The 60948-nt window shown below is 36.6% G+C and overlaps 6 protein-coding genes and 1 pseudogene across 11 annotated transcripts; 3 read left to right on the top strand and 4 right to left on the bottom strand.

Annotated features, from left to right (window-relative positions):
• The first annotated feature begins 2847 nt into the window (after window positions 1-2847).
• Window positions 2848-7217, top strand: LOC110937945. 3 transcript variants are annotated; one of them, XR_004890845.1, is made up of 6 exons: window positions 2848-3433; window positions 5849-5906; window positions 5988-6105; window positions 6194-6311; window positions 6525-6669; window positions 6713-6834. XR_004890845.1 is itself a non-coding variant. In XM_022180413.2 (5 exons), exons 1-5 carry the CDS (start codon window positions 2924-2926, stop codon window positions 6573-6575), a joined length of 855 nt encoding a protein of 284 aa, XP_022036105.1. In that variant the 5' UTR covers window positions 2848-2923; the 3' UTR covers window positions 6576-6834. The 3 variants fall into 3 exon arrangements, 1 of the variants encoding a protein (XP_022036105.1); XR_002591126.2 differs by lacking the exon at window positions 6713-6834 and adding an exon at window positions 6991-7217 and having other exon boundaries at window positions 2849-3433; window positions 6525-6662; XM_022180413.2 differs by having other exon boundaries at window positions 6525-6834.
• Window positions 7064-11460, bottom strand: LOC110937944 (transcription factor MYB3R-3). Of its 3 annotated transcripts, XM_022180412.2 has the most exons (10): window positions 11302-11460; window positions 10739-10913; window positions 10232-10280; window positions 10026-10083; window positions 9835-9929; window positions 9639-9742; window positions 9426-9554; window positions 7923-8638; window positions 7467-7892; window positions 7064-7366 (listed from the first exon to the last, which is right to left on the bottom strand). In XM_022180412.2, the coding sequence occupies exons 2-9, from the start codon at window positions 10885-10887 to the stop codon at window positions 7492-7494; spliced, it is 1701 nt and encodes a 566-aa protein (XP_022036104.1). In that variant the 5' UTR covers window positions 10888-10913; window positions 11302-11460; the 3' UTR covers window positions 7064-7366; window positions 7467-7491. The 3 variants fall into 3 exon arrangements, with proteins under 3 accessions (XP_022036104.1, XP_022036102.1, XP_022036103.1); XM_022180410.2 differs by having other exon boundaries at window positions 7467-8638; XM_022180411.2 differs by having other exon boundaries at window positions 7078-7344; window positions 7467-8638.
• Window positions 11461-17429: 5969 nt separating this feature from the next.
• LOC110937946 (serine/threonine-protein phosphatase 2A activator) lies at window positions 17430-24332 on the bottom strand. Its single transcript, XM_022180414.2, has 2 exons — window positions 23083-24332; window positions 17430-17620 (listed from the first exon to the last, which is right to left on the bottom strand). Exons 1-2 carry the CDS (start codon window positions 24222-24224, stop codon window positions 17614-17616), a joined length of 1149 nt encoding a protein of 382 aa, XP_022036106.1. The 5' UTR covers window positions 24225-24332; the 3' UTR covers window positions 17430-17613.
• A 1461-nt stretch (window positions 24333-25793) lies between these two features.
• On the bottom strand, window positions 25794-26571 carry LOC110934186 (annotated as a pseudogene).
• Window positions 26572-42343: 15772 nt separating this feature from the next.
• On the top strand, window positions 42344-46498 carry LOC110937948 (actin). Of its 2 annotated transcripts, none has more exons than XM_022180416.2 (5): window positions 42344-42489; window positions 43574-43643; window positions 43738-44131; window positions 45487-46100; window positions 46222-46498. In XM_022180416.2, exons 2-5 carry the CDS (start codon window positions 43584-43586, stop codon window positions 46285-46287), a joined length of 1134 nt encoding a protein of 377 aa, XP_022036108.1. In that variant the 5' UTR covers window positions 42344-42489; window positions 43574-43583; the 3' UTR covers window positions 46288-46498. The 2 variants fall into 2 exon arrangements, with proteins under 2 accessions (XP_022036108.1, XP_022036109.1); XM_022180417.2 differs by lacking the exon at window positions 42344-42489 and adding an exon at window positions 42673-42693.
• Window positions 46499-48676: 2178 nt separating this feature from the next.
• Window positions 48677-49981, top strand: LOC110937949 (transcription factor MYBC1). Its single transcript, XM_022180418.2, has 2 exons — window positions 48677-49660; window positions 49730-49981. The coding sequence occupies exon 1, from the start codon at window positions 48857-48859 to the stop codon at window positions 49652-49654; it is 798 nt and encodes a 265-aa protein (XP_022036110.1). The 5' UTR covers window positions 48677-48856; the 3' UTR covers window positions 49655-49660; window positions 49730-49981.
• Window positions 49982-50813: 832 nt separating this feature from the next.
• Window positions 50814-54522, bottom strand: LOC110937947 (probable methyltransferase PMT6). The gene is made up of 7 exons (XM_022180415.2): window positions 54087-54522; window positions 53470-53884; window positions 53087-53376; window positions 52612-52995; window positions 51512-51758; window positions 51284-51422; window positions 50814-51178 (listed from the first exon to the last, which is right to left on the bottom strand). Exons 1-7 carry the CDS (start codon window positions 54256-54258, stop codon window positions 51020-51022), a joined length of 1806 nt encoding a protein of 601 aa, XP_022036107.1. The 5' UTR covers window positions 54259-54522; the 3' UTR covers window positions 50814-51019.
• Between the last annotated feature and the right edge of the window lie 6426 nt (window positions 54523-60948).

Genomic DNA, 60948 nt, shown 5'->3' with positions numbered 1-60948 from the left:
TGTGATAGCCTAATGTCTATAAATTATAGTTCAGTCTTGTAAAAAAAGGATAATAAAATATCAAAAATATGAATTTGCTTAAATCATAATTAAAACCAGGTTGAATTGTGAAATCTGAGTTTGGAGACTATAAAAATACACGAATTAAATATAATGAATTTTAACTATGAAAATAAGTCAGACTCGTATACACCTTTTTAAATATTATTGATAATAAAAATTTGTATTAGATTAGATTTAAGATTTGATTAAATATTATTAATAATAAAAATTTGTATTAATTTAGATTAAATATTATTATTATTAGTATTATTAATAATTTTAATCAATTAAATGAGAGAATGACAAGTGTCCCAAAACAGGTTTCTTTTATTATATATAGATTTTGTAACATTTCTACGCATTTGTAGTTGTAAATTGAGCTTAAGTTGTTGTATCTTATTTATATACTATTATTTTTTAACATTTTGATGCGGGATCGGAACGAAGTTTGCGGAAGATTTGAATTCTATTTTATTTTAATTATCATATCTTTTAATTATTTGAATTTCAATTTCCTAATCTTTTATATTTAGTTTCCTCACTTATATAAGGGGATTTAGGGTTTATTATTTAATCAGTTTTTAATTGAATTTTAATAGAAAAGAACGTTGTTCTTGAACCTTTCGGTTCGCTTATCGTCTTTGATTAATCGATTGTTCTTGAGCCATTTGAGTACGCTTCCGATACGTATCATTTGGTATCAGAGCTTTTGGTTTTCAAATGGCTCTACGTGGAAAGAAGAAACTTTCGTTCGTAGATTCGCCGCCGGAGGCAACGACGGAGTTCCTTTTAATCCGCGAGGATATGGTGATCATTCTCGTAGATTCGCCGCCCGAGGCAACGAGATTGTGGACCATGAAAACTTTCGTGAATCATGTGATGGTTATCATCCCCGTAGATTCGCCGCCCGAGGCAACGAGGATCCTAACCTTATCTATGATTCTTCTCCCGTGTATGATGAATACGAGGACGAGGAGTGGTATTCTTGGGTTACCGGTGGTGATCGAAACTTATTGGGAGATGAATCGGGTTTCAAAAGTCGTAATGTTGAAGATGCCACGGTGGTTAATGGTGGTGTCATGTTGACTGATGATGAAGAAGAATGTTCGTTTGTGCGGGAGGTTCTTACCGGGATTACTACACTTGATGAGGAGCCCATGAAAGAAAGGTATGCGAAAGTTTCTCTTATTAATGTTGGTGAGTTCGTGATGGGTAAAAAGTTGATTGCGGGAAGTGAAATTGTGTCTGGTGGCGGCGACGTGGTGGCTTTTGGTCGAGATGATTTGGTAAGCGGCTTTGAATCATCCCGGGAAAGTCCGCTTATATTGCCGAAAATTATGGGGGGAGTTGAATCCCAAAATATGGGATATCCGATGCTTTCGAATATTCAAATTGAAGATATGAATTTCAAAGATTCTTTTTCTAAAATTAATGGGAATTGTGGAGATAATGATGATTTGCCAAACAATAATGCAATTGATGGTGGAGCCACCATGCACATTATTCAACGTGTGTATGGAAATATTCATAACAGTAAAAATGGGCTAATACTTGATTCTATGGAAACACGGTTCTTATATGCTCCTTTTATCATCAATAAAGTTGGTGAAAATTTTGATGAATTTCATGGCTGCTTTATGAAAAATAACAAAGAGCTCCTTGGTGGGGTTGAGATATTTGGGCAGGACAAGTCGACAGTGAATAAGAGACGGTCCAATGCCCTATTCGACCCGGGTGGTACTTGTCAAGTGTCAAGCGAGACGACCCATGAAGTTGAACAATTTGGGTGGGTTGTGATAATCGTGCAAAAGGATTGGGTTGATGTTCCCTTTGATCCAGGTGGGTTTGGTTCGGGGGCAAAACTCGAGGACGAGTTTTTTTCGAAGACAGGGAGTATGATGCGGGATCGGAACGAAGTTTGCGGAAGATTTGAATTCTATTTTATTTTAATTATCATATCTTTTAATGATTTGAATTTCAATTTCCTAATCTTTTATATTTAGTTTCCTCACTTATATAAGGGGATTTAGGGTTTATTATTTGATCAGTTTTTAATTGAATTTTAATAGAAAAGAACGTTGTTCTTGAACCTTTCGGTTCGCTTATCGTCTTTGATTAATCGATTGTTCTTGAGCCATTTGAGTACGCTTCCGATCCGTATCACATTTGTATGCAATTTATGGTTGTAAATTGAGCTTAAGTTGTTGTACCTTAATCAAATAATGATTTCATTATCTTACCAAATTCAATATGTTTTGTATGCATATATGGTTGTAAATTGTGCTTAATTGGTTGTACCATAATCAAATAATGGTTTCATTATCTTACCAAATTCAATCGGTTTGATCCATTTAAAGTTGTGTTGTTTTATTTGTAAATTATTATTATTTATAATAATCTAATTAATTTAGCCAAAATCTTGTATAAATATAATTTGCAACATATTGATGCAATGGTTGTTGTAATGTATGCATTATGGTTTGTATAGTGGTAATGATATATATTATATATAGATTACGATGAACCTGTCAAACGAAAAAAAATAGACGCTGGTTTATCGTAACGCGCAAGTCCTAGATCAACTTAGTTATTTTATTCTATGTTTTACGTTTCGGTTTAATTTCTTCGTATTAACACGCCGCAAATTCAGTATCGGTGGTTGCTGGCAGTAGTGTGCCATTAGTGTTCGCCCCCGCCGCAACGCGGGGGAGCGTAATACTAGTTTTATTTCAAATTAAGTCAATTTGTTGTATACACCCTTCATGTTTTAGTGTTTTTTACATTTTTAGACAACCAATCACACTCTTTCAAACTTTTTTGAATCATCATCAGCAGGCGGGCTTTGCTTCAGACCCCTCTCCTCCATCTCCGACAGAGAGCGATGTTCTCGCAAACCCTAGACGACACCGACCTCGACGACGACGCTCTCTGGGCGGTAATTGATTCTGCCGCCGCCGTCGCCTCGTCGGCGCTTTCCTCCGCCACCAGACCTCTCAAACCTCAAAACAACAACACTCGCTTTCACTCCCCCAAAGTTAAGTTTCCAGTCATCTCAAAATTCACATCTTCGTCCCCATTATCCCCAAACACAAACCCTAGAAAGCATTCAATATCCAGAAGCGAGGTGTTGCAGGAGGAGAGCTCCCCTGACCAACGCCAGAAGAAGATCGCCAGGTTTTCTCTTGCTGAAGCCACTTCTCCTCCTCCTGCGCCTCTTGCTATGGTGAAGCACGTGCAACGCACGCCCACTACTCCGTCCTCGTATCGTTCGGATTATGCGGTTCAGAGTCCTGTAAACTGTTCATCTGATTGCTCTGTTATGACGCATAGCTTGTCAGGTCGATTTCCTACTGTGGATCTGTTCAAAGAATATCAGAATGCTGCTATGGCGGTCCGTACATATGTTCCTCTTTCCTTTTGTTTTGTTAATTGCTTCAAATATGCACTCATATGAATTTATTTTTTACCTGAATTCGTATTCGATTCGATTTGATTAGTATTGAAACTCGAATTCGAATAAATTCGATTTAATTCAAATTCATTCTAAACAAACTAATTATATTCAACATAAAATATAATAGTCTGCAAAGTTAATTAACTATCAAGAGTTAACTTCCATTTTGCTCCCTGTGATTTGGTTATTTTAACGGTTTTGCTCCAATAGTTTAAAAATAGCCATTTTCCTCCTTGATTTTTCTAACTTATCGTCATTTTGCTCCCTACATCTAACTCCATCCAAAAAATCCATTAACTAGAAGGGTTTTTTTTTGGTAATTTTATAGATAAAAGCAAGGGCATGTAAGTCTTTTCATTTAAATAAACCTATAACTTGTTAATTTACATGTATATAAGTAATTATTTTCTGATCCCCCATCTTTCCAACCACTCTTTTGACCGGCCACCACCATCCACCTGCCGACCACGACTACCGCGACTTTTAACTAAACGTTTTAATTGAGTTAGAGCCAGGGAATAAACTACCGAAATACCCCTACTTTTAATTGAACTTTTAACTGAGTTAGAGCCAGGGAGCAAACTGGCGACAAACTCGAAAGATCAGGGAGGAAAATGACTATTATTAAACTATTGGAGCAAAACCGTTAAAATGACCAAACCACAGGGAGCCGAAAGTTAACTCAACTATCAATATGTCAAAACACCAAAATTTAGAAGATAGGTTGGTTAGTGGTAGCGATTTAAGTTAGGTAAAAATTTAGAAATAAGTAGTATGAGCTATTTGTCAGTAGGTTTGGTAATGTTATGGATAATAAACTTATCACTTATGGATGTAGTTAGTTCATACTTTGGCCAAGTTTAGAAGTTATATGTGTGTATATACATACATATATTAAAAATTATATATAAATTGAATTCGAATTTAAATCGAATTGAAAATTATTAATCGAATTCGAATTAAGTCGAATTTCGAGTTTTTCGAATCCGAATCGAATTCTGAACACCCCTACCTCAGAGTAACCTTACATAAAACTTTGGAAAGAATGCACTAGGATTAGACTTTCTTTTGTTTAAGTTTGCAAGAAGTTTTGTCAAAATGAGTGAAAAAGGTTAAAGTTGAACCTTAATGTAAATGTGTACATATTACTGGCTTTGTCCCACAACAGTTGAAATTATTGATTATATATACATGTTAAATGAACTCATAAAAGTAATTAGCCATAGTTAAATATTTTTATAGTCAATAATATATTGCAAAAGCGTGTACATTAGAATCAAAGTAATCATTGTGGAACAACACAGATCTGTGTTTAAAAAAACGCGCTTAAAGCGAGCGTGAAGCGCTGGAAAAAACGCTTTTTTGGGTCTGAAGCGTTACATTACGTGAAGCGAGCTTTAAGCGGCGAAGCGATGAAGTTGTGAAGCGACGCTCCAGCCAATCAGATCACCATTTGGGCCATTTTTTAAGCCCAACAGTCTTTACAAGGTACATATCAACCTTATATCGACGATATAGCGACTTCCTATGTGAAATCCGGCGACAAATTCCGCCGACGGAGTTGCTTTCAGCCGGAAACCAGGAAGAAGGGGGAAGAAGAAGAAGAAGAGAGATGCTGCGTATATGTCTTTTAGGCTTTTAGGGTTTTTATAAGTTAAGGTTTTTAAACATTTAACCCCTCTATCTTTCATTAGTTTACATTTAATCCCTGAAACTTCTAACTTTTTACTTAAAAAGTGTAAAGATAGTTTGTCTATTTAAACATTTAACCCCCTCTATCTTCAGTAGTTTACATTTGGTCCTTAAACTTTTTAATTTATGCATAAAAGTACAAAATTAACATTATAAAATACATATATATAATATGGATAGCTATTTTTTATACATATATATAAAATTAACATTATATATAATTATATATAATATGGAGCGCTTCGTATACGTGAAGCTCTCGCTTCGCGCTTGAAGCTTCGCTTAAAGCTTTTGGAACCAAAACGCTTCGGAGCGCTTCGCGCTTTTTTAAACCAAGACACAGATCATCACTACAGTATGACTTGTAGTATTACAACAACGTATTTATCGTACTCATTACTCAAGATGTTTTCCACAAAGGAAATTGATCCAAAGTTCTTAAAGTTGATACTAAAAAGCAGTTGCAGAAATCCAATACAACTATCTAAAGATATAAAAAAAAGCTGTATAAACAACTAAGCCAGAACATCGTATCAAATTCGAATATAAGAATTCACGTTAACTGTCATCAAATAGAAAACTAGAAAGGTTAAATGGTTTCAGTCTTTCAGATTTCATTACTCTATATCAAGAGTAACACAGATTGGCATCTGTTTGCAGATATTGGAGAAGGGTGACTACATGATGATCTCTGGGAATCCCTTCATCAAAAAGTCCGGTAAAATGGTTTCGCCTCTTAATTTGTTTTGGTCCTCATACATGTCGGCATGTTGCTGATGCATCCTGATTGGAAAAACAGGTTGGAGAAAGATATCATGTTATTTCAACATCTCGTATGAAATCAAAGATAAGACTATAGAGTTTGATGATAATCGTAATGTTCAACGTGCTGAGTTTATAGTTCGAGCACATATGCAGTATGTTTCTCTACAATAATTTCTGTTTAAGATGCAGGCTTGGTTTATGTGGCTCATATTTGCTACGGTTCTTTTGTTTTACGTTTAGAGGGGGTAGGTTCTCCGATGGATGGGGCTCATGTGATAGACGCGAGAAAAGATTTATAAAACCAAATCATGATATTCCTAGCACCGCTGAAACCAGAGCAAAAAATAAAGCATGCCAGGTAAATTTAACCTTTTTTTGCATTTGCTTATTTGCTAGCACTTGGAATCTTGGATTATTCAGGCCTGCTTAATCAACCACCTAGAATTTAAGCATCTGGTCATCCACTAATACTTTGATTAATGAAAAGTTAAAGAATTAAGTGTCCCAGATATACCACATGTCAATTTGGGTCTATACCATAACCACGGGTATATCATGTTTGTGTTTGCAGGACCTGCTAGGTATTGGAGAGTATCGTCCTGGTGTCAATGCTCAAAGATAAGAAGGAAAGAAGATAAAAAACGGCAGAATTATTATCAATAACCTCTGACTAGCAAGAAGCTTGAAAGAAGATAAATTTGTGTTTAAAATTGTGGTTATACACTTATATACATTTGTATAACCCGACTCCAAATTTAGAAATTTGGATTTGTTTATAGCTCTGGTGACTTCTCAAAATCTGTACCTGTTTGTGGTTTGCATAGGATGTACTTGGGAACTCCAATTTACGACCAGTAATTGTAATTTGACTCGAAAACCAACCGATGATGCAATGTAAACTATATGTTGATGACATGCCAATTGGTAAGTTTGGTCCAAACTAGAAGCTGATAAAAATTCATTTTTCTGTTTGTGTATTGTGAAAGTTTGGTGGTTTAATTAGTCTCCTAAAAATCTGATTTATTAGTCTCCTAAAAATAAATGGACTTTTATTAGCCCCCTTTAAGTGAAATGTTTCACATGCATCCATATATATATGCCCTGTGTATCAAGATCAACCAACATCATGAACATTGTTCCAACATAACTACAAATATTGATACACCTTTGTTACACATTATAGAAAAAATGTTGTAATTCATCAAAACCTGCTAAAGCTACCTAAATTCCATTCTGTCCATACAGAAAAAAAAAAAAAAGGAAAGAAGCAAAAGTCAATAAATCTATATGTTTATCTCTTTCAAAGCATTTAATTTAATAATCGTTTCCAAAGATCTTTGATCCTTTGTTCATAACTCCATTGTAGCATAGCAGGAATCCGTCATAGACGACTTCAAAAATCCAAGAGCAATCCTAAAATAGAATATTAAACATGATCAAAAACTTTGGACTTGTACTCGTGATAAACCATCAAGAATCACAAAACGACTCGATTAGAATATTAGTCACTTACAGTTTCCTGCACTATCAGCAGCCATTTATGATCCATTGTCACATGATGCTTCTGTCACAGACTTGTCTTTAACATTCAAATCTTCAGGTCGGGATTCACTTTTCACAATCTCCTTATCAACTCCAAACTTAAGCTGTTTTTCAACAGATTTTAAACCGGACTTCCTCTTATACATTAATCTGTAAGGTGGAGATGCATTATACGTGTTAACAGTAGCCACCCCACCTTCCGCCCCTTTGCTGACAACGCTATCACCACCGCCACAAGAACCACCTTCGGCCCCTTTGCCACCAACACTATCACCACCACCACCACCACAAGAACCACCTTCCGCCCCTTTTCCGTCAACACTATCACCACCACCACAAGAACCACCTTCCGCCCCTTTTCCGTCAACACTATCACCACCACCACTACAAGAACCACCTTCGACCCCTTTGCCGCCAACACTATCACCTTCTGCCTTCAAAATCTTGTGAAATGAAAACGACGACTGATCTTTTCTCTTTCTTAAAATAGAAGGTGTATTCGGAAAACTCTTAGCAGCAATCTTTAAGATCGATTGGGGCGTTTGAGCATGTGAACCGACACACTTGTCAGCGTAAGGCGGTGTTGAGGAACACAGTGGTGACATATTAAATGAATTTGAATTATACTCGCGCGAATTCCAAGGCGTATAAATCCCGATCTGTGGTGGCTCATAATACAAAGAACCATACACTTGAATATTCGATTGTAACGGTGTTGCATTTACCGTCTCTTGATTAATTCCGTCACGTAACGGACTGCAATTATCAAACTTGGGAATCAGATTCCGGCTAAGGTGACTAAGATCGAACTTCGACGGCTGTGATTTGGTTCCAGTACGTTCAGAATCAGTCGATCCACTTGGAAGAAAACTTGATGAAGCGTCTACATCTTGCGAAGGGGTCGAGCATTCTATATCATCTATGGTCTCTGCTTCTACCTTACGGTGGTCTGCAGTTGTGGGTGATCCGTGACCAGTCGCAACTGAGGAAGCAATCGGTTTCCTGGTTAAAGGTGTCTTGCATATGTCACCGCCTTCGTTAGTATCGTTCTTTGAGACAGTAGGAAGGCTTCCGGTGGCTAAATAGAAATCTAGTTTCTTCTTTAACGAACTATTCCAGTGATTTTTTATTGCATTATCCGTCCTGTATGAGAGCATTTTAGTAATACGCAAACGATCAAAATGGCAGCAAATGAGTTGAGCGAGTCAAAGGGGTTAAGAGTTGAGCGAGTCAAAGGGCAGCAAACGAACCAAATGTACGGCGAACAGTTCGTGAACCATTCGGGGGGGGGGGGGGAGTTCGTTTGTGTTCGTTCGTTTATTAAACAAACGAACACGAACAAGAAATTTCGTGTTCATTTAGTTAAATGAACGAACATGAAAGTATTCGTTCATTTATGTTCATGAACGTTCGGTAACGTGTTCGTTTGTGTTCGATAGTTCATTAGTGTTTTTAATTTTTATATTTTATTTAAATACTTCAAAATTCGACAAATAAAATATTTAATAAGAGTCGCTGTATTATATATTTTGTTCATGAACGCTTGTTTGTGTTCGTTTGTTTCCATTTATGTTCATGAACATTAGTTTGTACTCATTTGTGTTCATCAACGTTCGTTTTCGTTCGTTGCCTAAAATTAACAAACGAACACGAACAAGTTCATTTCCTTAACAAACGAACACGAACATTAAATCCCGTTCGGTAAGTGTTCAATCATGAACAGTTCGTGAACACATATATTTCTAAACAAACGAACACGAACAGGTCTTGTTCATGTTCCTTTGCACACCCCTGCGGCTAAAACCTTCTAAACTAATTTATTACTCGACCCATCCTTCGCCACCACCGAATTTTCGTAATGTATTTTGATAAAAAAAATAATAATAAAAAATTGTAGAACTACAAACAAGGGATGAGTTAAAAAAACAACCTTCCAGGCAATGCCTTTGCAATTTCGGCCCATTTATTTCCATGCACACGGTGTGCATTCATGAGGGCATACTCTTCTTGCAGGGTCCAAGCATCCCTTTTTATATCTGGATTCAAATGATTATGCCACCTGGAGGATTACGCAGTCTGTCTTTAGAGATAATATAAACGCAAGTAAACAAAATCATAAGTGTGAGTAAGTGAATGAATGTACCTTTCCCGACACTGTTTCCCAATACGACCGGGAAGAGACTTTGCTATGAGAGACCATTTTGTGGGCCCATATCTTTTCACCAGCTCAACAATTTTTTCATCCTCCTACAGCAAACAAACAAAAAAAGAATCCATGAAAGCCGTTTTAATCGTTTTAATCGAATGTGTGAAAGAGTAGGAGGGGATGTGGTGCAAACCTCATGAGTCCATGGACCTTTAATGAGTTCGGGATTAAGAACCTTTTGCCAGCGATGCAGACATTGGACTTCTGATCTATCAGGAAAATACTCAGCTGCAAAACAACAACATTTATAATTGATCTAAACATCATTTTTGACATACTCAAAAAAAGTAGGTGCTACGCGCAACAAAATGAGACCTGTCTCACCTATTTTCTTCCACGATTTTCCCATGAAAAGCTCAACGGCCTTTTTTAGAGTCTCATCCTGTGAAATATCAAAGAAACATTATAAAACAAAACTATCATTTGTATACGAAAAACATCATTAAATGTTTGTTTATTATAAACCCAAGTCCATCTATCATTTGTATACGAAAAACATCATATTAGTGTACTTCAAACAAACTGCATACCTCCTCTGGGGTCCAACCCCCCTTTGCTCTTCTAATTGGTCCAGTTCTCCTGTAATTCCAAAATCACACTGTCAGTTCAAGAAACTCAAGGGTTGTAACAACTGAAGAAAAGAATTTAAGTGACAAAGCATACATAAATAAATTTCCATGCTTTTTCTGTCATCTACAAGTTATAAATGTTCTAGACATGAATGGTAAGTTTCATCTAATATATCATATCTTTTCTAAATACATCTTCACAAGTGAAATGTCCAAAATTGCAATAAAAAATCTAAAATCTAAAGGATATACAATAATGCAAGTACATAAATCATGCACAACATTGAAGTAAATTCATTGTATACATCAAAAGCTTTAGTATATGGCTTCACTTGCCACATAACTCATCAAAAGTTTATATCATAAGATACAGAACAAGTTATATGCCATAATCTTCTGCATCAAAGGCACACCACACAAATGCAGTTCAATTATACATATAAAAAAAGTGGATACACAGAATCATACCGATGAGACGGTGACGTGGCGGTCGGGCTAGAAACCCTGGGCGACTTAGGCAACACAATGCCACTACTTCCTTCCGAAACCGAAGAGCTTGATGCAACTCCTGACTGCTTATTCTCAATGCAAAATTCTTGCAACTCCACCGTACCCATACCAAACCCTCCGCGAAACCGAACCCCTAAAAAGCAAAAAAAAAAAATGTTAAAACCCTCACAACACATATATCACAATTCACAATCCCTAATTACCATATCAACTCCTTCACTTTCCAACAATAATTCACCAACCAAATATCTCCAGATCTAAGAACTAAATCACTAATTCAACTCATAGTAAACCTAATTGAATAAAACACAATTCAATTCCACTTTCTATGTACAATTCAACACAAAAACCCTATCAAAATGGAAATCAACACTTGACACAATCTATAACAATCCTATAAGATCAAACGAAATAAGAAACAACAGTTTACGAATCGATAAACATACAAAAACAATCAAAAACTCTTCGAATTAAACACATGTTGACTAACAATCAATAGAAACAAAGTCAACGAAACATACCTGTGACAGTAGAGAAGTGAATTGAGATCAATAAACCCTAATTGAAGAACCAATTGGAACCATAACTTGTTGCCCGTTGAAAGATCGAGATATAGAGAGAGAAAATAGGCGAGAGAAAACGTATATATTTTGGTTTGTATTCTAACGAATAGAATGGGGGAGACGACGCCGTTTGGGTGACGTTAGTGATAGGGGTTTCGAAGCGTGGGTGGAGTTAACGGTCGGTGACGGTTGCCGTTAGCGTTAAATGAGGGTACGAAAGTTTGAACCTCAAGAAACAATAGCACGCAAGTGGTTTAGAGCCGTTGGATTAGCGTCCAATTTGGTTTGTAGCCGTCGGATACTTTTTGTTGTTTGTCATGGGCCAATGTGATGGTCAAGCAATCAAAATATTAATATATCTTTTAAGTGTCACTAGTATGAATATATTTTTCTTTTTGAAAATTTAACTTCATTAATTTTAAGTGTCAATAATATTAATATATACCTTTAAGTATATAGAAAAAAAGGTATATATTGTACCTTTTAATAAAAAAAAATCTAAGTTTCAACATTCGTACTATAATACTTAAAAAGTTATGTTTAGTTTGATATATTGACGGCCACCGGATTATCGGAGCCACCCTTCTTTGAACCACACTCGAGACCAACCCAATGATATTTGATTTAAACTCTATTGGAAATTGATTGACAAACAAGATAGACTCACCAAGGGTACGAGTCGATTAAGAGATATCATAATCTATTTGAGATTGACTTCTTAAAATATGAAAGCACATTGAGGTTAAACGAGTAGAAGCATAAGTTGGAACTCATTTAATATTTGAGGTTAAACCCGAGCTCCATATAATGGATTTGACTAAACTTATGTACCTAAACAAGTCTATTACTTGTATAAATATTAAATTTTTCTTAATTTATTTAATAATAACTACGTAATATATATTATCATATATTAAGTTATAGAGAAAGTGTATTGTACAAACTGAGTTTACGTACGCTGTGAAAATATAACATGCGTGATTAGGGTTTTTTCCCCATGCGTGATTTCTGATTTTGTACATGCGTGATATGGGTTTCAACATGCGTGATTATGGTTTTCAACATGCGTGATTAGGGTTTTTGAGTTTTATAACGTGCGTAATTTCATCTCGTACACATCGTACGTTAAGGAATATTGTACGTTAACCAACCCCTTAAGTTATATATATACACTAGTTTATAGACCCGTGTATTACACGAGTTGAGCAAAAACAATATGTTACGTAAACTCGTGTAACACATAGACTATAACCTAGTGACTTAGATAACAATATTTATAATTATAATATAATAATTACGAACAAATAATAATAACAATAACAATTATTTTCCTTTGTTCCTGAGTTTTGCATTTTTTTTTTCTATTTTCATCCAGCCCATTAATTTCATCAAAAAAGTCAGTTTAATAAAGGGCATTTTTGTCTTTTTACTTATTTAACTTATTGTGTTTTTTAATCCAGATAAAAGCCACCCCATTAATTTATATCATCGCTCAAATGTGAACTTAAAAGGCTATGTAAATATCTTCTATTTAACTTAATCATTGTTGATATTAAATTACAAAAATAATTTAAAATATAATCTAAATTATATAAAATATAATTTAATTTTAAACTATGTATCATATTCGCTCTTTTAGGTTATTGGTATGGCGGTATAAAATTCGTTGAATAAAGATTTATATTCGTAATAAAGTTTTTTTATCGGACACCATATGTGTTATATATTAATAATAATAATTGGATATTAATCTAATATATTATTAATAAAATAATCATATTGCTAAATTAAGAGATACCTGTGTGTAGTTATTCGCAAACAAATTATTGGTTAGATTAGACAATTTAGGTCTACAAGTATATAACCAAATTTGGTTTGATCAACAATGATTAAAAAAATAAAAATTAATGTTAAATATGAAAATAAAAATATATAAATAAAATACTACAATAGTATAAAATAAATATTTTTATGTATTATGCATTTATCTATACTTATGTATAGATTAATAAATTGGATATATTAATATGATATAATAACAATATGTATTTATAACTAATAAATTGTATATCTTTCTATATTAATAAACAAAAATCCTTTTTGGACATGTGTCACTCTCTGGTAATTTCTCACCCTTATTTTCTTATTTATCTCATTTATTAAATAATAATAATAATATTAAACATCAATTTAACTAAATTTGTTTATCTTTTTTGTTTAATTGATTTATTTTTTAACTCTAAAGTTTTAATCTTTGGCAATTTAAGTCTAAAGTTTCAATCTTTGGTATTTTAACCCCTTTGATTAATTTGATTTTTCACTTCTAATTCAAAAGTTTTCATCTTTTGCAATTTAACGCCTTTATTTTTTTTTTACTTAATCCTTTTTGGACACATGTCACTCTCTGTTAATTTCTCACCCTTATTTTCTTATTTATCTCTTTTATTAAATAATAATAATAATATTAAACATCAATTTAACTAAATATATTTATCTCTTTTGTTTAATTGATTTATTTTTTAACTCTAAAGTTTCAATCTTTGGTAATTTAAGTCTAAAGTTTCAATCTTTGGTATTTTAACCCCTTTGATTAATTTGATTTTTCATTTTTAATTCAAAAGTTTTCATCTTTTGCAATTTAACCTCTTTAATTTTTTTACTTTCAATCCAAAACTTTTCATCTTTTGCAATTTAATCTCAACATTTTTTTTACTTTCAACTTTAGTCTCTTATATACTTTTCATCTTTCATAAGTTCTCCGTTTAACGTGTCGTTCTAAATTTCCGACTTAACACACCGCAACGTGCGTGTGGGGTTCAACGTTTTTTCATCTATTTTTTTCCTGTTTGACATGTCCGTCGCAGCGCGTCTATTTTTCCCCATTTGATAGGTATGTCGCAACGTGCGAGTCAGAGATCGACTTAGTTATTTTTTCCTTGGTTTTACACAGAGGCTCGTGGTCATGTGAGAAACATTTGCCTTTCATCTAACATGATATATAACTATTGAATCCCCCGCCGCATTGCGGTGTAATAAGCATTAATAATAATATTAAAGGAGAAAATGCCACATGGCATTAGTATATAATTTTAAGTAGAGAATGACATGTGGCATTAACATGATTCTTTTATTAATATTAGAAGATTAGAAGATTAGAAGATGCATATAAATAAAATATTTAAGTAATTAATAGTAATAACAAACAAATTGAACTTGAACGATAAACCTGTAACTCGAAACAAGTCATACTTATCTCTTGAATTGATGTCAAATGTTGATGGACTCTTGGATAGTGACGATTAAGCACCCCGTTTTACTTTGCATCATTATATTGAGACTGGATTTGTATTACGGGTAATTGAGTTACCCAAAGTTTGTAATACTTGTAAATTATTTATGATATTCGTATCTTTCTAGTAATTCCTCTTTGGCGAGCGCTTTGAAATATTAATGAATAATGAAATAGATAATGAATGAATAAATAAAATTTTGAATTTAATAATACAGGAAAGTATTATTATATCATTATTATTATTATTATAATTATAAGTAATAAAAGAAAATATACAACATATTTACGTTTTACAACCCATTTGACTCTTTGGATAAATAGGTAAAACAGGTTGTGTTCAGATTACATAATTTTAAGTGTGTCTCATAAGCATATGATTTGTTTTCTTGTTCATCAATTCAACTCCCCAACGGGACACGGTTAAAACGCTTAGACTATTTACCATGACTATGAGTGCTCAATTCACATGAAGCGGGTTGGCGAGTGTGAACCAGCTCAAATCTGCCTACTTGTTGACAAAACTTAACTCAAAAGTTCATTAAAGCTCATTGTGTCTTCGTACACTTATTAAATTTAGGAGAGTTTGTAGAAGAAAGTTATCCTATTTTGGTAAACTTACTAATCGATTAATGCAAAATGATTTTTGGCGTAATTTAGTAACGATTACAAAGAATCTTATTAGCATGGGTTACATACTTACATTATGAAAGAAGAAGAGAATGTGATTAGAGTAATTAACTCTCATTTGCCATCTAGGCTTTGTCCTAATGGTAGAGGAAATAGATAGGAGGAAGTCATAAATTCAACACCAGAGAGTGTGACATTAGACGTAAAAAAACAAAAATTAACCCTCATTTTCCTTTAATCAGCAAAAGAGTTGGAATTTATCATTGCGTCCACCACCTATGAGTCACAACCACTACACGTCTACACCCCTACCTTAAGTACTGCCTTCTACCGTTCGCCATCATCACCCCCTTAACTCATTTACCACCGCCATAGCCAAGCGCAACATATTGGCGCCACCACTTATCAGTCTTCATCGCAACCACCGTTTTCGACACCACCATCTGCACCGCTACCACCAGTGGTAAACTGGGGGATGCGATGACGATAACTGGTCGAATGTTCCAACTTCTTAGGTTGATTTCCTTCACAATTTGAAAAGGACCAAATTCGTATAGCGAAAGTCATTCGCGCGTGGTTATGCATGCGGTTACATACGCAGAAAAGATGAAGACGACTAGAACAATAAGAAGAATCCAGAAAAGATCAAATACAACCAAATAAAATCCAGAACCTCAATTTGTTTGAGTAAAAACCTCAACAAAATTCAGTTGATCCAGAAAATAAGAACCCAAGGTTTTTCTTCAAAAACCACATGATCCTCCCTTGTGAAAGCTGAAGAGAATCAAACGCGCCCATTATAAATCATCATCATCATCATCATCATACTCAGTAAATCCCACCAATAGTAAAGTTAAGGTAGGGTCTGAGAAGGGTAAGATGTAGACAACCTTACCTCTACCCGTAGGAATAGAGAGGCTGCTTCCAGTGAGACCCCCGGCTCGATGGCGCCCGTTATAAATCAGAAATGGAAATCGAAATAGACCCACCGATAATCAAAATTGAAACAGACCCATATGAAATTGAAAACTGAAATCGAACTAAAAGGAAGATCAGAATTCAAATTCGCCTTTCCCTAACTGAAGAAACACTAAACTAATTAAGGGACTAATTAGTTTGGTTTATGTTTCTACCATAATGGTTAATCTTCTTACGAATATTTGAGCTCCGACTTGAGGTTCAATCCTGCAAAACAGAACACCGTTACTCGTTAAGAGGGGAATGTGGGGGTTTCCCTCTTAACCGGGCTCCGGCGTGAGAATAAGCGACTGCTTTGGGGAATAATTAAGTGTTAAGAGTGAGAGTAGAGGGAGTAGAATGTTTAACATGTGGAATGAGGTCTCTATTTATAGCCGGAGAGGTGTAAGAGGATATGGGCTGATGGGCCTTGGGCCGGAAATGGACAACACAACGGATGTGCTCTTTGTCTCACTGGTGTAGACCGTTTAGTGGCTTCTAGAAGTTCTTCGGTGCTGGCGCACCTTGATTGGAGCCACGTGTCGTTGTTGTCGGCCCTGCTGCTCTTCTGCCATCAGCAGACAAGTGGAGATCGTGAGACAGATGTCTCCATCCCCTGACTGGTGCCACGTAGGCGTCCTTACGTACTTCTCGTCAGACGATCGTGGCGCACGATTGACCAGAGCCTGCTGGACGCTCATTGGCTCTCTTCACTGCCACTTGTACCTTGTGTACCACTGGAGGTAGCCTTACGCTGCCCTCCTATGCGGTTCCTGTTGAGCATCTAACTAACCCCGCGCGGGTTAGTATGACCATGTGCTCTTTTAGTATGCTAAGTGTTGCTATCAGAACTTCTTGTGGGCGGGACATCGCGCGACGTAGAGCAGAAAGTGGTGTATCTCGCGCGAGACTCTTGATAAGAAGTTTATTAAGATAAGGAGTATGGTCCCACGCGCAACCTTAATGGAGGTTTGCGCGGCTTTTTGGGACCATACCCCTTCACTAACCCATCTGAAGATCCAGCGTCACAAGGGCATAAACTGGAACCAAGATGAACAAGAATTTAACAGAGGGTTCACAGTTGCTTCTGCCTCAATTTAAGAGGAACAGTGAATAAATCCAGATATGGGATTGGAAGCCGACAACTTGGGATGAAAATGGGCCCAAATGTTAAAAACCTGTTATGGGAGTTATTTGCTTAAATTGGTTATGTAACGAAGTTATTATTGAATATTAATTAAAAATAAATAGAAGCTGCAGCGAACAAGCATCAGATACTAGAGCAGGTTAAGCAGTGTGACAGTACATAATACAACCAACCAGTTGTTTCAAAACTAACTACACGGACATCCCTTTCACTTCTCATTCTGTAGAACCTGTTTGTTGTTCATCGTCTACTCCCTGCATAATCATCATACTTGTTAGTGTGGATATCAAGTATACAAAAATATTCGATATACAATATTAACCACATAAGTAACAATGTGGCGACTTATTCTAATATTATCAGTGAATAACGAACATTTTATATTTGGGCTTTAGATGTTAAATACATGGAAAAGCACATAGTCAGTGCAGTAGTGCACAAATCACATGTCAATTGTTAACTGTGACTAACTGTTAATTGTGAGACAAAACCTTAATATTGTCTATCACATCATTCACCACATGTTCTACGTAGGGTCCTGTCAATTGTTACACAACATGTGGATTGTGGAACGATTAGAAACTTCCTTGAACTAGCAGCAACTTATAGAGACTACCAACTGGCATTCAAATTGAAAATAACACACTTTCATTTAGTTTATATTTTATATGCATCTTGTTTACATTCTTATTCTTAGATCTTACATTTTCAAAGTACTTGAACAGTACTTTGTTATATTGGTCAATTTCATATATTTATTTTATTTTTTAATTACACTTAAAGTAAATTGTATGGTGTCCATTTAAATGTTTTTAGTTTTTTTAGTTATTTTTTAATATAATTGTTGCAACATTTTTGTTTTATGGTTTTTTCGACATGTAGGTATAAAATATCGTTGAGTATTTTTTATATACAGTCATACAGTTTACCTTTTTTTTGTTATTTTGAATAAGATAATATAAAGTTTCAATACACTGTTGTAACATGTTTATTTTCATCTACGATTCGATAAATCTTTTAATCAAATGGAATTCTTTTTGTTCTTTGACGTGAGAACTGAAAAAATATTGTTCGAACTATATCGATACTGGTATCGTATTCTTTTTTTTTATGTTTTCTCGACGTGGCATTATAAAAGTGATTGAAAATAAAGTTGTGTGGCAACAGAGTATCTTTAGTACTGTATGCTATAGCAAGTGTCGGTTACCAAATTGATGCCCTGCCCGAGAAACGTAGCTACCAGTATCGATATTTGTTTAGATTGTTTTCGATCGATGTAAAACACGTGTCGATATTCCTTTGGGTATATTTCTTTTGGTTGCTATAAGAACCGAGCCGATACTTTAAAGAACTATGCAGATATTGACAGAAATCCCGCCGCGAAGCGCGGTAAATCCCACTAGTTGTGTACATGCACAAAAGTGTTGTACAGTATTTGCCTATTTATCTTTATATTTGAGAGGCGTTGATTTATAGTTCTAAGTTTGTAACACAATGGTTAAAATAAAAAAGTACTTTAAAAAGGAAAGATACAACAAAAAGTCTCGAAAAAAGAGGGTATATTTTTTATTATTAACAAATAAGGTTTCTATCTTAATATTTCCACATTTGCACTCATACTAATTTTGTTTTGATGTAACTTCGCAAGTTTTTCATTGAAATAAAATGATTCAACGATTGCATCCAATAAGTTTTTGGATTACCATGCAACTGCTCCAACTAGGGTTGTAAACGAACCGAACTACACGAACAAGTTTGTTCGTTAAGGAAATAAATGTGTTCACGAACGGTTCATGAACACTTACCGAACAAGATTTTATGTTTGTATTCGTTCATTAAGAAAATGAGAGTGTTCACGAACACAAACGAACACAAATAAATTTGGCGAACGCGACGAAGGATAAAGGTGGATGGCCCAGAAAGTAGCACTGGAACTTGAATCCCTTATTGTGGAACGGAGGTCGATCGTATTCGTCGATGTAAATAATGAGAAAGGAAAAGAAAATGGTGCATAAACAAGGTGAAATATGGTTTCTTAGTTTAATTGTTAGGGTAATAAAATAAATAAAAGTTTAATAATATAAAAAGTATAGATAAAATATATGAAAGTACAAAAATCTTTAATTAAAACACAAACATACGAACATAAACGAACGCAAATGAACGAATGTTCACGAACACTTACTGAACGTTCACGAACACAATTGAACAAACGAGACCTCTGTTCATGTTCGTTCATTTAACTAATCGAACGAAATTTCTTGATCATGTTCGTTCATTTATTAAATGAACGAACATAAACGAACTTCCCGCCGAACAGTTCACAAACTGTTCGCTGAACGTTCGGTTCGTTTACAGCCCTAGCTCCAACTCATCTCAACGGATTGAAATATAACCACCAGACTAGAACCAGGTGAAAGATGATTTTGAAGTAAGAGAAGTTGACAATAACATGGCTTCTAGTGTTCCTAATGTGCTAAAGGTGTTTGATGACATAATAAATCAAGGAATAACCAAAATGGTTTATTGTCAAACACACACACACACATAGAGATAGAGGGGTAGATAAACGTAGACAGATAGAGGGAAGTTAGGATCCGATACGAGGGCTCAAATTTGTGAGGATTAAAGGAAACCTGGACAGTGTTCTTTGTCAATTCCCAGCTTTTTATAATCTTTGATTGACTTCAAATTTCAAAAAGAAAAAAAAAAAGCCTTACACAAAAATGACTTTTTTTTCATTATGATGCGTAATTTCATTTCTTTTTGCCTTTCGCGTGAAAAAAAAAAATCGATTTAAAATGATTATATTTATGTAACATTTATCAAATCCTTGTGTTTTCGAAAAGGAGTTTATTAAAACAAGTTTTTGAACTCGATGTACAAAGATCCATCTTTGTTCTCACAATAAGAACCCTAACTCCTTTAAATACACATGTGTGTATGTGAATGTGTGCACGCCCCCGGAAAAAGGAATATGCGGTTGTTAGGTACCCAACATTAGGTGTAGAGCTACCAAAGCTATGTCATTTCAAATATAAGGGAGGGAAGGTTGAGATGGTTTAGGCATGTCAGGAGAAGACAAACGATAGCCACAGTTAGATGCGTGGAAACTCTCAATGTAGAGGGGAGGAGTAGAGGTAGGCCAAAGCTAATGTGGGAGGAGCGGATTAGGCAGGATTTGCTAGAATTGCACCTCGCTGAGGACATGGTCCAGGATAGGAGTTCGTGGAGACGTAGGATTAAGTTAAGGACTTTTAGGAAAATAGTATGGTTTAGCATTGAACTCATTATTTGGGAGCTTAGGATGTTGGTTTTAGGAGCTTAGAATGTTGGTCTTTCCTTAGGAGCTTAGCGTGTCGATATGTTTTGGTAGCCTTTGCTTCTCTGTGTTTTTATTTGTTTTTTGTCCCTATTATTTGCTTTCACTAATTGCCTCCTTGGTAGCTTGCTAAGAATATCTTTAGTGAACTATGTTTTATGTTGTTTTGTTTAAGTAGATGTATGCCTATGTATGTTTTTATGTGACTTTGATATCTGGATATGACTTTGGAGTTTGGGGTCTCACTGGAAGCAGTCTCTTTATCCTTTGTGATAGAGGTAAGGCTTGCCTACATCTCACCCTCCCCAGACCCTAACGATAGCTTAGCTATGTGTGGGATTTACTGGGTACGGTTGTTATTGTTGTATTGCTGTTTTCATTATGTTTCCTAAAATGCAATAAACAAGTATCACATATCCTCTTCTAGAGTCGACATTAGAACATTGACATCCACATTAATAAATCAATGTTTCAATCGCTTTCCATTGCTTTTCAATCTTGGTTTAAAAAAGCGAGCTTAAAGCGTGGGGCGATGAAGCGCTAGGGTTGTCGCTTTTTTTTGCTCTGAGGCGACAAATCACGTGAAGCGTTTTGAAGCGCGCTTTAAGCCCGAAGCGCCATTGGTTTGAAGCGACGCTTCAGCCCAATCAGGTCAAATTTGGGTTTTTTATTTAGGCCCAATAGTCTCTAATAGGGTTTAACTGAGGCCTGCTACTTCTTTACCCTAAAAAAAGAACGTTAGTAAACATCTTCAGCCGCTCCCTCCCTCTTCATCGATTCTTCATACTTTCTCCAATAATTGACTTTAATTTATGTTTTAACTATGTTTTTTATGTGTTAAGTATGTTTTTAATCATGTTTTTGTGTTTATTATTGATTAACAAGTAGAATATGTCATATTGATGTGTACAAATATTTTTTTTTATTTTTTTTTTAATTTTGAGCGCTTCGTATACGTGAAGCTCTCGCTTCGCGCTTGAAGCTTCGCTTAAAGCTTTTGGAACCAAAACGCTTCGGAGCGCCTCGCTTAAAGTATTGAGTATATTCAATACTTCTGTTCACTTCTACACACACACACATATTTTGGTGGTTAACTAGTTGAGTATGCTCAAACAATCTGATAGATTTCTTTTATTCTTGTTAATCTCTTCTCGCTTTTTCTCAATTCAAAAGATTTTTCTTTTCAAGATCTGTTCTTTTTTGGTTTTTCAGTATAATTCTTGATCTGCAACTTCTATTTTCCTTCACTGTTTCAGAATTATGGGAACTAGTATTTGGGATTTTGTTATTGGTGTAAACAGTTACAAGAAAAATGCTTACGTTAAACAAACAACTTATGGACACAGGTTTTTCAATTATAAAAGACTAAAAAGAGTAAAGACTAGCTGAATGTACAAATCATCCTAACTTTTTCATCTTAGAACAAATTAAATACACCGACTTGTGCATTAAAAGTACGGCCTTTTTTTCTAATCTTATATCATAATGATACGAATATGACTTCTATACTTCTATGATATACAAGCAAAGATATATGGTCTAAAGTTCCATTGTCTAGTTTTCAAAACCGTATATCAATTATTCAATTATCAAACATCATCATCATCATCATCATACTCAGTAAATCCCACCAATAGCAAAGCTAAGGTAGGGTCTAAGGAGGGTAAGATGTAGACAACCTTACCTCTACCCCGTAGGAATAGAGAGGCTGCTTTCAGTGAGAGCCCCGGCTCGATAGCAGTTTTGCATCAAGCCTTGGACATAAGGCACATAACACTCAGCAATTGAGACAACTGCCGATTAGTGCATGTACCCCCTTGTCTTTCGGCTATCAACGCCACCACATGATGCATGATTAACCCATAGTTGTAAATAGCGGCTATAGCGACCGCTATAGCGCGCTATGTAGCGAGGCGACCAAGTGTCGCTATCTGGGCCATAGCGACCAATAGCGTGAATAGCGACAGTTAGGGTTTTTTTTTTTTTTTTTGATGTAAATAGCAATTAGATATAGCTATAAAATAGCTGGATTTATAGGTTTTTGTTAAATATACATGTAAAATAGCATAAATACCAAGGTATTTTGATATAATATACATATAAAAATTTTCAAAATTCTTTTTTCTAGTGTATCGCTATATATAAAATAGCGGTCGCTATTTGCTATGTAGCATATAGGTCCCTTGTCGCTATTTGTCGCTATTCGCTACTAACAACTATGGATTAACCATCCCCCTCTTTTAATGTTATTTTCACGAAATTAGTAAAATAACATTAAAATTAGTGCACTTTCACTTTCGCCACACCAACGCCCACACATATATGCATTATATCATATTCAATTATCAAACTTGAACACTAATACCAAATCCTAAAAAACAGAATCAAACTTACCACTTGATGAGCGAACCGAAGAGAAAATGCTGCATAATAGGAACTTTCTCCATAACCTCGACTTTATACATCTTCAACAACCCACTATTCACCTTCTTCCAATTCGGCACACCACTAATATCATCCAACATAGGCGAATGCTCCGCAAACGGCCCCTTCTTAACCTTCCTAATAAACTCAATACACTGCAAATACATATACTCCTTGGCAAAATTCTCAAGTATATCCTCATTGTGAATCGACTTCGGCTTCATATACTTATGATCAATCAACTGCGACGCCCCAAACACATACGGCAAGAAATGATAATCATCCAGCCCCCATACCCCATGCGACCCCGCCGGTTCCAACGAATAAACCAACTGCAACTTCCTCATAAGTTCCATATACTTCACAAAAACCCGAGACACAACCGCTTGATAATCCTCTTCAACAATCACCCCTAACCTTGCCAGACAGTATAACCACGCAGCGAAATTCGTCTCGTGCCCTGTTCCGTAGTCGATTCGGCTCGAATTCCCGAAACTATCGGTGAAATAAGGGGTTAATTCAACAGTGGCTGAGTTGAGTTCATGTGGGAGTAACTGCAGGATGAAAGAATCAGCATGTTCAGTCATGCGCACGTGCCAGTCACGATACGCTAAGTTTCCGTAACGAGAGGATTGTTCAAGAGGTGGGATTTGGTCAACGGATTGGATTAGGGTTTGGAGGATGGAAACAATGGAGGTGGTGACGGGGGAGACGTGGCAGGGGTCGGAGAGTTTGTGGGTGCGGATGGATTCGGATAAGGAGACGATGAAGCCGAGGAAGTTTTTGGCGGTGGGGGAGTCGCGGAAGCGGCGGATGTGGTCGTCGGAGGAGATGATTTTGGTGGGGGTTTGGAAGTGGTGGGGTGGGGAAATGACGGGGACTTTTTCGGCGTGGGGGACAGGTGTCATGATGATGGTTTGTTGGACGTTGTGGGTTGGGGAGATGGGGATGGCGGGGGCGCGGATGGGGCGGTAGACTGGGGGTGGGGAGGTTTCGGAGAATGGGGGTGGGGGGTAGGTGGTGGCGCCGCCGCAGTTGATGCAGGTGGTGTGGTGGGAATGGGGATGGGAATGGGTGGTGGGTGGGTTGTTGGGGGTGTGATCGGAATCCATGGTGGTTGAATTGGTAGCAGAGAGATTGGTATGATTTGGGGAAAAAGATGAAGAGGGGACGAAAACTCGAGAAGTGGTATTTGATTCAGGGGAAATAGAAAGAAGGTAATGTGTGTTTTTTAATCATATTCTTTAAAAAGTAAACTACATTTTTTTTCCACTCTTGGTTATGTCAACTTTTCTAAATCTTATTCTTATCGAATTCTACCGTAACTTTGCTAGTAAGACTAAAGGGTATGGAGAGCCTCATCTCCAAGGGGATAGGCAGCTACGTAGGCGCCACGTAGGCTTGATTTGGAGGGGATGAACCTAAGGGGTGGGGGATGAGCCTCTTTATGTATATATATATGTATGTATGTATACATGTGTGTGTTAAGAGAGAGGAGAGAGGAACGGCAAGCCCGGCTGTGGGGAGTCGCTTGTGCCGAGCCGACCCTATGGGGGGCGGTGTGGGGGACCGGCGCCGGTCCTAGCCGGGCCTCAGCCGGCCCCCATACCCTTCAGTCTAATGAAATTTACTAAGTATGATGATGATGATGATGATGGTTATGTCATTCTTGTAAACGAACTGAACGTTCAGCAAACAGTTCGTGAACCGTTCGACGAGAACTTCCTGAAGAATAATTTACAAACTGTTTGCCGAACGTTTGATTCATTTGCAGCCTTAAATAAAAGTATGTTTCTGAAATAACTACGTTACGTTTTCTTTAACATTAGCATATTTCATAATTCATATATGAAATAGTAATATAATATAATTCTCAAGTTAATCTATGGTTGGATGTATACAAAATACTTTCAATTATAATCAACTATAACGGATTCTTTTATTTCTAGATATTACACTTAGACTGTGGGGTATGATGAGGCTTGGTTGGGTATTTGGTGACACGTGTAAAGGGAGCCAGCTCACTGCCAGGTCTACGTGTCCGCGGGATATGACGGGGCGTGGTTGGGCTTGGGTTGGGTGCACCGCGTGGCATAAATGTTTTTTTTTAAATACAAAAAATTTATAAAAAATCACACAACATTTTTAAAAAAAAACCTACAACTTCATTAAAATTTTAAAAATTACATAATCCTAAAAATTACATAATTTCTAAAAGAGTAAATTGCTAAAATCGTCCCTGACGTTTATTCACATTTGCTAGATCCATCCAAAAAAGGTTTTTTTTCTCATAGGAACCACTGAGGTTTCAAAAATGTTGCTAAATCCATCCAAAATAACTAACACTCTAACAAAACTAACTTGATAGAGGGGTAATTTAGTCATTGTCTTAATATATTTAATTTACCCTTTTTTAACAGTTATATCTTGCCCCCTCACTTCTTGATTGTCACTTGTATTTGGTTAACTTTTTTTCCCCGTTTTGTCCTCAAGCTGATTATTTAATTGAAAATGCAAAAGCTTTTTTGAACTAATGGGATCCGAATATTTGAACAATTATTGTCATCAGGAGAGTCGAGCAACTTAAGTTTTTTCAAAACCAAAAAGAAGAATTTGAAATAATTTAATTTCTACACATCAGATTAGATTAACAAATATTACAACTTGACTTATCATGTTTCTCATTCCAAATCAATAACACTAATAAAGGAAATAGTGAAATACAACATGCTATCTGCACCAGATGGGAGCCTTCGAAAGAAACTTGCAGAGTTGCAGGTATCGAAGGCAGTTTGGTTCGAAACCGCTGATGTCTAAACACATAAAACACGAAAAGAAGTGCGACCACTTGAAACGGTATCACATACAACACGATCGCAGTGACCAAACAAAATGTCACAAACAATGCGGACGCTCTTGGGTCACGCCAACTCAACAACGAGTGGAACCTCTCGCCTTGATTCGCCAAGTCACCCGCCGCGTTCTGGATCCTACCACCAATACTTCTTAACCGATCATATCGCATTCGGACCACATGTGGCTCTTTAGAAGTTGGAAACGTGTCGAACTCCCGTCTAACTCGTCGAAGTTCACTGCATCCGCGTGTGATAATCAGATGTCCATGTGAGGAGGGTACCTCGGTTTCCGTCGGTACCGCCAGATCCCGACCACAAATAAGTATAGGAAAGCTGTAGGTAGGATTAGTTTCGGCGATAGTATCACGAAAAGTACGTGGATTAGAAGCGTCGTGAGCGGGTTGGTCCAGTGGCATATCGAGTCGAACCATTTGATCAACCCTACGAAACCACTAGCCACATTTACTATTCGAAAAAAGTTCGCTTTGCTTCTTCGTACATTCCATAAGTGCGAAGAAACGTCTAGCATGTACTCAACCACCTCTCTCCTCAGCGGTGGCTCGGCACCGCCCAACCTAGTCGAGACTATCTGGATCGCGTGGTGCCGTAATTGTCAAACAAACAGGTCTTGAACGTTTTCATCTTCATTTCCAAGCAAGTATTCTGCTTCTTGATTGTCACTTGTATTTGGTTGTTATTTTACTTTATTTATGAAGTTTTAAGCTCAAGATATAATTGTTAAAAAAAGGTAAATTAAATATATTAAGACAATGACTAAATTACCCCTCAATCAAGTTAGCTTTGTTAGAGTGTTAGTCATTTTGGATGGATTTAGCAACTTTTTTGAAACCTCAGTGGTTCCTATGAGAAAAAAACCTTTTTTGGATGGATCTAGCAAATGTGAATAAACGTCAGGGACGATTTTAGCAATTTACTCTTTCTAAAAATTACAAAATTAAAAAACCTAGAGCGTTAAAAAAATTTCAAAAAGGTCGATCTTGTCGAACGCCTTGTTTTCCTTGCCTCGAAACTCTATGTTCGCCACCGTCACCCGGTCCTCGTGGCTTAACTCGCCACCGGGAACGGCTTCTTAGTAAGCCTTGAAACGCTCGAGCTTGGGCCGTAGCTCGCGCCATTTATGTTGGCACGCGTTGAGGTTGTGGCGGTCGTTACCGACGTTATGTCGGTAGGCCGCGAATGCTTCCGCCCAATATTTTGTTTGGCCCGGTGGCCGCCCCTTCATAGCGTCGACGACGCTAGTTACGAGTGTCATTTCTTCTTCACAGGTCCAGGATGCCATAGTGGTGTAGCGGGTTCAAGACAGTGATGTTGGGTTCGTGGGATGGGGGGACCAGCGGGGTAGCGGGTTCAAGACAGTGGGTAGCTGGTGGGGTTTTGGTTCGTGGGATGGGGGGACCAGTGAGGTTGGGGTTACAATATATAGGCCTTTGGGTGACCCGGGTGGCGGTTAGAGAAGATGGGGGATGGGGGGACCGTTTGAATTTTAAAATTCAAAATCAACCGCCTGACGTGGCGGGTGAACCAATGGGATTCAGCCAGCTCGCTTGGCCATACCGCCCCACGCCCGACTTGAAAGCCAAGCCCCAAGGGGCCACGCCACAACCCAAGCCCACCCGGGGTGGTGGCTTGGGCGTTTTCCCCCAACCCATGCCCAAACTTCCGCCCCATACCCCATGGCCTTAATAAAAACATTAATATAGCACACTTTTTCGTGTCAAATTCAGACCGAATCGTGTTTTTTTGTGAAACATGCCTTTTATCATTGGCGACTACCATAGCGTCATCCCCTGTCTATTTAGACTATTTCGTATTAGTAGTAACGCTTTAAAAATAATATACCTTTTATAGGAAAAAATAAAATAAATATTGTTAACCGACTAAGTATATCGGCAGGTACTAGGATACATGCTACACCACACACATCATCAACAAATGATAATACTTGGATATTGCCCAAAATACTTGAAATAATGATAATAATACTTAGTTCAACCAACAATTAAGATCAAAAACACACTTTCATTTAAAAAAAAAAAACATCCTGAGCCAATTTATATCAAAAATATCACTATAATGAATGTTGCAATCTTATTTACATCTCAAAAATCAATCCTTAGTTATTATTAAGTAGTAACATCATTATAACTTAAACTATAAAATTGTTTTCCTTGGTCGACAGACACTTATAAGCATCAATAGTTGAAAGAAAGTATTCGGCGTGTTTAAGTCGTTCTTTTACCTATGGGATGATCACAAGTGATGTTTGAAACAACCTTCAAGATTAATTTCCGATCAATATCGAATTCTTGGATGAAATTATTTTACATTGAAGTTTTTTAAACCTTTGCTCTTTCTAATCTTTTACTAATGGTATATTCAGTGATGGATCTAGAAAATCCTTATATGGTAATGTTTAGAAAATAGGGTAATGAAATCGAAAAAACGTCAAATTTTTCCAAAATTTACACTACCACCGGAGCGTCAAGGGGTAACGAAGGCTACCCCTTTATACAAGCTATATCCGCCCCGAATGTTATTCCTCAAGTTGATTTAGCAACTCTTTACACTCAAAAGTTATAACTATGACTAGATTGTTGATGTGATTTACACTTCTACAACACACGAGTCTCTCGCTCTAGAGCAATTGATATCTTTAAGCGAGAAGTTATGTTTACAAGCCTCTCATGCAAATGGCTTCTTCCCCAAATGTTGGTATGTTGTCATGTCTACGAATGTCTTTTGATGCATTTACAACCTACGATACTAATGTTTTTACAACCTACTATACTAAATTCTCTTAAAATTTTAATTTCTTGTTGACTTATCTATGAAGTATAAGACAAGACAGTGCCTCTTGCTAAGTGGAATTTTTTGATTGGGTGAAAGATTAAATACACACACGCACTTCCACACACATATGCATAACACTAATTACCACCCTCACAACCCCCCCCCCCCTCCCCCCACCCACACGATGTCTAGACTTTTATGAGTGAGAGGTTATGATAATATAAATATTTTCATTACTACATTATATAGTATATCCACATTTCCACACACATTTTCATAACACTAATTATCACATTCACACCCCCACTGCCCTTATGGCGCCTGATAACGCCCCCATAGCACAGTGTTTAAATAGCATTTGGCACCATGATAATATAAGGGTAGACGGTATGGATTGTTTGAGTGACTTCGGTGACTCCTTTCACCGATCGGTGAACCACCCCCACTTGTTTGAGTCACCGATTGTTTGAATGTTTTCGGTGTATAGTCACCGATACGGGAAGAGGAGGGAAGGAGGAGGGAGAGGGGTTTAATGGTGGGTCTCAACCTAATGAAACAATGGTTAACCGGGCAGGGTTAACTCACTGGTCTCGTCAAGAAAGGTTAATCCCTTCCTCCCGAGGATCGTTGACTGCATCACCGGTGGGTTGATCTCCTGCACAAGGAAACAAACCGTGACTCGTAACAAGGAGAATGGGGTGGGGGGTGCTCCTTGTTACCACTCTCCGGCGTGAGAATCAGTAATCTGTTTGGGAAGCAAAGTATGATAGTAGTAGTAGTGAGAGAGTTGTGAAGAGATACCTCAAACCTGGTTTGGGGTTGGTATTTATAGCCGAGGAGTGAAGGAGGAGGATGATGGACAGACTGACGACGTGCTGCACCTTTGCAGGTGTGTCAGGCTTGTCGGGTATGGAGGTTACGCCACGTCAGTCTGTTACTTACGTAGCCCTGACAGATGACTGTCATTGGCGCTACTTGCACTGGTGTGTCAGTCCCACTTGTTGGGCGTATAGGATGCGGTGCGAGCCGCATCGCTGCCTGCGGTAACATCTGATGTTATCGCGTCTCTTGCTTGTGATCAAGAAATACGCGAGATGCGGTGCTAGCCGCATCATCGCCTGTGGTGACTGTTGCTGTTATCCAGCTTCCTTGTATTGATAGAAGTGTTCACTGGACGAGGTACGAGGCCGCATCGCTGTGAATACTTCCGTTTTCATACACCAGATGTGATGCTATGCCGCATCACTCTACCGTTCTAATATTCCAGGTAGGTCCTCCATCACTGGACAGATTGGATTCAACCATTGTGTCGATGCGTTCCCGCACGGACACAAGTAGGTTGTTAGCTAGTGGGGGTTTTGATAAGGGTAATGGTCACTCGCGGTCGATGCTGACGCGAGATCTGGGACCATACCCCTTCACAACCCCTTTCAACTAATCACAATTTTTTTTTAATTATTTACCACTCTCTAGGTGTTTGAACCATACCCTCTGATTGAGTACAAAATGAGGAGTGGAATGAGGACTTGACATGGCATGCTATTATTGGGTAGAGAATAACTCAAACACCCTAGAGTGATTGAACCATACCCTCCACCCTAAATATTTTCATTACTACGTTATATAGTATACATACATTTTCATAACAGTAATTATCACATTCACACCCCCACTTCCCCTTAGACCCCCCGTAACGGGGCGTTTTTTTTAAAAAAAATTGCCAAAAAACGCTGCATAACGCCGGAACCCCCATTACATGGGGCGTTTCCGGGCGTTTTTTTTGAAAAAAAATGGCTCCGGCGTGATTTTAAAAACGCTGTGAATTCGAAAGATGCCAAAAATTCGACCGTTTGGCAACGGTCAAAAACTTATTTTTTTTTTTTTTAATTCTAAATTTTACCCACTATATATATATCATTCCATTTTCTCCAATTTTTTATAAAATTTCTACTACTTTCTCACCCACTCTCTTCTATTACTTTATAAAAAAACCTCCACTTTCTCCTATTTTTTTACAAACATGCATCCATACCGACCCCCGTTTGGTGGCCCCGCAAGACCCACGAACCCGAACACAACCCCCGTTTCGGTTTTTTTAATTTTCTGTTTTTTTTTTTTTGTATTTTTTTTCAAGTATTGTAATTTATATTTTAAATTAATGAAGACTTTATCTTTTATATTTAAAAAAAAAAATAATTGTCAAATGATTGAGTGGGCATTATTGGGATAATGCCCCACTACACCTTTTTTTCTATAATGCCCAAAGTATGACTAGGCGACACGTGGCGCATAATGCCCCATGTTGGGGGCATTATTCTTGTTTACCATTACGCATGGTCTTATGGCATCTGATAACGCCCCGTAAGAGAGTGTTTAAATAGCATTTGGCACCATCTCACTCCAGATAGTGAAGACTTTTATGAGTGAAAGGTTATAATAATATAAATATATTCATTAAAAGAAGTAAAGAGTATATACTTTTTGGCGATATAAAGCTTTGTACGACTTTCAACAGAATGAAATGAGATTATCTATTTTACATGAAATTTAAGGGATGTATTTATCTATTATGACCCAATGTCACTTTGTACCTAAGGTTGTCTCCTGTTGTTTTACGCTCTTTCACTCCACATCATTGGAATGTCATCAGATAACTGCCATCTCACTGATACATTACCGCTTCACTTTTCTTTAGTTTCTTTCACTATCACTTACTATGGTTTTACTAAGCTTTTTTTCAAATAGGTGTAGGTGGAAAAAAATATTTACCAAAATGAGTGTTTTTCTTTATTTTCTTTATTTTTAACAAATCTATTATAAATCTTCTCTTTTTTAACTCAATTATCACTTTTATACTTTTTTTTTCTTTAATCAACTCATTATTAATTTTTTATATATAGCTAACTTATTATATTTTTATGATCAAACCATGTTAAAACAAATTGAAATTGTTGAGAAATACCTCTCATCTACTTTTTTTAGATAATATTTCATTCACTATTTTGTCCATATACATGATTATCAATTCAATACTATTTTAATTTTAATTCTAACTTTAGTTTTATTGAATCAATAATGCAGAGCAAACTGGTTACTCAGTTTCGCAGATATGTTGGTTCATTGGCGTAATATTTAAACTCGATACTTATCTCTTTTAAATTATTAACTTATTTTTCAAAAGTCACGAGCAATAATTTTTTTTGATTTCGTTAATGAACTAACATGAACATATGTTTCATTCGTTTATTTATGTTCGAAAACGTTTGTTTACGTTCATTCATTTAAATCTGTTTAAGTTTGTTCATTTACCCACCCTTATTTATGTTTGCTTGTTTACGTTAACTTATTTTTGTTAGTTTGCGTAAATTTAAATTCGTTTATTTACGTTTCTCTATGTATTCATTTATTTTTTAGTTACATTACAATTTAGTCTAGTTTTATAAGTTTAAAGTATTACTCATTACAGATTAATCTAGTTTTATTCATTTTTTTTCCAATAAATTGATGTTCACGCTTGATAGGAGTAAGGATTACTATTATTTTCGTGTTGTTTATAATCCTGAAATTACATGAGCAAACTTTATATTAAAGTTATTTATCTTACATAAATATAAAGGGAAAATAAAAGAAAAACATTAAAACACAAAAAAGAAAGAATTAAAATAAGTTAGTTAAAAAATAAAATAAAATAAAACGTATGATAAGTTGTTTAGTAAAAAAAAAACGTGATATTGAATAAAAAAGAAAAACAAGTAATGCAATATATTAGTTTAAAATAAAGAAATAAATGAAAACACTTATCTTGATAAATATTTTTTATAATCTATTTTTGTAAATATTTTTGCACCACCACCAACTTAAAGAAAACACCTATTTTGATAAATATTTTTTAGAGTAAATTGCCATTTTGGTCCTTGAGGTTTGGTCAGTTTTGCCACTTTAGTCCAAAACTAAAACTTTTTAAATTTGGATCCCTGTGGTTTCACTTTTATTGTCATTTTGGTCCAAAAATGAAATAAGCTGATATTTGGCTAATAAAATCCTGTTATTTTGTCCTTTTCCTCAGGGGCAAAACAATCAATATAATTTTATTATAAAACATTATTAATTAAATTAATGAAATCAGCTGGTATTTTGCCATTTTGCCTATGAGGAAAATGACAAAATAATAGGATTTTATTAGTCAAGTATTAGCTGATTTCATTTTTTGACCAAAATGACAATAAAAGTGAAACCACAGGGACTCAGATTTAAAAGGTTTGAGTTTTGGACTAAAGTGGCAAAAGTGACCAAACTTCAAGGACCAAAATGACAGTTTACTCTATTTTTTAAATCACCCATTTTAGTAAATATTTTTTCACCACCACCCTTTAAAAAAAAACTCAGGTTTCACTCCCCTTTCACTCCACTCAAAATCACCCCACATCAATTATTTTTTAATCATTACCCATTTATTTAAATTTTACTTTTTATAAAAATAATTTACTTAAATAACTATATAAATATAACTTAAATAAATAAATATAACAATATAATTTGTATTTATTTGTTAATTTCATAAATACAGGGCAACTTAAAAAAGGGGCATTTTTAAAGTTTTCATAAACTATAGGGAGATTTGAAAGTTTTGAATTTTCCTCTTGAAGAAACAAACATGCCGCCAAAAATCTTTTCCAGCCAAAATTGAGCTCTCCGGCCTAAAATTCATCCCCTCCAACGAACACTATCCCTCCACATGGTTGGGACTCACCACAAACACTCCCCCTCTATGTTGTTTCACTCCTCCACGACTAGGGCCGCTCAAATCGCTCGCTGCTCGTCGCTCGTTCGGAAATTGCTCGGAAAATGCTCGTTTGATTTGACGCTTGGTTGTAAACGAGCCGCTCCGCACGGTTCGGTTTGTAAATGAGTCAAGCATGAGCAAAGGTCCGCTCGGCTCGAATTATTATTCTTAATTAGTATGCATATACATATACATATACATATACATGGTGAGAGTTTGCTACAAAGTCCATTTTTCCTACAAAGTGTAAAAAGTCATAAAATACCATAATGTTAACCATAAAACACACTCAAAACCCACAAATAACAAAGTGAAGATTACTAAAACGCCATATTTATACGTTTTGTGCTGTGTTTTGGATGATAAGGCTTTGATTATCGAATGACTAACATTAGTGTGTTTTATGTTGATTATCATGTTGTGTTTTATATTCATAGTTCTACGATGGTGTTTTGAAGTCTTAATGGATTGTTAGGTTTGGATATTGTGTTTTAGATATCTTCACCTTGTAATTGTGGGTATGGAGTCAGGGGCGAAGGATTTAAGGGGCGGGGAGGGGCGTCCGCCCCCCCTGAGCTTTTCGGTCAGTAGTGTTATATATGTACGTTTCGTATAGGATTTTGTAGGTATATACGTTTTCGACCCTCTGGTTTTATAAAAAAAAAATTAGGTATATACGTTTTCGACCCCCCAGTTTTAATTTTTTTTATTTATATAGCCCAAATCATTATATTTGGTAGAATACTAGAATGTGTATTATATAACCCAAATCAAATCATTATATAGCCCAACTTAAAAGCCCACCCTATCAAAAAAAATCGTTTACTTTGGGACATCGACAAGAAGAACAGAAGCCACAAGCCAGAACTGCAGAAGGGAGGGAAAACACAGGTTCCATAACTGTTCGACTTCAGCTTCTTGTTCGAGAACAGAAGCCAAAACATTGCTCGTTGTTGTGGTCTTGTACACTTGTTCAACTTATTCAATCTTCATAAGGTTAAATGTATGTGTTTTTTTATCTTTAGGTTTAGTTTCGGGTTACAATTTATGTGATTTAGGTTGAAATTAGGGGTGAAATTGGTCCGAATTTTTGCCCTAGACTTGTAGAATCTTTCTGTAACTATGTCTAGTTTTATTTGTTTAATCTTATTGTGATTTGATTTAGATAGAAATTAGAGTTTGAAATTTAGGGTGATTTGTTAACTTGATTTGTTATTAGATTATGCTATGTGGAATAATAAAATGATAACTTCTTTTTTAATGTTTGAGAACGTTTTTTATTTGATATTAATGTTTGACCCGACCCGAATCGAATCACCGACGTCCGACCCGAACATACACCTCAAAACTACGCGATAGAATTTTTTTTAGGTCCGTTACTTTCCGACCCCCCGAACTTTTTTTTCAAGATTCGCCACTGACGTACTTCAAGTAATTTTATGGTGTTAATAAAAAAAGAAACCGTGAATGATCTCTGGATCAAATGGTGGAAGACTTACATTTCTCTTAGGAGATATAAGTTTAACTCTCACTTGGTGCAAACTGAGACACTGGTGGGCAATGATAATAGACCCTGGAAACCTGGGTTCAATTCTTGAGCTAAACGAGTTTTACCGGTCGTGCCTATGGGCAGGTGGGTTACCGGGTTTTCCCCGGAATTGATGATGGACCTGGATTACTTCGGAGTACTCCGTTTGATTCAGTGGATGCCCAAAAGTGTTCGAGATTAATTCCGTCGACCGTTGATTAAAAAAAAAAAAAAAAAAAAAAAACATGTAACAAATTGTGAAAAACTAGAATTTGGACCTCTGCCGCGCGTTGCAGCGGCAACATCGTGTTTGTCAACTCATTACACGCGTAACGATAATAATATTAACGTGTGGTGCCCGTACCTGACATTACACGTTTTTTACTTTGTTACACACGTTACGTTTGTGACATTAATATCATTATACATAGATAATAAAAAGAGTATAAAATCTTTGATGTTGCAGTTTAAAATTGTAAAGATAATTTAGACGGCGGTGTAAAGTCGTAAAAGTAATTTAGCTATTAACGTGGTTAGATATAGATAAAAAAAAAGTATAATATTGTGTCACACGTTACAGTGTATAACCTTAAAAGTAATTTAGATAAAATGAGATGTCAAGTTAGTAAGTAGAAAAGGTTGCCGGTCAATTTGTTCATAACCAAAAGTTACAAGTGAATGTGTAACTTACTTAAAGATGAGGATTAATAGTTTTCATGTCAAAAGTTTGACTATTAATCCTTGCGCGTTATTACGGGTGTGAACTCAATCGTTTTCAGTGTGCGCGTATAGTAAAAGAAATAGAAAACTAAAAATGATAAACGTTTTCAAATTTATTACAAAACTAGATGGAACTCCCGCCGCGTTGCGGCCGGGGGCTTAGAAATTTAGACGCAACATACACAAATGCTAGATGGAACCGGTTGCGTCGGTGAAGGTTAAATGACATCAAACATTAACCATGTAAAATCCACTACAATACAGAACTTAAAACATCCACGAACTTAAATTACACCGACATGCAAACATGTTTCATAATGAAAACAACATTACAGCGTAAAAGACTTGTACAACTTCGATCACAGTGCCGCATCTCAACTGGCGCCACAAAAACGAATTCAATTCGAGAAAGCCGCCTTCTTTCCATTACGACTTGCCTCTTTTAGGATTTTTGGTACTTGTTTGCTTGTCAAAGACTTGTATTGTGCATTATACCAATTACCTAACACCCCCTATCTAATGTTGTGCATTCATCGCAGACATTACTATGTGGTCTATCTGAATCCCCCCATCTAATGGTGTCATTCCACAATCTCATATGCATACCAAGAGTCTTGCTACTCTCAAACACCAGCTAAAAATTGTTACCAAACAACCACTAAACACATAATTCTCAAAAGTATAGACATACTTTCAGCTTCGTAACCTGTGTAGAAAGCGTAGGCGCTTACAGTTGTGTGGATATAACCTGAAACTGTGCATGCAACTTATATCCGAAGTCGCATACTTTCAGCTTGTGTATGGATTCACCTGTAAGTAAGTTAATGTGTAAAAAACAAAGCAACCCTCCCATGATTGTTACCAAATTGCCATCCAGTTGAAATGTTGAGATTTTATAAAATCCAAATGAATTCCTCTTCGGTGTAGAATCTAGATTTATTTTCCTTATCAAGTTATTACCAATGCCTTCATTAGAAGGAACATAAAAAATGATTAGAAATCAAAGCTAGTCTTATTAACACTGATATTCGAAAAATTCAGTCACATACATAACGGCAAGCACATGTATCTTTTTTAACTGTTAAAAGTAGATGTATAATTGATCCCACTAACGTAATCATGATGCTATCTAATAAGAGCCATGCGATTGTATGTGTTAAAACTTCAATCATGTAGTAAATAAAAATGGGTTTTAGTTAAAAAAAAAAAATCTTACATGGCAATTATGTATGTGCCTTGCATATCTGCAGAAAATATGCATACAAAAACAATCTCAGTATGCAGGTACCTTGTTTTTAATAACCTTTTTTTGCCTTGAGTCCTTTCATGTGTAATATAAAAATAATTATATCTTAAAGATGTTACCAAAGAGATTCAGCCAATGCTAAAACTAAAGTTTTTTGACCCATTTACTTATAAATGGATTGTAGCCATTACGGGATGGTAAGGGATACACGCCGGACCTGGATGAATCGATGTGTCACCGGTAGGAACCATCATTAGCTTTGACAGATTCACACAGTAGATTAGATATCGACGATTGCATAAAACCTCTGGTGTAACATAGTAAGGGCTTCCAAACACATCGGTAACATTACATATAAATAACGTCTTGGTTTAAAAAGCGCGCTTGAGGCGCGCCTGTGCACCGAGGGGAAACCTCAGCGCCTTATGTAACCTAAGGCGCAGGCTGTAAAGAAAGCACAGCTGAGGCACACTTTTTGGGTTAAAAATCCACTCTGAGGCGACGCCTTATGTGCAGACCATGTATTTGTGCAGCAGATTGTGGTACATCATGTTTTTCAGGTTGTACATGTATGTAAATTCAATATATAAAAAAATTATATAATCGCCTTGCGCCTCGCGTACAAAAAGCCCGCCGCTTTTGCGCTTTGCGCCTCAGTTTTAGACCTCGTCGCTTTTGTGCGCTTTGCGCTTTTTAAAACCAAGAATAATGCACAACTGGATTTGATCAACGTAACAATGAAGTATTACTACATGTATACTCTGCTTTGATTTCATAAAAAGAATGAGACACTATACAAATATATTAAAAAAAAAACAAATTAAGAAAATTGGAGAAAGTAAAGCCACGAAAGTTTGAAACTTTAGGGACCCCATAAATTGAAAGAAGAGAACCCAAGTAAAATTACCAATTCACATATATAAAAGATATACTTTTAATCTTAATCCTATGATTTTTTTTTATAGCCATGGAGTCCAAATATAAACTTATTGCATCATAACCATAGATCCATAAGTTGAACATAGTTTTATCTTGTAGATGGTGTTATATATATGAGAGTAATCTATATGGTGTCTGTACTATTTCAGACAATTATATTAACTCTTTATTAATTCAATAATTGCTTTATAACTATTTTATAGACCTAAACATTGTGTATGATAGCAATAAAACATATCTGCATTTTTTTTTTGTTTAAAAGAAAAGGCAAAGTTAGCAATTGCACATTAATACTCTTAGACCCTAAACCCTAAACTCTAAACCCTAAACCCTAAACCCTAAACCCTAAACCCGCTAACATCTGCGTGGGAAACAACTCCATCGTCACCATCGGCCGTTTGCAACAAAACAGAAACCCTAGATCATCGTCAGTGTTGTGATGTTCTCTGGGAAATTAAACCGGAGACTTTTAACCAAATGGGAAATGAATGAGGTAGACACGCAATGAAACAGGTGGCATAAGAAGAAAACATTTAACTGACACGTGTCAGGCTAAAAAATGGGGAGAAAAAAAAACCTTCCCATGGATCGAACCTGCATCGATGAAGATATAAAACAGACACATAACCACTTTAGACAGACTTTAGGGTTAAAAAGGAAACAAATATTACGAAAGATTAAAACTTTAAACTCAAATTGTCAAAGATTAAAATTTCAGGGTTAAAAAGGAAACAAATATTAAAACTTTAAACTTAACTTGCAAAAGATTGAAACTTTAGGGTAAGTGTCTAAAATGTAAGAAGGGTAAAAGAAGTGTTTTAAACCATTGGATATTTGATCTAATGGTTGAGATCAATAGGGTATAAAAATGTAAATTGTGTTTTAATTAGAGAGACTTTATGTAAAATTGAAGGGCAATAGTGTCTTTTTCAATGTTTGAAATATGGTAACCATATCATACACGACCAAAAACTCCTACATTCACTCCTTTTTCTTTAAATATGGGAATTAATGATTCACCTTAATTGTAGGAGGTCTTTGGTTACATATTCGTCATACATTATCATAAAAAGAACTGTAATCAGATTCATGGCGTGGTGTTTTAAAACAACTGGATAAAACTAACTATGATTTAAGTCATGGTGTTTTATCTGGAGACATTGTTCATGGCGTGGTGTTTTAAACATCTATGATTCAAGTCATGGTGTTTTATCTGGAGACATTGTTCATGGCGTGGTGTTTTATCAATACAAAACATTCCCAGATTTTAAAACACCATGACTATGATTCAAGTCATGGTGTTTTATCTGGAGACATTGTTCATGGCGTGGTGTTTTAAACATCTATGATTCAAGTCATAGATAAAACACCACGCCATGAACAATGTCTCCAGATAAAACACCATGACTTGAATCATAGTCAATGTCTCCAATTTTTTAAAACACCATGCCATGAACAATGTATGATTCAAGTTATAGATAAAACACTACGCCATGAACAATGTCTCCAGATAAAACACCACGACTTGAATCATAGTCAATGTCTCCAGTTTTTTAAAACACCACGCCATGAACAATGTATGATTAAAAGATGTTGCGATTAAAAGATGATGAAGAATATAAAACAGTCAGATGTATAATGTTTCCTAAAATTTCTCCTAATTCAAAATTCGATTCAAACCTTAAAAAACTCATCGGCAGTTTTTTTTTTTTTTTTTTTTTTTTTTTTGGCAGTTATTCTTGGAAATCAATTAAATGATAAAAATGTCAAATTACTAATATACCATTTTGAATTAATTAGGATAAAGGACACTTGTCATTCTCAAATTATTTCTCACACTTCTCACAAAAGTCTCACTTTTTACTACTACTACTACTACTGCTACTACTGCTACTGCTACTGCTACTGCTACTGCTGCTGCTGCTGCTGCTGCTGCTGCTGCTGCTGCTGCTCCTGCTACTACTGCTACTGCTACTACTGCTACTCCTGCTGCTGCTGCTGCTGCTACTGCTGCTACTACTGCTACTACTGCTACTACTGCACCTACTGCTGCTACTGCTGCTACTGCTGCTACTGCTGCTACTGCTGCTACTGCTGCTACTGCTGCTACTGCTGCTCCTGCTCCTGCTGCTGCTGCTGCTACTGCTGCTACTGCTGCTACTCCTCCTACTCCTCCTACTCCTGCTACTCCTCCTGCTCCTCCTGCTCCTCCTGCTCCTCCTGCTCCTCCTGCTCCTCCTGCTGCTGCTGCTGCTGCTACTGCTACTCCTGCTACTGCTCCTACTGCTACTCCTGCTCCTCCTCCTGCTCCTCCTACTCCTCCTACTCCTCCTACTCCTCCTACTCCTCCTACTCCTCCTACTACTCCTACTACTCCTACTACTCCTACTACTCCTACTACTACTCCTACTACTACTCCTACTACTCCTACTACTCCTACTACTCCTACTACTCCTACTACTCCTACTACTCCTACTACTCCTACTACTCCTACTACTCCTACTACTCCTACTACTCCTACTACTCCTACTACTCCTACTACTACTACTACTACTACTACTACTACTACTACTACTACTACTACTACTACTACTACTACTACTACTACTACTACTACTACTACTACTACTACTACTACTACTACTACTACTACTACTACTACTACTACTACTACTACTACTACTACTACTACTACTACTACTACTACTACTACTACTACTACTACTACTACTACTACTACTACTACTACTACTACTACTACTACTACTACTACTACTACTACTACTACTACTACTACTACTACTACTACTACTACTACTACTACTACTACTACTACTACTACTACTACTACTACTACTACTACTACTACTACTACTACTACTACTACTACTACTACTACTACTACTACTACTACTACTACTACTACTACTACTACTACTACTACTACTACTACTACTACTACTACTACTACTACTACTACTACTACTACTACTACTACTACTACTACTACTACTACTACTACTACTACTACTACTACTACTACTACTACTACTACTACTACTACTACTACTACTACTACTACTACTACTACTACTACTACTACTACTACTACTACTACTACTACTACTACTACTACTACTACTACTACTACTACTACTACTACTACTACTACTACTACTACTACTACTACTACTACTACTACTACTACTACTACTACTACTACTACTACTACTACTACTACTACTACTACTACTCCTACCACTACTCCTACCACTACTCCTACCACTACTCCTACCACTACTCCACCATACCACCACTACTACCACTACTCCTACCACTACTACTGCTACTACTGCTACTACTGCTACTACTGCTGCTGCTGCTGCTGCTCCTCCTACTCCTCCTACTCCTGCTACTACTCCTGCTACTCCTCCTGCTGCTCCTGCTGCTGCTGCTCCTGCTGCTGCTCCTACTCCTACTCCTACTCCTACTACTCCTACTCCTACTCCTACTACTCCTACTCTCACTCCTACTCCCACTCCTACTCCCACTCCTACCACCACTACTACCACCACTACTACCACCACTACTACCACGACCACTACCACCACTACTACCACTACCACTACCACCACCACTACCACGACCACTACGACTACCACTACGACTACCACTACCACGACCACTACCACGACCACTACCACGACCACTACCACGACCACTACCACTACCACTACGACTACCACTACGACTACCACTACGACTACCACTACGACTCACTACCACTACGACTACCACTACGACTACCACTACTACTACCACTACTACTACCACTACTACTACTCCTCCTACTCAAACACACGTTTAAGATACTATTGGTGTAAACATTTAGGGGTTAAACTTCCAAAAAAAACTGAATTTTCCTCTCCAAACCCCACCTAAAGCAAAAAAAAGTAAACTGTAAAACTGGTCCTGAGGTTTAGTCATTTTTTGTCATTTTAATCAAAAACTCAAATCTTTTGAATCTTTTTTTTTTGAACGGTCAAAATAAAAAAAAAATGGTCCAACTTTTTTGAATCTAGGTTCATGTGATTTCAATTTTGTTGTCATTTATGGTTTGGGACACGTACACCTCAGAGGACACCTGTCTTCAGCAGCAAAACTTACAAACAAAAAAACCTAAGGTACATGTACCTACTACGCAAAACACTATTTATGCAAAGGGTACAACATGTATATGCATAAACATGTTGCAAAATTATAGTTTATAATTTATAATTTATAATTTATAATGGATCCAAAAATGAAGAGAAGCGAGAGGGTGTGCTCAATATGAGGCGTGACATTCGACATATACACACCAACAATAATTTCCATATCTTCAACCTAACGGATTGTCGTCCACCTTTCATTCCTTTTTTTTCCTACTCCATTTTTAAACCATCCCACATTCTTTCTTTCTTTCTATTCTATTCATTCAAATTCAAATTCAACGGTTAGTGCACTCTTCATCTTCTTCTTCTTTACGAATAAATCTTTGTATTAATCCCTGCATTTCTGCGTTTTTGACGTCATGTTCTCTAAGCATTGATTACCTTTTGATTATTGTGATTTGTCAGACCCTTTTTACCTCTATTCTTTCGTTGATGAATGATTATACGCATAATTGAATCCTCATGCAACCTGCATTAGTATCAGGGTTTGTATTTATATCCAATCCCCAATTTATTAAAAGAAAACAACCGGATTTCTGATATGTTGAATATAAAATTATCTTTGATTTGATCCAATATATTGGGGAATAATGTTTTTATGGCCATCTTGAATGAAATCTTGATGAAGTTGAACGATTAATAAGCAGATCAGATTATCAGAATGCAGTTTTGCTAAATTTGTTTGATCTTTTAACTCGATTTACACACACCCTTTTACAAGCAAGTCTTGAACAATTGAACCCATAATCACAAGATCAGACAACCCGTTAATAGTGTTAGGTAGGGGTGTGAATTTCTGACACGACCCGAAAACCCGACACGAACCTAACACGAAATTCGCGGGTTTAGCTTTAGTCTAAACGGGTTCGGGTCAATTTTGGGTTGAACTCGCAAACCCGTTTAGGTTAACGGGTCGGGTTCGGGTCAACCTGGTCGGGTTGGCGGGTTGACCCGTTTAACTCATTTATACTATTTTATATTTTTTACAATATTTTTTATGTTATAAATTAAATGGGGTGTGTATTTTATACTATGATTATAACTTAAAAAGAGAAATTAACATAGATTTTATAATTTAAATATGATATTATTATATACATTTGTGTTTTTAAGTAAATTGTAATATTAATATATAAATTTCAGAAAAAAATTAAAAAATTCGGGTTAAACAGGTCGTGTTCGGGTCAACCCATGAAACTTCGGGTCGTGTTCGGGTTCATATGTATGATATGATTTTCAGGTTCGGGTCGGGTTCGGGTTCATGTATGATTTTCGGGTTCGGGTCGGGTTGAACCCGCCAACCCGCGAACAAGACCCGTTTAGCACCCCTAGTGTTAGGGATATAACGTCGTTATTTCTCTACAGGAGTTAAAAGATGGCGGATTCAGAAGATATTCAGCCCCTTGTTTGCGACAATGGAACTGGAATGGTCAAGGTATAAATATTTCGCCAGTGTTCGGATAATAATCTTGAACTTTTTTTCGCCCCATTTTGCCCTTTTTTGTGATTTTGTGTTCATTGTTTTCAAGGCTGGTTTCGCTGGGGATGATGCTCCAAGAGCCGTTTTCCCGAGTATCGTTGGGCGCCCACGTCACACTGGAGTTATGGTGGGCATGGGCCAGAAAGATGCGTATGTCGGGGACGAGGCCCAGTCGAAAAGAGGTATCCTTACTTTGAAATACCCGATTGAGCACGGTATTGTGAACAACTGGGATGACATGGAGAAGATTTGGCATCACACGTTCTACAATGAGCTTCGTGTAGCTCCGGAAGAACATCCTGTTCTTCTAACTGAAGCGCCACTTAATCCGAAAGCTAATCGTGAAAAGATGACTCAAATCATGTTTGAGACGTTTAATGCTCCCGCTATGTATGTTGCTATTCAAGCAGTTCTTTCACTCTATGCCAGTGGTCGTACAACTGGTTAGTCACTCATCTACTTGTATATTGACTTAGTTTCAACCAGTTTATATGTAAACGTGCCAATCTGGGTTTCGTTTAGGGGTGTGAATTTCTGACACGACCCGAAAACACGACACGAACCTAACACGAAATTCGCGGTTTTGGGTTTAGTCTAAACGGGTTCGGGTCAGTTCCAGGTTGAACCCGCGAACCCGTTTAGCTAAACGGGCCAGGTTCGGGTCAACCCGGTCGGGTTGGCGGGTTGACCCATTTAACCCATTTATATTAAAATTATATTTTTACAATATGTTTTATGTCAGAATTTATTAGGTGTGTAATTTTATGTCATAAATATAACTTAAAAAGGGAAATTGACATAATATTTTATGATTTTAATGTAATTTTATTATATAAATTTGTGTTTTTTGTTGTAGATGTTAATTTTAATATATTAATTTGCTGAAAAAAATTAAAAAATTAAAAATTTCGGGTTGAATGGGTCGGGTTCGGGTCAGCCTGAGAATATTCGGGTTGGGTTCGGGTTCATATGTATGACACAATTTTCGGGTTCGGGTCGGGTTGAACCCGCCAACCCGCGAACACGACCCGTTTAGCACCCCTAGTTTCGTTTCATCTCAAACGATTCAAATGGGGTTTAGTTATTTATATATTTGTTTAAAGATCTTGCGGGTCATTTGACTTAGCCTGTTCGCTTCGATTAAAAATTAACCGTTTTGACAATAATGTGGACTCTTTTGACTTATTTTTGTGATGTTTAGTTTCAACCGGTTTATTTGTATACGGGCCAATCTAGGTTTTGTTTCATCTTAAACTGTTCAAATGGGAATTAGTTATTTATATATTTTTAAAGATTTTGTGAGTCATTTGATGCCGCCTGTTTGATTCGCTAAATAATGACCTGCTTTAAAAAAATGTGGATTCTTTTGGCTTATTTTTGTGTATTTTAGTTTCGACCTGTTTACTTGTAAACGGGCCAATCTGTGTTTCGGTTCATCTCAAATGGTTCAAATGGAAATTAGTTATCTATGCATATTTCTTTTTTTAATTTTGTGGGTCATTTGACGCTGCCTGTTTGATTCGACTAAATCATGACTTGTTTTACAAAAATATGGATTCTTTCGACTTATTTTTGTGTATTTTAGTTTTGACCCGTTTACTTGTAAACGGGCCAATCTGGGTTTCCTTTCATCTCAAATGGTTCAAATGAAAATTAGTTATTTATATATTATTATTAAAGATTTTGTGGATCATTTGACTCTTGCTTGTTTCGACTAAATAATGACTCATTTTACAAAAAAAAAAAAAAAAAAAAAAAAACGTGTATTTTTTGGCTTATTCTTTTGTGTATTTTGTAGGTATTGTGCTGGATTCTGGAGATGGTGTGAGTCATACGGTTCCAATCTACGAAGGTTACGCACTCCCGCATGCCATCTTGCGTCTGGACCTTGCAGGTCGTGATCTGACCGATGCATTAATGAAAATTCTTACCGAACGAGGTTACTCATTCACCACAAGTGCTGAACGGGAAATCGTGAGAGACATGAAAGAAAAGTTAGCTTATATCGCCCTCGATTACGAGCAAGAACTAGAAACTTCTAAGACCAGCTCTGCAGTCGAAAAGAGCTACGAGTTACCCGATGGGCAGGTGATCACGATCGGTGCTGAACGGTTCAGATGTCCCGAAGTTCTATTCCAGCCATCTATGATCGGAATGGAAGCTGCTGGTATTCACGAAACGACGTATAATTCTATAATGAAGTGTGACGTGGATATTAGGAAGGATTTATATGGAAACATTGTGCTTAGTGGCGGTACAACTATGTTCCCGGGCATTGCTGATAGAATGAGCAAGGAAATTACCGCTTTAGCCCCGAGCAGCATGAAGATTAAGGTCGTGGCGCCACCTGAAAGGAAATATAGTGTCTGGATCGGAGGGTCGATTTTGGCATCACTTAGCACTTTCCAGCAGGCGAGTTTCTTTTTTCGTATTCTCGATTTCTGATTTATTTGTTAAAGCGTTAATGCAAGCAAATCTAACGGTTTTTTTTTTTTTTTTTTTTTTTTTTTTTTGAAAACTGTGGTTGTTGCAGATGTGGATCGCGAAGGCTGAATACGATGAATCTGGACCGTCGATTGTGCACAGGAAATGTTTCTAATCATGGGAAAAGAAGTAAAAAAACAAGAATGGGTAGCATTTAGGAGAAGGAGCATGAAGAATAATTTCACAAATCTTTGGAATAGTTAACTAGTTTTTGGTGAGCAAAACGTGTCTATCAACATGTTTTTTTTTTTGTTTAAATAATGTACCAATGCTGTAAGGATTTGTTTCTGTGAATGAATTACTTGTAGCAGTGTTGGTTTACAGTATTTGATTTTGAAATGTTAGTGGCATCTTTGGGGGTGGTATAAAGACTTTGGGACCAATAGGTGTGGGGCCGGGGGGGGGGGGGGGGGGGTTGTAATTTATTGGGTTTCCTTCGGAATTAGTATATACCTAGTGGAGATGGATATGATCGGGTGGTTCCGCTGGTGGCATGATGATACTCCAGTAGTTCGTCAGTGATCCAAATTTACCGTTCAAAAAAAAAAAAAAAAAAATCTTGAAGATATATTTAAAAAGGAGAGATTATCCTAAGGCTGGAGGGTGTGGGATGGAGCCTCTAGAGGCTTTATCAGGACATGTGTCAATTATATTCAACTTTTTTTTAACACACCTCCTATTAACATAAAGTTTCCATTTACATACATAGGCTAGATAAATAAAATGTTAATTTTGTCTAACGGATTTTTAACTTTTCATTTTGCAAACTAGTGATACATAAGGGATTTTAACTTTAATTTACGTCTTGCTTGCGCTGTGCACATAATATATATATATATATATATATATATATAGAGGGGGGTAAAAGTAAAATTGCACTAATTTTAACGTTATTATACTAATTTCGTAAAAATACATTAAAAGTGGTGGACGGTTAATCATGCATCATGTGGTGGTATGTTGACAACCGAAAGGCAAAAGGGTACATGCACTAATCGGCCTTTGTCTCGATTGTTGAGTGTTATGTGCCTTATGTACAAGGCTTGATGCAAAACTACTATCGAGCCGGGGGTCTCACCGGAAGCAGTCTGTCTATTCCTACGGGCTAGAGGTAAGATTGTCTACATCTTAGTCCTCAGACCCTACCTTAGCTTTGCTATTGATGAGATTTACTGATGAGTATGACAATGATGATGTATATTTTTATCTTTAATTTGAGTACCCTATTGATATACAAACTATAAAAACTCAAAAAATGTGTTATATTTATATGTTTTATAACATTTTTATGCTGGATTTTTGTACTAGCTTTTTGTACTACATTGTTTGTGCTGAATTTTTTGTACTAAATTTTTTGTGCTTGATTTTTTTGTACTCGACTTTTTTGTATTGTATGTTTAAGAAAACTAAAGGGTAAGAGTTTATGTTTAAGATCAAAATACTCTTTCATCTTACTTATAAGTGCCTTCATAAATTTTTAGAATATTTAAACAAAACTCATTTTTAGTGTATCTTCACTAAAAAAGAGTTCCAATAATGTATGTAAGGCTATGCGGTATGGTGATGGTCCTCCCTTGGAGGATGATCAGCCACGTAGGCGCCATATCATAGTCCCTTGGAGGATGCCCCTCCAAGGTTGAATCACTGGAAATGGAGGATGATCCTACCCCACCATCTTAATTTTTTTTTAATTTATCTACTTTTTAATTTATCCTACCCCACAAATCAACAACAAGATTGATGCTTTGCATATGATCAACCATCACAAAAAGCTTCAATTTTGGTTCTTAATCAACACCCACAAAATGAAGTTCATCCGATCACACATTCACTTGCAATTACCAAACAACACAAATTAACTTCCAAAACCAACATCAAACATTAACACAAACACAAACATACTTAAAATCACACATCAACCGATCAATCAAACCACCCAATTCAACAAATTGAACAGAAAGGAAGAATCAAAACCTGCAAGAATTGTGTAGCGGATTCAGGGGTGTGAGCAGAAGTAATTTCAAGAAAAGTGGACACCATTGTTTGCTTCTCTGCTTCAGACAAAAACCCACCACCCTCCATCTCGATTAATGTTGAAGAATGAAGAAACGAGTGCAGATCAGTGGGTATATTTAAAACTGTGATGACCCAGATGGGATTTGGGAGAAGGGTTTGATTTTGGATTTCGGGGTTTATTGGTGTGAGAGAGGGGGAGGACTGTCCTAAACGTCTGGTTGTTGCCGTTTGGGACGACGACGGGGTGGGGGGAAATGGAGGGCGGGGCGGGGACGAAGCCCGTAAAGCACAACCTAAGTTTAGAACAAAAACCAAATATCCAAAAAAATCTATTTGGTAATAATATCTTTGTATTATTATCAAGTCTTTAAACAATAAATAATAATCTAAGACAAGATTTTCTTGAATTTGTGATATTATTCGTTCCATTTCCTTGAAAGGACAGTTACCGAATCAACTATAATTGCTTTTAAATATAGAAATTAATAAGGTAAGAGAATTTCAAGTTATAAAGTTGAAAATCCTCCTTAAACAAGAAAAACAATAACAAAATCCACCTCGAAACCCCCCTCCCTCCTGCAACCCCACCCCCTCTCTCTCTCTCATCACCCCTCCAATCCAATCTTCTTTCTCTCTCTAGAAAAACCCACTTCAAGTTTCAATCAACCATGAAAGAAGATGAATCCAATTGGTTTTCCAAGTGGGAATCACAGCTCCCAAAGCCAGAAGAACTCATACCCATTAATCAAACCCTAATCACCCCCGATCTTGCAATCGCTTTCGATATCGGAAACACCCACAACCCCTACAACACCCACCACCACCACCAACAACCACCGGCGATCTCTACACCGTCGTCTCAACCCAATTCCGGCGAGTTCGACTCGTCTGAGCTCGCCGGCGATGAGCCGGCGAGAACCCTTAAGCGCCCGCGGCTCGTGTGGACCCCACAGCTCCACAAACGGTTCGTTGACGCCGTTGCTCAGTTAGGTATAAAACACGCGGTACCCAAAACAATAATGCAGCTCATGAGCGTTGACGGGTTGACCCGAGAAAATGTAGCCAGTCATTTACAAAAGTATAGGCTTTATTTGAAAAGAATGCAGGGTTTGAGTTCGGGTGGGTCGGGTGGAGGTGGGTTTGGGTCGGGTGGGGACCCGGTGACGGATCGGTTGTTTGCGAGTTCTCCGGTGCCACCCCATTTTCTGCATCAGTCTGGTCATCCGAATTCGGATGCGTTTTTGCCGTATATGCCGGCTGCTGTTCTTCAGCAGCAGCATCACCAGCAGATGGGTGTTGTGGGGCATCAGTTTCAGCGGCATTTCGGGTCGCCTGTTTTGAGTAGACAGCAGCCTGGGCAGACGGTTCATATGGTTGGCACTCCGGTTCGTGGTTCGTATGCAGATGATCAGCAGCCTCCACAGGAGAAAAAGGCTCTCACTTTGTTCCCAGTTGGGGATGATTGAATTTGGGTAATTGTTTCATATTTGTTATATGTATTATGTTTATGAAATTGGGCATAATGTGTTCTTGTAATTTAGGTTAATGCGATTTGACGACGAGTTCTTGTTGGATTGAGATGAAATTGGTGGCGATCAGGAAGGCAAATGCTGAGATGATATTATGATGATGCCATTGTTTGCACATTTACTTATCTTGTTGCCTAATATAGATGTGAGAAGATGATGTTTGCCTTGTGTAAATTTTGGGTTTATGTAGACTCTTTGAACTGATCTTTGAGGTTATAATTACTATTACTATAAATATAATATACTACTATCATGTTATGTTTATATGTAACCAGGATCAAATCTGATTTAAATCAAGATTCATGCTTTGATCTTATTAGCATTCGAAAGATCTTGAATGCTTGTTCGAATACATGAGTGAACGAGGGATCTTGAGTAGGATATATTGACGGATATCTAGGCAAGAAGTCGATATGCTCTTGTTGAAGCGCATGAAATTATGACATATGACCTATGCAGTTAATAGCGGTGCTATAGCGGTTAGCGGACGTCTGAGTTTGTAGCGGTCCAAATAGCGGTGGCTCATAGCGGTTCCGCTATTAGCGGTGCTATAGCGGCCGCTATTTGGAAACCTGTATAGCGGTCAAAGTCAAATTAGGTCAAAGTCTGAAAAAATCGGTCAAAAGTCGCCTATAATCAGACCAAATCGGTCAAAACTGGATCAGATATTAGTCAAAATTTGACCAAATCGGTTAAGTGAAATGAATTGTTACCTTAATTCGAACAAAAACCAGTTGTTGCTCCATGATTTTGAACCATTGTAGAGATAACTGGGTACTATGCCTGATGAAGAAGAGAAGGGGAGCGGGAAAACGGCGTATGATGAAAGTGGAGATGATTAGGGTTATTTAAGTTTGGGTATTTTAACATATAACCCCCTCCATCTTCATTAGTTTATATTTAGTCCTCATACTTGTGAATTTATATATAAAAAATATAAAATTAATGGTATATATGTATATAATACATAAATTATTCATGGTATAAAAATTACCGCTATACCACCGCTATAACCTATATATCATATAGTGGACCTTGACCGCTATTCGATTTTGGACCGCTTTAACTGCTTAGCATATGACAAGTTAGTATTGTGTGATCAAAGATTGGTTTACACTAGATATCCCAAAAAAAATGAAAATGATACATTGTTATACATAAATAAGCTCTTCCTATATTACATGGTTATATAACTTAAATGAACTGGATTCATAGTAATCTAACAAAGGGAACGACAAATGTGTTCCGCAAGATATACAATGAACAAACAAAATGGACTAGGTCGACGACGTATACATTATATTAAACGATTGCCCAGAACTTCTTTTGACCGATTAAAACCGGTTCTGAAACCCCTTGTTGATTTTCCAGAGCGTGTGAAGTTACCTCCCAAAGAAACTTCGGTCCAAGATCCCTTATTCTTGAAAGAATGGATTCATCGTCTCTAATGATGACATAACCCTGCGTAAACAAAGTTCCAAAGTGTTGGATCATTTAACTTGCGACGATGACAAGGGGTAAATATGTAATTTAACAGGTAACTGTGACATTAAACAAACACCAGACCTGAGGTCGTATAAGACGGTCCATCTCTAGCATGATATCTTCCAACGAGCAAGCATCCTCTTGGTTCTTATAATTAGTGAAGAGATAATTCGCGTGCAACAAATCGTAGGTGCGTGGATATGATGAAAACGGTTCGCACCTACACACGGTAGTATAAAACCTTATCGTGATTATTATCGTTATAAACACTTAAGGTGGTACATTAGATAGAGCTTCTTTTTGACTCACCAGTCATGAAAAGCGCCAACTAGACCTCGAGAATAAATAGCAGATAGAGTATCGTTCGTCGTAGCAGGGACTACATTCATCACCCAAACAGGCCAAGTATAAAAGGCAACTGCAAATCCACCGTAAAGGGCATTCATGTCCATAACATTTCGAATTGACGCCTCGTCAGCATTCATTAACCTCCAATAGTGACGAACTTGATCTTGCCAATAGAGTGTATCCCTAAGAAACATATCTTGAGTAACACCTGCAGCCAGTATAATATGCTTCGTCAATCATGAGAGGGTGTTTGGATGTGCGTTTTATAGCGCTTATGTAATTGATTATAGAAACTAGGGCTGTGCAACGGTTCAAAAACGAAAGTAAAATAAAAAAAAAAAAACTTTTAGTTAACCATCACAAAAACTTCATTCAAACATTATGTAAAAACTATTTCTATATTCTTTAATCCTAAAAACATACTTTTAAATAGAGTAAATTACGTTTTTGGCCCCTGTGGTTATATCACTTTTACTATATTAGCCCAAAATAAGAATTTTTAACATACTTGCCCCCATGGTCTCTATAACTAACCATTTTGGCCACTAAGTCTAACCATTTTAGCCCCCATGGTCTCAATAACTAACCATTTTGGCCACCATGATCTTTAGACTTAGGGGTCAAAATGGTTAGTTATAGAGACCATGGGGGCATATATGTTAAAAATCTTATTTTGGGCTAATATAGTAAAAGTGATATAACCACAGGGGCCAAAAACGTAATTTACTCTATTAAATATAATATTTTTAAATATACTTTAAATATAATATTCTTTAATCCTAAAAACATACTTTAAATATAATATTTGAAGTTTAAATAAATTAATTGTGTTTTTGAATATAATATTTAACGTTTGAACCCAAACCGGTTCTAGCGGTTTTTTAACGGACATGTCGGTTATAACCGGAACCGAACCGGGAACCGAACCCTAAATACAACAATACGGTTCGGATCTGGCGGTTCCGGTTTGGTTCCCCGGTTCTGACGGTTTGGAACCGTAAATTGCTCAGCGCTAATAAAAACAGATCGTATAACTTTTAAATAATAAGATAATCACAAACCTATATTACTGAGACGTTCTAGGTAAACCGAATGACGTTGTGGTATAGGCGGTAGTTTCTGAGACTCAGAACTTGTGGTAATAGGCGTAACACAGTTCCTCAACGGTGTTTTCCATGAGGGTGTATTATCATCCGCAGAATCACAAATATTCACAAGCATTTTCTTTGCATTGTCTTCAAGACAAGATTGACTCGCGTCTTTTATCCATATTGCTGTTTGAACCTTCCTAGCAATAAGCTTCCAGCACATTCCGGAAGTTATATTCATCAGTTTCTCCCAAATCAACGGAAAATCTTTGTCCTTTCGATAAGCTGGAGGAGCTGAATATATAAAATGACCATTTGGTCGAAGAAGTCGGTTTATTTCTTTTAGAAGAATCCCATCTGCATGTATCATTTAGAAGAAAAAATTTAGAATATTTTTGCTTGATATGTTGATTAAAAAATTGGGTTTGAATTTTAGTGCGAATATTACCATTTTCGTGCCAATCAACACGGCATCTTGAACAGTGAACCATTTCGAATGAGTTACTTGGGTATGGTAGCTGTTTTGTAGCTAAAGCGGATATCATAGAACCGATTCCGCGCTCTAAAGCAAACTGAATTTGATTTTCGTGACCATCTTTTGGAGCAAATGACATGGTTTGTATGTTTAATGGGAGAAGATAAGCGGAGAAACTGGCGACCCCACAACCGACATCAAGAACTTGATAGATCCCGGATGAACGGAGATCACCTGTCTCGTTGGTAGTCATGTTCCCTAATCTGCATGAATTTAAAACTGATTAATCAAATTCAAACTATGGAGATTGAATACATGTACTCGATGAATCTTAAACAAAAAACCACAGAAAGTACCTCTCAATATATTCAGTAGCTCCATGTTTAAAATGCGTACCACCCCCCGGAAACCACCACAGCTGACCTTTCTCATGCACCCAATTCTGCCCCCCTTTAACTTCCGAAAGACGTGTATGATTCACATTACTCCTCCACACATAGTCTCGACTAGTCGGCCACCTCACCGGTAGTTTATAATCATTCGGCGGCGGTATCAAGCAAAACAACCGTCGTTCCAACGGCGGGCAATGCCTTTCCAAATCTTCTCTCTTCGAAAGATCCAAACTTGGGAGCAATTCATTGATATAAGAATGATCATGACAAGGTATATGCTCATTGAACTCTATAGGGCATATGTTCATCCCAGTTTCGGGAATCTTGATCCCCGATTGTCGATAAGTAAGCGCAACTCTATTACTAAATGCAGAACTATCTGTAACCACACAAGATTCATCAATTCAAATAAAGTTTTAATCTTTTCACAACAGATCACATAAAATCAGATCTACACATGGTTTAAACTATAAAAACAGAACCTTTATGTTCAAGAAACATCATAGTGTAAACAAAAAACTAGTATTTAGCAAAACCCTAACGAAATTAGTAAAGAAAAAGTGAAAACAAGAAAAGGGTACCTGGTGAATTTGCTGATGAAGAATTGATGGCAGACTGGTATACATAAAGTGATGAGTTTCGGCCAAAAAAGGATCCGGTGTAGAATGAAGCAATCATGACTAGAAGAACCAAGAATATGGTTTGGCCTGACTTCAAATCAAAGGCTGATTTCGACAACGAAAAGCCACCCATTTTGTAATTAGAATGGGAGAATGATTTGGGGGTGTTTTAGTGTACGATAAATGCGGACAATTTTCAAGTTTGAATTGGGATCTTGATGAGTACGGTTAATCAGTCGTCGGAATCAGAGGGGTGTCGGCGGAGGAAAGGCCGTTAATTGAAAGCCCAAAGGCCGGCTAAAACTAATTGGGTGGAAACAGTTCAGTGCAGATCTCATCTAGGAAAAAGATTAAGAAAAGAAGAAAATAGTGAAAAATGTTTGAAAATCGACTAAAATGCAAAGGTTGAATTTAAAAGGGTTTTATTTATAAAATTATATATTTTTTGTTTATCGATTTAGTAATTATATATTTTAGGGGAAGATTCATTTGAGAATAAAATTTTATTGAGAAGAAAAAGAATAAAAGGGTACAATTGTAAAACATTAAATAGTTTTTTTCTCATCTTATTTATTATTATGTTTGACTAATTAATTAGTCATTAAGACTATAATCCTCAACACTAAATATTTTTGCCTACACACGTCAAAAGTTATCCTACACATTTCGAAATTTATCCTACACATATTGAAATTTATCCTACACAACTCGTAATTTATCCTACACGCCTCGTATTTATCCTACACTATAAATGAATTTTTATTTTTATTTTTTGTGAAAATATATATCTTAAAAATAAGTTACAAATTTAATATAGTTAGTTATTAAAGATGAAACTACCAATTAATTATATATGTAAGTTTACTAATATACCCTTATAGTTACATTAAGTACAAATATTAAATGAAGTCTAATGAAGCATTACTATTGGTTGAAATTTCTTCTTTTTTCTTCTTTCAAAGAATTTCTTCTCATTTAAACCCTCCACATATATTTTATAGGGTAAATTACTTTTTGAGTCTCTGTGTTTTATGGGTTTTAATTAGTTGAGTCCAAAAGCAAAAAGTTTGACGACCTGAGTCCCCATAAAACATTTTCTTTAACCATTTGAGTCCAAATTTCTAACCCAGTTAAAATTTTGTTGTTAAGTTTTGTTAAATGACCAAATTACCCCTATAAAACACATAAAACACATGGACTCAAAAAGAAAAAAATATATAATCCCCTAATTAACACAAGTAGGTGGTGAAATCGATTGATATCGCTGAAACCCTAGCCTCCATCCATCTCTATCTGAAACCCTAGAACCACCAACCTTCATCCATCCATGGCGAAACAGCTAAAGTCTCGTACTCCCCAACCTTCCGTCGAACAACCCGTACCTGCGGACGAACCCATCAACGAACCAGAACTCGAACAAACCGCCATTGATGATGCAATTAACGAACACGCTCAAAATCCGGAAGAAAACACAGAAAACTACGAACAAGAAGCAGAAGATAATCAACAAGACAACGAAGAAGAAGAAGAAGAAGAAGAAGAAGAAGAAGAAGAAGAAGTAGAAGAAGAAGAGGAAGAAGAAGACGAAGACGAAGAAAACGATCAGGAAACCACCGGAAACGAGGTAATTAAGACCGAAGAAGAAACAGAGAATTTAGATTTAGATGATGAACCAGTAGAGAAGCTTCTGGAACCGTTTTCCAAAGAACAATTAGTTTTATTACTTAAAGAAGCTGTTACAAAACATCCTCTGTTTTGATGATTCTTTGAATATGCTCAAAATGTCTAGTGATTCAGATGCAGTTAATGTGTGATTAGATGTGTGAAAGTGAGTGATGCTCTGTTATATCGTGTTTTTGTGGTTGACAGAGTGTTGAGATATTAGGGCAAAGTCGCTCTGTTTCGTTTCGTCTTTTAGGGATTGGAAGTTCACTTACACATCCGATCTGAAACCTAAGGTAGATATAAGAGAGAGAGGTTATAGTTTTAGAATTTAGAGAGAGAGACAAAGAGTGTGCTGGAGGTTTGTAGTTGAGGTGGTGGTTGGAGACGGAGGTGGTTGTGGCTGTGGTTGTGGTTGTGGTGGTGACGGTGGTGGTGTTGATGGTGGTCTAGAGAGAGAAACAAAGATGAGAGGGATAGATGAAGGTGAGAATTTAGAGAGAGAAAGAGACAAAGGGGATATAAGAGAGACAAAGATTTTTTTATTTTTTAATTATAAGGGTATTTTGGTCATTTAACAATACTTAACCAAAAAACTCTAACAATGTAAGAAATTTAGACTCAAATGGTTAAAGAAAATGTTTATAGGGACTCAGGTCGTTAAACTTTTTGCTTTTGGACTCAAGTGGTTAAAACCCATAAAACACAGAGACTCAAAAAGTAATTAACTAGAGAGATGATCAAATAGGAAGTATAGTTTCGATAGGAATGGTAGAACTGAATGTGATTATGACATGTGACAAAATTGAAAAATAAATGGGAAAGGTACCTTAGTGAATCTTATCTCATCTTCTCCCTTTTTCTTTCTCTGCAACTTTAAAACCAATAATTTTCAAAACCCATTATCTTCAACTTTTTCTTCACTTTCTATCTCAATAATCAATATATCATAGTGCGATTTTCGTCATCAATCAATGATTTAAACACTCAATCAACATGTTCTTCAACTTTTTTGTAGAAACACAGTTTAATTTCATAAAATTTCTCATTTTTCCATGATTTTGAAGCGAATCACTCGATTCGTTTGATTCGATCGCTGATAAATGTTTCTAGCATTCAAATTTCGTCAATCGTTGAAGAAATCCGAAGAAATCGGCTTCGATCTGTGTAAGAATTTTTTTAATTGCGTTTTACGATCTGGATTTTTGAATTAAGTCATTGCGTTTTACAATAGAATGAAAAACACTTTTTTTTTGTATTTTCTGTCCATTGCGTTTTAGAAACAACACGTTTCTTTGTGTTCTTAGTCCATTGCGTTGTAGAAACAACATATTTTGTGTTTTTTGTCAATTGCGTTTTAAAAATAAGACATTTCTTTGTGTTTTTAATCCATTGCATTTTAGAAAAAATACATTTTTTTTGTTTTTAGTCCATTGCGTTTTATAAACAACATATATATATATATATATATATATATATATATATTTGTGTTTTTAGTCCGTTGCGTTTCAGAAGCAACATATTTCTTTGTGTATATGTCCATCACGTTTTAGAAACAACGTATTTCTTTGTGTTTTTTTGTCCATTGCGTTTTAGAAACAAGACATTTTTTGTGTTTTTAGTCCATTACGTTTTAGAAAAAAAAACATTTCTTTGTGTTTTTAGTCCATTAAGTTCTAGAAACAACATATTTCTTTGTGTTTTTTTGTCCATTGAGTTTTAGAAACAACATATTTTTGTGTTTTTAGTCCATTGCGTTATAGAAAAAAGACATTTCTTGGTGTTTTTAGGCAATTGCGTTTTAGAAAAAAAGACATTTATTTGTGTTTTTAGGCCAGTACGTTTTAGAAACGACACATTTATTTTGTGTTTTTTGTCCATTGCATTTTAGAAACAAGACATTTCTTTGTGTGTTAGAACTGAGTTTCTTGTTTGTAAACAAATATATATATCAAACACAATAAAATCACAAATTGGAAGTCATCAACAACAATGATTGTTTTTCATTAAATTCAAAAGATTCAATTTTTACAACTCGATTGACTCTACAGACTCCCCCTCAGCTGATCACATAAGCAAATCAGTTCATACAGGAGAAAATGTGAAGTGTGTGATTAACAGATTACTAACGTGTGTGATCTATTTATACTAAGTACGAAAGCTCTGTTCAGTGATTGGCTGACATCACCCTGATAGTGACATCTAATATTCCTAACAGAAAAGATTCACAGATGTTACAAACATCTGTGCAAATCCTAACATCTGATATAGGCTAATTCTAAACACTGATAAGATAAGTACTGTTACATTGAGAAACCACTGTCTAAGCTATCCTGTGTTACAGTTGTCCAAACATCTGTTTGGCTAAACAGATGTTTGGTCTTCTTCATCAGACTTTAGGCTTGATCAGGGCTTTGGTCTTCAACAGACTTTAGCTTCAACAGATGTTGTATCCTATTGAACAACGGTTCCAAGTCTTGATCGGATGTTTGTCATGCTCTTGAACAGATGTTCTGATTAGGTGTTCAAGATTCATTATCTTTGGGGAGAGACTGGGTTAATCTTTTGCTTATTGCTTGATCAGTGGATCATGCTTTGGCTTTTGGATATAACCTGTTCTTTTATAGGTCCAACAATCTCCCCCTATAACAGATGATGCCAAAACAGATGTTTATTGGATCAACTTTTATTCCTCTTATTTAACATATTCTTGATTCGTGGTTTGAATTGCCTTTCAAATCTTTCAGATAGTGAATCATCAACATCCCTTTCGAGTGGAAGATTCAGTAAATCTTGTAGATCTTCAATTTTTAAGCTCATCACACTGTTCAATGAAGTCTTTTGCACTTCCCCATTAGCCCTAACAATTGTCACTTCGTGGCTCGCTTTGTCTGAGGACCACATTTGAATTTTAGTGGCAACAGGGTTTACTAGGAGTGATGTTATTGGAAGAGGTTAAGGACTTTGCATTCCCATGACTTACCCTAACAGATCTGCCGGATTGGTATCTGGGTGTTCATACATGATCATGTTCTTGATACCTTCCTTCATAATGTCTTCTTCAAATCTTTTCACATCCTCTGCAGACATATCCTTCTGTCTTTTGAGATGGCTTCTTACCAAGGAAGAGGCTTGTATTGCAGATGGAAGTTCATAAGTGACGACCTTTGAACTGATAGGTAAGTCTTCATAATTAGGCTTTCTGGGGACTGAGGGATGTATAGCTCTTAAAGCTTCTAGCTTCTTGTAAGTTGCCCTGATTGTTGACTCATCCCATTTAGCCATTGATTGCATAGAGCCATATTTGGCACCCACCAACTCTTCGTTCATTCTAGTAAGTTCAACTGCTTTTAAGACATCAGGTTTTCTTCCTGCAGCCCAGTTGGGAAAAGTGGGCTTAATTGCTAGATTGAGCTTTAACATCTCAATTCTAGCTATTTCTTCCAGAAGGGCCTCAACAGGGCATCCAGTGAATAGAGCTCTTGAAGCTCTGTAGGGCTTGTTTTTCATGATGAAATCTAGATAGTTTTCCCTAATTTCCTTTTTGAGGCTAGGGTTGCTAACTGGTCCTTGTGAAGCTCTCTGACTGACATTTTTGGCAAAATCTTCAAGTCTATTCACTTTGGTGAATTCTGCAGACAAGATTTGCCATGTCTCCTTATCACTCTTACCTTTGCTTTTATAAGCTGCAATATTTTCAGCCTGTTTGAGTGTCACACCCCGATATTTCCACGTATTATCGGTGGGCCTGGTGGGGAGTATCGTGACGTATTTGATATCATCATAGTCAAACAACACAAATTTAAATGCACAGCGGAAGCAAAAAGATAGATTTATTTCAACTGAATAAATTGTAATATTAAGTATCACAAAATAGTTGAAACAGATCCACAGACGGATCAAATAAAAAGGAAATTGTTCAACAGACTTTAAAGGCATCTAAAGCTTGCGAGACTTGAGTGATGATGTGTAACACCTCGAAAAATTTCGTCCAATAATGTCTTGACACGTGTCATAAGGTTCCGTTATGTGAAAACATACTTTAGAGGGACTAAAAGTGACAAACAGTGAAAACTATGGAACGTAAGGGTCCAAAGTGTCAACAATGGATAAGTAGGCTCTATGATAACCCCACATAATGTTTATAACCTTAAACGGATGGTTCATGGATCATACGACGCGGAAATTGCACAAAAGTGAAGTATTGTAAACTATAGGGGCCAAAAGTGTCAACATGTTTAATTTATACCTCTGAGTGAACTTTTGGCAGACCCGAAGCTTTGTATAGCTAAAATATACTCACTAGAATATGTGGTAAAAATTTCATGAAGTTTCGTCAACGTATGAGAAAGTTATGGCCAAAACCGTACTTAAGGGACTAGAAGCGTCAACGTCGAATTTCAGGGCTTTTCGGTTGAGCACAAAGTTATCCGAGGGCATTACCATGTTGGTAAAAGTCCTAAGGTCCTTAAAAACCAAGTTTGGGGGTTTACGAGTCGAGAAAAATAGCCGAAACATCGCGTACAAGTTCAGGGGTCAAAGCTGCCAATGTATGAAAGTTGTTTGGCTGAAACAAGGGTCAGGCGACCCGCCTGGGAAAGCCCAAGCGGGCCGCGTGGGACTGCCAGCGACCAGAAATTCGGTTTTGGGTCGAATTGAGTCCGAATTTGAGTGGAATCCAGCTGGTTTCGCCTCCAATTGCACCAATTAAGAGCCATGCATGGCTACTACTACAGGAACCTCGAAATTATGGGTTTAAATCAGATTATTGATCATTTCTTGATCATTTTTCATAGTAACAAGTGCTCTCTCTATCAAGAACCTTCAAGGCAAGACTTCTGGAGCTAAACTGATCATCAAGGCCGACTTCTAGTGTCCACTAAACATCTTTAGGACTCTTGTAAGCCTTCAATTCGTTCTTTAATCCGTTTTTGCTTTGATTATTAGTAAAAGTCAAACTGGGTGTTCATAACCTTTGACTTTCTGATTAAACGGATTTCTTTCAGTAATTTCTCGAATTGAAACTTGTTATAGATTGGTATTTATGTGGGAAACAAACCCTCTAAAGGGTACTAACTGATTCCCACTACATGCATGCTTAATGTCGAGTCAAACCTGTTTCTAAAAAGTCAACAGAAGCGATTTTTGTGAAAAATGACAT

Source organism: Helianthus annuus, chromosome 4 (genome assembly GCF_002127325.2).
Source record: "Helianthus annuus cultivar XRQ/B chromosome 4, HanXRQr2.0-SUNRISE, whole genome shotgun sequence".
In the NCBI taxonomy this organism is placed as follows: Eukaryota; Viridiplantae; Streptophyta; class Magnoliopsida; order Asterales; family Asteraceae; genus Helianthus; species Helianthus annuus.
This window is presented reverse-complemented; position numbering and strand designations above follow the sequence as displayed.

Coding starts and splice junctions, on each gene's coding strand:
- LOC110937945 (XM_022180413.2), top strand. CDS start 2,924: ATGTTCTCGCAAACCCTAGACGACACCGACCTCGACGACGACGCTCTC. Junction 3,434..5,848: donor ATCAGAATGCTGCTATGGCG/GTCCGTACATAT, acceptor ATCTGTTTGCAG/ATATTGGAGAAGGGTGACTA. Junction 6,312..6,524: donor CAAAAAATAAAGCATGCCAG/GTAAATTTAACC, acceptor TTGTGTTTGCAG/GACCTGCTAGGTATTGGAGA.
- LOC110937944 (XM_022180410.2), bottom strand. CDS start 10,887: ATGGGTACGGTGGAGTTGCAAGAATTTTGCATTGAGAATAAGCAGTCA. Junction 10,084..10,231: donor GGGGTTGGACCCCAGAGGAG/GTATGCAGTTTG, acceptor GATATTTCACAG/GATGAGACTCTAAAAAAGGC. Junction 9,743..9,834: donor AAGGTCCATGGACTCATGAG/GTTTGCACCACA, acceptor TGTTTGCTGTAG/GAGGATGAAAAAATTGTTGA.
- LOC110937946 (XM_022180414.2), bottom strand. CDS start 24,224: ATGGATTCCGATCACACCCCCAACAACCCACCCACCACCCATTCCCAT.
- LOC110937948 (XM_022180416.2), top strand. CDS start 43,584: ATGGCGGATTCAGAAGATATTCAGCCCCTTGTTTGCGACAATGGAACT. Junction 44,132..45,486: donor TGCCAGTGGTCGTACAACTG/GTTAGTCACTCA, acceptor TGTATTTTGTAG/GTATTGTGCTGGATTCTGGA. Junction 46,101..46,221: donor CACTTAGCACTTTCCAGCAG/GCGAGTTTCTTT, acceptor TGGTTGTTGCAG/ATGTGGATCGCGAAGGCTGA.
- LOC110937949 (XM_022180418.2), top strand. CDS start 48,857: ATGAAAGAAGATGAATCCAATTGGTTTTCCAAGTGGGAATCACAGCTC.
- LOC110937947 (XM_022180415.2), bottom strand. CDS start 54,258: ATGGGTGGCTTTTCGTTGTCGAAATCAGCCTTTGATTTGAAGTCAGGC. Junction 53,885..54,086: donor TTCATCAGCAAATTCACCAG/GTACCCTTTTCT, acceptor GTGTGGTTACAG/ATAGTTCTGCATTTAGTAAT. Junction 52,996..53,086: donor TGTTGATTGGCACGAAAATG/GTAATATTCGCA, acceptor TGATACATGCAG/ATGGGATTCTTCTAAAAGAA.